A 60,287-nucleotide genomic window follows, 5' to 3' on the forward strand; every position below is an offset into this window, starting at 1 on the left:
GAGCCCAGATATGGATTGGCACTCTGTCCTGGGTGAAACCCTTGTGCCCGATGCAGTCCTCCAGGTGGACGGTCGTTCCTGGTCGAGAGTACGCTGTGCGCGTTTGGCTGCCGCTTCTCACCAGTGTGTGTGTGGATTGAGTGTTCTGAGCAGTGTGGATCACCAATTCCACCATTGTTGCGCAGAAAGATAGTGCAGCAATACCAGAATGGTGTTACCCAGCATACAATAGCAAAGACTTTTAAGTTATCATCATCAACCGTGCATAACATCATCAAAAGATTCAGAGAATCTGGAACAATTGCTGTGCGTCAAGGCCGTAAAACTCTACTGGATGCTCGTGATCTCGGGGCCCTTAAACGTCACGGCACCTCAAACAGGAATGCCACTGTCAAGGAAATAACAGAATGGACTCAGGAATACTTCCAGAAAGCATTGCCAGTGAACACAATCCACCGTGCCATCAGCCGTTGCCAGCTGAAACTCTACAGTGCAAAGAGGAAGCCATTTCTAAGCAAGCTCCACAAGCTCAGACGTTTGCACTGGGCCAGGGGTCTTTTAAAATGGAGTGTGGCAAAATGGAAGACTGTTCTGTGGTCAGATGAGTCATGATTTGAAGTTCTTTATGGAACACTGGGACGCCATGTCATCCGCACCAGAGAGGACAAGGATAACCCAAGTTGTTATCAACGCTCCGTTCAGAAGCCTGCATCACTGATGGTATGGGGTTGCATGAGTGCTTGTGGCATGGGCAGCTTTCATGTCTGGAAAGGCACCATTAATGCAGAGAACTATGTTCAGGTTCTAGAACAACATATGCTCCCATCTAGATGTCATCTCTTTCAGGGAAGACCCTGCATTTTTCAACAAGATAATGCCAGACCACATTCTGCAGCAATCACAACATCATGGCTACGTAGGAGAAGGATCCGGGTACTGAAATGGCAGCCTGCAGTCCAGATCTTTCACCTATAGAGAACATTTGGCGCATCATAAAGAGGAAGGTGCGACAAAGAAGGCCCAAGACAATTGAACAGTTAGAAGCCTATATTAGACATGAATGGGAGAGCATTCCTATTTCTAAACTTGAGAAACTGGTCTCCTCTGTCCCCAGACGTCTGTTGAGTGTTGTAAAAGAAGGGGGGATGCCACACAGTGGTAAAAAAATTGGCCTTGTCCCAACTTTTTTGGGATTTGTTGACGCCATGAAATTTTGAAACAACATATTTGTTCCTTAAAATGATAGCTTCTCTCAGTTTAAACTTATGATCTGTGATTTGTGTTCTATTCTGAATAAAATATTAGATGTTGGCACCTCCACATCATTGCATTCAGTTTTTATTCACAATTTGTTTAGTGTCCCAACTTTTTTGGAATCCGGGTTGTACATTAATATAAATGTGTATATTATTTACATGAATATTAATTTATATTCTGTATTCTGTGACATTGATCATAATTTGTTTTGATCTGACTAGGCAGCATGTCAGTTTTCAGAAATTTCAGAGTGTACGAAACAAAGCAAGATTTCTCACTTAGATAAGGTCAGAGTTGAGTCTTTTCTTTAGTAATATCCCTTAGCTCTTTTGCTATTGGTTCTTGTTGTTTATAGTTTCCCCAGTTCCCTGTGTCCCCAGTTCTCAGTCCCCTAGGTCTTTCATGGCATTTTGAGAGTTTGAGAGTATTCTCACAGATTATGCAATATATATATATATATATATATATATATATATATATATATATATATATATATATATGAGATTATTTATAAACACTGATGGATTGGTATCCTTAGAATAAAAATTCATAATAAACACACACACACACAGGAAGGAGAAATGATCCCTACAGTAATGGAGAGACCAGTGAAGAATTTAGGTAGAGTTTAGGTATACTGCAGTGTTAAATGATACAGAACATGTTGTGGGACTAAAAGTTGAACTGGTCTAGGCTGTTAATAGCATTGGTAGATCATGTTTGCCAGGGTAGTTGAAATTGTGGTGTCTGCAAAATTGTCTGTTTGGCTTACTGCCTCGTATTAGGTGGCCATTGACAGTTTATGATGTTTCAATCACAGAAGTAGAGAGGATGGAGAGGGTTATTAACAATGCCATGAGGAAGTGGCTAGGGGTACTGCAGTATTTAGGTAGCATGGCATGGTATGGGAGAGGGGTACTGGAGTTACCACTCACAAGTTTAGTTGAGGAATTTAAATGTGCAAAGGTGGGTTTTAAGATGATTTTGTCAGGACTGAAAGATGCAGTGGTAAAGGCAACAGCACCAATCACAAAAACTGGAAGGAAGAGTATTCTGAAAGTGACCCTGCAGGTAGCCAGGAGCTTATTAGAACTAAGGGATGTGCTTGGCCAACTACAATGCAGAAGAGAAGGCCTTGGGTCAGGTGATTCAAATTTGTATTAAGGCCACATCACCAGAGAGAAGGTAAATGATGACTAGTTTTATTTGAGTCGAAGGCATGGTGTGCAACAGCAGCATCACAGGCAAAACAAGGCCAGTGGCTTCGATAGGAGAATCTAGAGAAGCGGAAGATTTCTGGCAAGATTTGTGGGTGATGGAGTTCAAGTTCAAGTTTATTGTCATTTCAGCAGTATACAATGTTTACAGTACACAGTGAAACGAAATAGTGTTCCTCCAGGACCAAGGTGCTACATAAAACAATACACAGCAATAAAGTGCAACTAGTGCAAAGCTAGTGCAAACATAAAACAGTGCATACACAAGACATGGCTAAGAAAATAAAAAACAATATCCATACAATACAATGCAATACAAGATAGTACAAAACCATAAGTGTGGGGGGGTGGGTCTAAGGGCTGAGGGAGAGAGACACTGCAATTTAAAGTGTATTTGTGCTGTAAACGGTAACTGGATGTAACCATGATGTAAACAGGATATGTGAAAACAGTACACTCATTTTCAGTATATCATTTTCAGTCCAACAAACCAGTGTTTTGTGAAGTTGTGTGTGCGCTTCTACTGAGTCCAGTCTCAGTCTCTAGGTGTTTAGGAGTCTGATAGCATGTGGGAAGAAGCTGTTACGGAGTCTGGATGTGAGGGCTCGAAGGCTTCGATACCTTTTTCCAGACGGCAGTAAGTTGAAGAGTGTGTGTGAAGGGTGTGTGTGATCTCCCACAATGCTGTGTGCTTTGCGGGTGCAGCGAGTGGTGTAGATGTCTGTGATGGAGGGAAGAGACACACCGATAATCTTCTCAGCTGTCCTCACGATCCGCTGGAGGGACTTGCGATCTGCCAGAGTGCAGTTCCCAAACCAGACAGTGATGCAGCTGGTCATGATGCTCTCGATGACTCCTCTGTAAAAAGTGGTGAGGATAGGAGGTGGGAGATTAACCTTCTTCAGCCTTCGCAGAAAGTAGAGGCGTTGCTGGGCTTTCTTTCTGATGTTACTGGTGTTAGTGGACCAGGTGAGATCATCCGCTAGGTGAACACCAAGGATTTTGGTATTCTTGACAATTCTCGACACAGCAGAGTTGTCGATGTTCAGTGGCGGACTGACTGAGGTCTCTCAGTCAGGAAGTCCAGGAACAGTTTAAGAACAGGTTTTGATCGCCTGACGATGGGTCTGTATGCAGGAATTAGCATAACAGACATGTGATCCGAGTGTCCGAGGTGGGGGCGGGGCTCTGCCCTGTACGCGTCTGGAACGTTTGTGTAAACAAGATCCAGCGTGTTCACTCCTCTCGTAGCAAAGTTCACACACTGTTGGAATTTAGGGAACACAAATTGGGGAGGTAAATTGTATTATGTTTTTGCTGGGAGCAACTTATGACGTACTTCCCACACCGCAAACTCTTGGACAGTGGGTAGGTGAAGACATTAGATGTAGATTATGTACAGGGGTTGGCACACTAAAGCATATACTATCACCTTGTAAAGTTAGTTTGTCACAGGGTCTGTATACATGGAGACATAATCAGGTGCTAAGGGTTTTAGCATGTTTGTTGGGACAGCAAACGGCTAGAGGTTAATGCATTGACGAGTAGCTGTTGTAATAAAATAGTTATCTTTTTGCGTAAGGGGGAATGCTTTCAAGTAAACAAGTTTAGAAGCATCTAGTGGATGTTACCACCATTTTCTTTTCTTCACAAGTTTACATAAAGTAGAACTGTTACAGTGTGTAGAAGGAGGCAGATAGCCAATAAGAGTGAAACTGACAGAATCCTGAATGCATGAATATTATGGAATACAATATTCAACAGCATAATTTTGAGACAAACAAAAATGGGTAAATGTAGAATTATAAAAGAGGCTCACAATTGGTGCCAAACTTTGTGAAAGGATTGTCAAATAGTTCCAAAATGCAAGTTCTTTTGAGTGGTCTTTTAGCATCTACAATACAAAAGAAAAAAACAAAACAAAACAAACAAAAATAAATAAATAAAACACACATTTAGGGAATCTGGAGAAATTCCATTCCATATGTAACCAGAATCCACAGTTAAATGTGCATGAACTTTGACCCCTCAGATGCCTTGCAGGAAAAACATATTAAATTTTTCTTTTTGTAATTTAAAATTAAAGCTGCCCACACCACACATTCTGAACTCTAGGGCCACATAGGAATGCAGCTACAGCAAGGGCCCTGAATGTTGGCAACTACAAGGTGGGTCCCATTTTCATGAAAGGATTTGAAGTAAGAGTGGGCAGGTACCTTCACGTTTGTCTGAACTGCACATTTAAGACTTCTCTAAGAAGACTTGTCATTTAAGATATTTCCTGTTTAATCATTGCAGCCCACCAGCGCTTCCACAGGACACAGGTCAGTTTACACCCAACAAGTTCATCAGCAAATAACAGCACAGGGAATACCACATGTACCACCTGCATTGGATTAAAATATAGTGTCTCCCCCTGGTCTGACTGCAAAACATTAGTTTGTTGATTTCAATATAATCAGATTACTGCTGTGGTGTTTAGTGTTAATTGGAGTGTGATTACTTTAAATATCAAGCATGAAATACATTCAAAGCTAATGTAAATTTGTAACTGATTTTTTTTTTATCTTTACATGTAGCCACCAATGAAGCCAGATGTACTTTAAAGGTTTCTTTAAATTCATGCTTTAATTCCTTAATATAAGAAATAAATCTATATAAAAATAGATAAAATACAAAAATATATACAGCTTAAATAAACCTAATACATCAACAAATCAAAGCTAGATATAAAAGCATGTCCTTGGTTTTACACAAACTACTCATACAGGGTTTGGACAATGAAACTAAAACACCTGGATTTAGACCACAATAATTTATTAGTATGGTGTAGGGCCTCTTTTTGTGGCCAATACAACGTCAGTTTGTCCTGGGAATGACATATACAAGTCCTGCACAGTGGTCAGAGGGATTTTAAGTCATTCTTCTTGCAGGATAGTGGTGCTGCTACGTGATGCTGGTGGAGGATAACGTTTCCTGACTCGCTCCTCCAAAACACCCCAAAGTGGCTCAATAATATTTATGATCACTTTCTTGTTCATCAAACCAATCTTTCACCAGTCTTGCTGTGTGTATTGGTGCATTGTCGTCCTGATACACGGCACCGCCTTCAGGATACAATGTTTCAACCATTGGATACACATGGTCTTACTGGTGCAATGTGCAATTAATGAAGATTGGCCACCAGGCCTGGTCCGATTTAGCCATAAAACCTCCCACACTAAAATGACAGGTGTTTCAGTTTCATTGTCTAACCCCTGTACATTTATTCATTCATTCATTCATTTTCTGTAACCGCTTATCCAGTTCAGGGTCGCGGTGGGTCCAGAGCCTACCTGGAATCATTGGGCGCAAGGTGGGAATACACCCTGGAGGGGGTGCCAGTCCTTTACAGGGCAACACACACAGTCACATTCACTCAAACACTCACATTTACAGACACTCCTGAGTAGCCAATCCACCTACCAACATGTGTTTTTGGACAGTAGGAGGAAACTGGAGCACCCGGAGGAAACCCATGCGGACACGGGGAGAACACACCAAACTCCTCACAGACAGTTACTTTGAGGGTGACTCGAACTCACAGCCTCCAGGTCCCTGGAGCTGTGTGACTGCAACACTACCTGCTGCACCACCGTGCTGCCCACTACACATACACATAGAGATAAAACACTGCAATTTATTAACTTGTGTAACTCTAACACAGAAAAACTCCAGGTTAAGTTCTATGTTAAGGACTCTGGGACAAGCGGGACGGTGGTGCTGATTAGATCTTTGGGTAGACTCTCTCTGGCGTCCTGCATTCGTTTTCGGGCCCTCTGAAATGCCTCTGCATGCAAACACAAAAGACAAACATTATTAATAGTCAATCCTTAGCTGCTGCAGGAAGGTAAGGTACAAACTCCTTTGTAAGGTATCTGGTTCTTTGCCTTTACCCAACACATTATAGACAGATCCCTGCTGACTGTGTCCACCCAGCTGGTCTAAAACCGTTTGCCGCCTCTTCTTTAGAGTTTTGGCATCCACAAAAGCCCTTTAATATAAAAGTTACCTAACAGTTAAAATCAGAATAAAAAAGAAATATATATTTCGGTCCCAAAATACAATGTTATTGAGTATTTCTTTTGCTAACCTGGCATGCTGGATACAGTTTAGATTGAACGTGACACTCCCTGTTGTCTGAGTGCGAAAGCCAAGTCGGCTCAGGTGATCACCCTGTAAAAATACATAAAATAAAAATGAAGGACTTCAGTGATGTGAGAATATCAGGTATGTTCCATTAGAGAGTACTGGGCCAACTAACCTTAAATGTACCTGGGATTCTCACATCACTGATGTCCTCCAGTTCAGGAGCTCCACCGATAAAGAAACGTCTCAGCTCTGCCACTGTGCCAGTCTGCAATGGCCTCCACGTCTGCAACGTCAACCTGTGGTGCCCTGACAAGATGGACAAGTATTTTACTACAAAAGTAACACACTTCTTTAACAAAGAGCACAAAATACTCTGCAAATTATAGAATCTGACAAGGGATGCACAAACTATACACTTTTTATTCTTAGGTTGAACTGTGATTTTAAAACATGCTACCTGGTGTTGAGGGTATGACCAGGTAACCATAACCCTCAGTTCTATAGCGCTGCCAGAAGTCCAGGGACAGAACCTTGAAATACAACACTGGCCACTGAGGAAGGGAATCTAAAAAATATACATAATGATTAGAAGACCAAAATCAAATAAAAAGGAATAGTGTTGAAATATAACAAATTTACACAATCAACCTATAAGCAAAATCTACTCAGTCAGCCAAGACCCGAATAATCGATTACTGAGTTCACTGACATATACATGGATAATAGCTAATACGTAAAAACTTACAGCTACAGTTTAGCATTGGGTAAACTACAGACTTAAGCCCTCAGACACTCTCTTCAAACTATAACAAATAATCATATGTGCTTATGCAATTTCTAACAGAGTAATACATACTGTAATTTATTATAACAGCTTGACAAAGAAATATCAACCATGCCTTGGCTCACTGACTATTTTTAAGTAAACGAAAAACTATTCAAATCAAATCAGCTGTAAGATTCCTAAACCTTCTTCCTCTAAATGTGTTTTTAAAAAGTATAAATTTTTACCCTCCGACTCATCCTCTTTGCGAAAGAAGGACTCAAAGGTGAAAGGGTAGGAGAAGAACGCCACGTTGTCCTGGAAAGAGTATATGCCTGTGTCATGCTTCTTTATCTCATTACATAAATCAGTTTTCAATAAAGAAGACTAAGCCAATTTATCTGTTCCTCACCTTTCCTAATGTCCGTGTTCGGCATGTCTGAGTCACACCAGAGAGGCTCTGGAAAGGCACACTAGACCAGCCTGAAAACATGTTACAGGAAAAATATGCTATCTAACAAAAGAATGAGTTGCATGTGTCTTTAATGATACTAATATTATTCTGGTACACAAGTGCTCTGAAAGCTGAAAAAAAGCTTTAGAACTTGAGCAGCCACCAGATTTGTATAGTAAATCATTTATTCATTATCTGTAACCGCTTATCCAGTTCAGGGATGCGGTGGGTCCAGAGCCTACCTGGAATCATTGGGTGCAAGGCGGGGAATACACCCTGGAGGGGGAGCCAGTCCTTCACAGGGCAACACAGACACACATTCACTCACACACTCACACCTACGGACACTTTTGAGTCGCCAATCCACCTACCAACGTGTTTTTTTGGACTGTGGGAGGAAACCGGAGCACCTGGAGGAAACCCACATGGACACGGGGAGAACACACCAACTCTTCACAGACAGTCACCCGGAGCGGGAATTGAACCCACAACCTCCAGGTCCCTGGAACTGTGTGACTGCGACACTACCTGCTGCACCACCGTGCCGCCCATAGTAAATCATATGGCTATAATTATTTTGGTTACAGGTTGAATGTCAGTGAATTTGGTGTAAGATACTGAATGACATTACTGGTGTGTGTGTAAAGTGTAGCTCACTTACTGTTTGGTAACTCTAGGAAGAAGTGAATATACAGGTTGTCATACTCGTAGCCCTGTGCAGAAACTGAAATGAAAAAAAGTATGTGTAATGTATATTTTATGTGTAAATGCAGAAACACAAAATACAAGAATCTGTTCCTAAAATGTCAATTTTGTTTTTGACCACGCTCACCAATCTCCCCATTGACCAGCAGACGGAGAATCCCTGGAGGTGGCTGTAGCAGGACACAAAGACAAATTAATATGAATATTAAAGTATAAATATTAATATACATCAAGTGAATACAAAGCTGATAAATGGGGCCGAAGCCACTGAAATAGCTTTACAAGTTCTCACCATTTCAAAATCCTGTCCAACAAGGCTGTTGAGATAGTCTTTATGCCGACTGTAGAGCTGAAGAAAGAAGGGTCAATTGAGGGTTATTAATATTTAATCTGATAACAGACAGTAATGTGTTATTTTGAAAGAACTTGATTCACACAACTTTTCCCTGAGATACCAGAAAAAGTTCCCCCCCCCCACTTACATCTATGTACATGCGCTGTTCTCGCTGCTTCTCCTCTCCAGGAATGGGAGCAGATGCATTCTCCAGATAGAGACGCCACACTTCTCTCTTTTCTCCCTCTGTCTCCAGTCTAGTATTAAGCACAAAACCCCACATTTTTAACTTGCTGTATCAGGATTTTAAAGAATATTCCTGATTAGTTTTTAATCTAACTCTTATGCTGTTTGAGGTAACCGACCAACTCCTATAAAATTTTGGCCCAATAAATGTAACTTGCCTGTAAGGTCCTCTGTTGTTGTTAAAATCAGGTTTCACGGTAACTACTCCATTGCTGTCTGTCTTTATGGTGCACAAAACATATTCATTCTCCTTCAAACCCAATCTGCAAAAACAATAGAAATCAGAGAAACAAACCTTATTTGGACTACTTTTATTTGTAATGCAGTTTGTTTAACAAATAGTAGCCAATAGATTTACATTTACAGCATGTGTAGTGTTTCTTGACTCACTTTCCAGGAGGACCCAGATCTGCCATGAGGTGCATGGTCTGCATTGGTGTGTTGACAATGTGGCTGTTCTTCATGAATTCACTGGACGGCTCCCATACAACCAAACGTGTCTTTGGAACACTGGTATCTCTAAACCAACATATTGTAGTTCAGAAAGGAATGCAATCTATTTCATATTGTAAGCCACATATTGGCTCAGTAAACTAGCCCAGAACATGGCTGAACATAGGGGGAGCTGTGGGCCAAAATGGCCACTAAGACGTTTAGTCTGACCTGCCAGAAATTTTAAATTTTAAGAGCCTTAAGATTATGAGATTGAGTTATACTCACGCTGGACGTCTCTCTTGGCGTCTGTGTCTTATGTTGGCCATGCGCTCTGCTAGGAATGTTCGTCTGGTCTCAGTTGGAATCATCAGACTCTGAGCCTGCTGCTTACACAAAAAACAAAACTTAATGTTACTTATGCAATATTAAAAAGAAAACCTTTAGAAAGCCCTGTTCTTACAATTCAGTCTTCGCTACTCACCTCCTCCCAGTTGGTAAACCGATCGAAATCTGTGTAGGTGAAAATCCGCTGATTCCTTCTTTTCTTAGCTCTTTCCATTGCCATGATTTCTTCATGATACTGTTTTTCCAGGGGTGTCTGGCACACCGACTCTGTCTGGTATAGATCCACCTCATACTAGACACGGGATTATGAATTAGTGCAAGTGCAACAGTGAATAAAACACAAAACAGTGTGTTTCTTAAACTCATACCTGACTGAAGAACTTCTCCTGCCAGCCTACCACCAGCTCTTCTTCATCACCAACTGAAAAAGAGTTGAAAGCACAGGTAAACATATGCTGGAGGAGTTTAGGATTAATGTCTCTGACATCACATACTCATACCTGATTGCGTTTGAGAGACAAAGGTATCAAGCTCCATGATGCCTCGCTCCTGCTGACTTTGCACTCGCTGCTGCAGATGGTGTGAGATTACAGCTGTAGAAGTCACTCGCTGGATTCGGACTCTGACAAAACAAATTAAATAGATTTTTGTAACCGGAATAACTATTTGTCACTGATTTACAGAAAATTGACTTTTTCAAGTAGCTGCCCTTCACTTGCATTTTACCACGTTCAAAAAGCAATCCAGGCAAATAACAAAGAATATATGGGTGGATATAAAGTGTTTGAGGCTGAAAGTGTGGATATACATTAAAATCCTTGTTTCTACTCTCTCTGACTTTTTTATTTTAACAGCTCCATTGACCTTACAGCTGCACTTTACAGTTGTACAATTACAGATTACAGTGCATCTTGCTCTATACATTTTGTTAGCTTTTCCCCCATGTTTCCTGACCATTTTTGGTTGGACTACTTTGGTTGGTGGTCTAGTAGTGATACAGAGGGTTTCTCAAAACTTCAACAGCACTGCTGTGTCAGATCCACCTGTACCAGCACAACACACACTAACACACCATCACCACGTCAGTGTTATTACAGTGACTAATTTCATATTCATACATCTGTGTGCTGAAGGTAGTCAAAGATGCAGATTATCGTTTAGGGAGTTAGCTAGCTAGTCAATTAATGTCTGTGAGATAATGTACCAGTATTTACCAATTATATATATATATAACTAATTATACCAAAACTAACCAAAATAATAACTACGGATAATTTACCTGATTCTAAGGTTTTTCACAGCGTCTCGGGAGCGATAGACGGCTTCGCCGGTGTCAGTGCACCAAACTTCGGCCATAGCTCACACTCTCGCCCGGGGAGCTACAGATAACTTACAACCCTGTGGAGAGCTAAATGCTACTGTGAATTAGACAAGAATTCATTACTGATGAAAGATTTCAACCAGCTAAAAGCGTACATTTAACGATTTTATAAAGTCAATAGCGTTCGTCGAAGCACTAATCAACACACTATTCACAAAAAAAGCTTTTATTCGAGGAGAAAATGACGGATTTTAGCGAACAGCGTCTTGTTGCTTGGTAACATTAAGTCGAAATCGGTTGCGCGCATGTGCGACACAAAGATGACGTAAACGCAGCCAATGTCTCCATCTCAAATCAACTCTGTTAGGGAAGGAGTGTAGTAGTCACCGCTTACAGTTCTTAAGAGCCCTAGATTAACTGATGTATAACGATTCACATCTAATTAAATAATTACCTTATAAAAGACGAAAGCAAATTAGTGAAACAAAAACTAGAATGTTATATAAACAAATGTCTTCTCCGAGAATATCCAAGTTTAACTTTTGAGGTCATGCCTATCCGTATTTATAGTCATTTTTTAATAGTCTATTAGATCACAGTTCGGAACTGCGTGCACTTATATCTTTTAAATCATTTAACCAGAATTCAATTGAAGAAATTTGTCGCACCTGCGTTGCGATATACAGGGAGCCCAGTTGTCGTTAACAGTAGCTCACTACATAGGGGGCAAGGTGTTGATTTGGAACGCGCTCAGGAATTCACCGGAACCCTTTCCACACGTGCGTCCTAGCGGGTGTGTAGTGGAAAATGGAAATGTGTAGATCAGTTATTTTGTGTATGATTAAATCAGTGTCTGTGACAGCTATATCCTACAATCATCAGGCTGTGCTTAAAGGGAAGTCTATTTTACATTTATATACAAGCAACCATTAAACATAAGATGAGATGTAATGTTGACTGGTGAACATTGTATTATATCAGAGAAATAATTTAGCTTTGGGTACTGCCTTACAACGCTCTTTATGTACTTACCCGCCAGGGAAATTTTTGTTTGAATGTTCCCGGTATTGAATGGCTATATTTTAGTGACCACATTTTATCATTTAGAGTTTGTGTAGTTAATTAAGTGCACTGATAAGCCTGTTATCCTTTATTCAACGTTGAACAGTGAATGGACACTTAAATATGTGGAGAACAGTCTGCAGATGTTCCTTTATGTTTGGAAATATCAGGAATAATGTATATTCACCAAAAGAGGAGTTATCAGCCTTTTTCTGTAGTGCTCCTTACCAGTCCATCAAAAGCCATCTCATATCTAAATACACTGGATTTAAACTTGCTAAGCACCTGCGTTGTCATTTTTCCACTTCTTTTGCAAATCCTGCAAGGACTCATGGCTTTCGTTCTTCCAGAAGGTCACACAAAGAACCAAACACTTCTCACCCTGAGAGGAGAGTGTCCTCAGAGCTTCAGAAACTCAGTCTGGAGGACTTCACCAAGGCAGAAGCTCAGAGACATTTTCACAAGGTCAAACAAAATTTGAAGACTGGTCCAGATCATCTCAAAGGAGCCAAAGAACTGGAAGTAGTTTTTGGGGTGGCCCCGTGCTTTCTGGCCCTGAGTCTGGCCCGACGTAAACTCAGCCGTCTCTTTGTGAAGGACACCAAAGGACACCAGAGAGAAGCTGTGCAGAGGATTTGGGATGAAGCTGTTAGGCATGGGGTTCCCATCCAGAAGGTCAGCAAGAGAGAACTGGACAAAATGACTGGAGGAATGGTCCATCAGGGGGTCTGCCTTCAGGCCAGTTCTCTGGACTTTGTCACAGAAGAAAAATCCACAAAGTCTCAGCATGGCAGTGATCATCAACATCCACTGTGGCTCGTCCTGGACGGTGTGCAGGATCCAATGAACCTGGGCTCCATTCTTCGCTCTGCCTACTTTCTTGGAGTAGACAGAGTGGTTAGTAGCATTCGGAACAGGTACATTTGCCTGTAGTGTCATCATGATGATGGGAAAAATGTCTTGTTTTTTTGACAAACTATGATGATTTTAAGTAATGTTTATATATCTCCTCCGAGTTTTTAAAATATACTATTGATTACAATAAATTATTGAAATTTAAATATTGTAATTAGGCATTGAATTGTTGACCCCAATTTGGTAGAAATATGAAACCTTTAATACAGTGTGCAATCCTGTCTCAGTTAGTGTGCAGACTTTGATATTGGTGTTTGATGTAAAAATGTTAGTTTATAATTTAAATGTGTTTTTCAGCTGTCCATTAACCCCAGTGGTGAGCAAAGCTAGTTCAGGGGTGATGGAGATTATGGAAGTGTACGGCTACAGTAACCTGACCGACTTCATAAAGGTAATCAATCACCTTTCACACATCAGAGCGCTGAAGGCAGCTCAAGTTTCAACCACTAGAGGGTAGACACAAACTAGGAATAGTTAAGCTGACTGATGCACACTAGAAAATGATATGTAAGAGTCAAGAAATCATCTTAAATCTAGTGGATATATCAGATAGTTCTCTTAGAGAATTTCTACTTGCTGTATAGTGAAACACAGCTGTCATTTGTTAACTGACGGTGCATTCTGTGGGTTTATACAAATTACATATCTGCCAGAAGACAATCCCAAATTAAACAGAATAGTATTTCACTCAATAAAATGAAGACAAGGAAAATATCTAGAAATTCACAATAATAATAATACGTATTCAAACAAGAGCAAAGAGAAACTAGGCAAGTGTAATTTTGCTGGACCGCCATTGGAATAGAATAGAATAGAAAGCCTTTATTGTCATTATACACAGCATACACAGTATACGTAGTACAACGAAATTGGAAGCTGCTCCTTAAAAAATACCCACAGTGCCCACAATAGGGGCGGCACGGTGGCACAGCAGGTAGTGTCGCAGTCACACAGCTCCAGGAACCTGGAGGTTGTGGGTTCGATTCCCGCTCCGGGTGACTGTCTGTGAGGAGTTGGTGTGTTCTCCCCGTGTCCGCGTGGGTTTCCTCCGGGTGGGTAGGTGTGAATGTGTGTGTGTCTGTGTTGCCCTGTGAAGGACTGGCGTCCCCTCCAGGGTGTATTCCCGCCTTGCGCCCGATGATTCCAGGTAGGCTCTGGACCCCCCGCGACCCTAAAATTGGATAAGGGGTTACAGATAATGGATAGACAAATAGGACAGACAAAACAAATGACACACTGTAAATGTCAGTTAGTGCAGATTCCCATTTAGCAGTGTGATGGCTTTGGGAATATATTAGCCATATAGCCATTGTCACAGAGGTTTTTCTGACATTTCAAAAATAGGAAAGACAAAAATGCATAACCTTGTCATTGGAAGGTCAGGAGAAGCTTTGGTGCTTCATATCAATGTCTTTGTTTACAATAATAACAAGTAATATATTATACAATTAGTGTATCACTTGTTTTTGAACATATCTAAAAACAAGCACCTTAACATTTTATCAGCCCAGTAATCTACACTTGATAAAGGAAGAGGACATCGCTGGAACTGGATATTTATTACTGACATACATTTCTATAAGGGTCCGACTAATAAAAAGGTGCTGTAACTAATTCACAGCCTCGTTTGTTTAGAGTAACGCCTCACTCTGGTGTTCTGACTTTAATAATCCAGAGATTTTGTCAGTTTTGTGAAAAGTTAAACAAAAAGCTGTGAAGATGTAATTTACTCGTCACAAAGTCACTAACAGTGAGATGTGTCTGTGTATTTGTGTGTGTATTTGTGTCGTTATAGAAACCGACGATGACTTTTTGTTTGTTAAATATATAGTAGAAAACAAAAGGCTGGGTCACAGAAACATTCTCCAAACATGAAGAAGAGAGAAATATTACCTCAACAACATTCAACACATTTCTGTTCGAGGCACCAGTAAAACACTGAACTGCACCGTGGTGGATGATGAGTTATATTTTGACAGGTCATAAATAACTCAGTACTTGCTCCAGACCTCATACCATAGCTATATCAGTTAGACGTTATTGTTAGTGGGAAGCTATTGTAATCTGTTTGATCAGATGCGCAGCTAATCTAATCTAATCTCACAGATGAAACTGGATCAGGGATGGCAGGTGATCGGTACTGTTGGGTCTGAAGAAGTTTCAGAAGCTGCTGTGGTTCCATGCTCAGACTTCAGAATCTCCAAACCGACATTACTGCTGATGGGTTTGTGTCCATTCACTTTGTGTTAAGCTGTCGGTGGCTTGTCTTACATGTGAACTGGGAGGTTGGGATGGATTGGCATAGTGACAGAAACAACCTATAATTAATAAATACATGTTTTTAGTTGTGCTAAGTTTAACTGTTGTAGACATAAATGTTCCATTGTGCACCCACAACTTGTTTAGTCTCCTTAGACGAGCATGACAAGCCTTTTTTTTTATTTAGTAAAAATACTTTTTACTATTATTTTGTCATGAAGATCATCCTATTGTTTGTTGCAGAAATGTGGAGATGTTATTCACTGACCTTGTGTGCGTGTTTCTGTGTGTGTATGTACGCACTTGCATGCTTGCTCTGTTAGGTGGTGAAGGCTCCGGTCTGTCTCCTGAACTGCGTCAGATGTGTGATAGTCTGCTGAATATTCCTCCCAGAAGAGACCTGCACCCTGCTGTGGACTCACTCAATGTTTCTGTAGCTACAGGTGACCAGGGATCAGTGCTCACACTCCTCACTGCTGCATCTTAATTACACCAAATGATGGCATGCAGAACAAGAGATGTCCATTATCACTACATACCATCCACAGTATCTACAGAATCTACAGGGACCCCCCCCCCCCCTACCCCCACCCAAGTCCACACTATCTCAGTATCACAGAATGGCACATTCATACGAGAAGGCAAGAATATCATTAACTGTTGGTACAAGTTAAAGGACCAATAAGTCATGTTTGCCAAGCAATTTTATTTCTAGTCTCTTCATATACCACTTAATTGTATTATTTTGGCTCCGGTTTCCTCCCACAGTCCAAAAACACACGTTGGTAGGTGGACTGGCGACTCAAAAATGTCAGTAGGTGTGAGTGAATGTGTGAGTGTGTGTGTTGCCCTGTGAAGGACTGGCGCCCCCTCCAGGGTGTTTTCCTGCCTTGCGCCCATTGATTTCGTGTAGGATCTGGACCCACCGCGACCCTGAACTGGATAAGCGCTTACAGATAATGAATGAATGAATGAATGAATGTTTTATTTTGGCATGAAAAAAATGAACTTGTTTCTACACAAATTGTCCGTTTAAACTCCCCTGACTGTATGGGGCACTTTTGTACTGGTATGATTGGATCAGACACAGCAGGGCTGCTGAAGTTTTTAACCCTCTTTTCACTCACTGATTAATCTGACACACATTCCTCGTTGTTCCACCTTGAAAAGTCAGAGACAGTAGTTCATCTATTGCTGTACAAGTTGTATTTGTCATCATCTAGTCCTTCATCAGTGGACACAGAATGCCTTTGTCTAGATAATTTTGGTTGGTGGACTATGCCCCGCTTGTACCAGCACAACACATGAACACACCACCACGTCAGTATCAATGCAGCACAGAGAATGATCCACCACCCAAATAATACCTGCTCTGTGGTGGTCATATTGGGGTGCTTCTGAGTTTGAAAAACAGGGTGAAATAGGGCTAAAACATGCAGAGCAACTGATGTGTAAAATTGGGCAAAATTAGTGCTTATTACGCTAACTCACTCTCTCCTTCTTTCCTCAGGCATCATTCTGCACTCCCTCCTCTCATCACGCAGAGCTGCTGGTTGATGATGATAATGATGATGCTGGTTTATTTACTCCGAATACCTTCCATTTGCTCTCTACAGCTCTTAAAAGACTGGATTATTTCATCAATTAGCCTTCAGCGTGCCCAAGAGGACCCATTGATTGGAAAAGATAGGCTAGTAAATGCCCCTTTGACGGTTTGATTTACTCCATCTTTTAAGGAAAGACTTGGAGAGGAAATGAGAGGTTTTAGAACCAAGATCAGTGTGGAGAACATTATTTTCAAGGGGTATTGAGGGTGTTGTTTTAATGAAATAAACCCTGGGGGTAAAAACAAACAAACAAAAAACAAAATACACATCCACTGGTAACTGTAAATACGTCACAGTGCTGATTGTGTTTATGGGCTGTAATAACTGTAAAACAAAATACAGTGTTACAAAAAATAAAGGTGCTACAAAGGGTTTGATAATTAAGCAATGATTTTAGTTCCTTAAAGAACCATTTTTGTTTAAGAGACGGATGGATCTTTACGGAACCAAAAGTGGTCATTCTATGGCATTGCTCAAATGACCTTTTGTAGCACCTTTATTTTTATGAGTGTATTTTGTTTAAAATTCAGCTGTTCATGATTTGAAATAAATAGCTCAGTTTTATAGTAGATGACTTATCTGCAGTACACCCTTAATTTCAGTAGGGGGCAATGTATGTCAGTGCTCTTCGGTTTACTGAAATACATCAGAATATGTTCCTCTTTTTCTGTGTTGTAAGGTTTTAGATTTAATGAGGTTTTGGGGATTTTTCTCATATTTGGGTTTGTTGTTTTTATTTATAAGTGAACACAGTTCTGAGTATTAAAGCAAATGTCTGTGACATGCTTTGGTCAAAACACAACAGGTATCAAACCCCGCAGCAGCATTCTCCCCGTCTAGGCAGCCCTGTTCAGAATGGCCATCACTTTTAGCACATGTTCCTTTAAATGATAATGAGCCTCTCACTGTTCACACTAATCTAGTTGCAGCAGTGAGGAGGAGCTCTGTTATTTTATTATTATTATTTGTGCCATTGTCACTCCATTCTTTTTCTTTTCACATTTTCTCTGCTTTATACTCAGTGCTCTTATTACGTCACAATCATTATTGTTTGTTTTTTGCTCCGTTACCATTGTCTTCTGTTCACACACCACGCTGTGATTGGAGAGACTCGGGTTAGGGGGCAGGACAGTTCTGAAATCTTGCACTTGTCGAGTGTAATATTATCCCATGTTTTCTGATGTAGGCAGCCCACAGGATTAACTTACTGGGTCGTCTTGCACAATCCAGTAGACTACAGATACACACATTAATGTGCACATGCACTGAAACTGAATTAAAAACTCAGCGTCTCACAGAAACTCTCAGCTATTTCTGTAAAAAAGGTGGGACCAGGCTAAGGACAGAAATTAGACTTGTATCTTGGGACTGCTTTATTGCTCCGCAGGTATGAGATTTAATGATGCCTGTATGACTCAGTCCCTTTCCCTCTACATGTTAAAGCCAGTAAAACGACACTGAAGCTAATTGATAGGCTAATACCTTTGGTAAATGTGTGAAAATATTGTTTGATAGACAGTTTGCACAGCATCTGTAGGATGTGATGTGATTAGTTGGCACTTGTCCTAAGATGGCTGTCTGTTAGCTGACAATAGCGAACAGGGCACTTGGACATAAAAAGTGAGGAAGCTTGTGCCAGTGTTCACCCTCTCGGTTTTTGTGTTTAGGGGAGACCTTACTCATAATTAAGAATAAAAACAGACCAAATCGCTGTGACCAAAGTTAGGAACAAATGAAAAGGGCGATGTTGCGCTGGAGCTTAGCGAAGATCGGCTTTTTCCTTCATGCTTCACGGCCCGGCTGCTAACCGAGAGGGGGTTATGGAACGGGACGGTTCACAATTAAACTAAAACGGGCACCGACGGCGAGCCTGAGGAGACTGGGACGGGACGATTAACTCGCTAATACTAAAGACCATTAGACCTCTCTGTCTATCTCTCCTTCGCTCGTTTCAGCCCCAGGGCAGCGAGGGAGAATGGGACGTCAGAAGAGACAGTTTAAAGTAATGAGCCATTCTGTGATTTTTACAAGGGAGGGTGATTTGCAGCTCGGCACGAGGGCCACGACAGCTCCGCTCAGATTTATCAGCGCGGGTGTGTGCAACGGATCCGTCTCTTGTGTCAGGGAACGTCCTGTTACCTATTTGAGGAGTTCACCATAAATAGCTCATTGAAATTACCCCTATCGTATTTAATTTCCGTGTGTTTTTGGATTTTCATTAGAGAACTCGGAGCCACTGTTTAAGCCTCAGGTAATATCTCTGAATATACATGTGCAGCAGAATGCCATCTATTTTCAGTTAAAACAGCCATTAAACCAAGTTTATCATTTTTCAGCCTTGAGAAAATACTAATAGACTCGATTGGGTGAACACAACATGAGATTTGTTAGTGTTTGGTTTATTGTTTCCTCACCTTTTTCAAAGTCCTTGCAGTAAAACTTGCATTTGGATTTCTTCAGAAACAGAAATAAGTAGCCTATTTTTCCACAAATCCACAGTTAAGTCTTAGAAGCTGGTTGCATTTTCTAAGTCTCAGCATCAATAATCCCCACCACTTTAATGTAGTAAATGGTGTGGGGTTCTATTTTTTTCTTCTTTTTTTTTTTGAGTGGAAAATTAATAAAAAGTTGTGCTGTTCCTGACTGTGGGGAGGAAACCTTGTAAAAGCTCCACACTTCTGAATGGAGCACTGAAAATAAAATGTAATAGTCCTGGCGACGCTACAGTTTCTTCTGCTCCTTTTAGTTTGGACTGGTTTTGAAAAAGGCAGCACCGGGCAGTCAGTCACAAAAGAGGTCATACGTTCTGTCTGTCCATCTTAGTCTGGCGATGATGTCTCTTTGGTTTATCCACTGCATTTTAAGCCCCTCTCTTTTCTGCACCAGGAGCTGAGGCTGAGGCTGAATGGCAGCTCTGCTCCCTTCCTCCCACTTCCCCAGAGTGCCGTTCTGCTAATCTGTTTAATATGGCAGGCAGAAAAGGTAATGAAAGAGTGGAATAAAAGCACGGTGGCAAGCTGCTGCTCACAAAGAGATTGTAGCTGTTTTCTGTTTTACAGTGGATGGCAGTTCAGGGGTTAACACTGCATGGCTGAAGGACAGATATAGGCCCAGTATGTCCAAATATATATGTCTCAATATCATTGCTTCCATAGTAAAACATGGTACCTCCAAAAGCTCCTTTGGCCAGACAAAACGGTGTCTGTACTGGACTCCTCAGACATTCGTTAAGAATTAGGACCAGGCAAAAGATCAGTCTTCAAAGGGGACTATTGTGGGGAAACGTAATTCTCTCTGGGTTGTTCACGTTCAGGATCTCCGTATCTTTTAAGGTGTAATAGTATGTTTGAAAAGAAAAACGTCTGTTTTACGTGGCTGAATTTGAACTTGTCTGGAAGTTTTTATTCACTATTTGAATTACCACAGAAACTAATCTGTAACCTGTTTATTTTTGTAGCACTTTTGCTAATGCAGTTTGCTGTCTCCTGAGTTTGGAGACATTCCACCTTAAGTAATCCAAAACAGCACAAATAAGTCATTACCCACCTATGGAGCAAGAATAGAGCAATGTCCTCATCTCGGTTCATGCTTTTGAATGTTTGGAGTTCTCTCTGTTGTCTAAAAAAATGACAGATGCCCCCTCTCTCCCATGAACAGTGAGAGAAACACTAGCATACTGGACAGAGACATTCATTCAGTTCAGACTGGAGGGCAAGCAAATGTTGAGGAAACAGCTTCTGAATTTTATAAAAGGTGTTTTTTTTTTTTTGTTATAATCATGAACGCCATCCTCCCTCTCTCTCTCTCTCTCTCTCTCTCTCTCTCTCTCCCCTTGCACACTTGTCTCTTTCCTCCTCCACCCAGCATTTCTTCTTTTTTCAATCAGTACTTTCTTTTCATTCAGTCTTTCTCTTTCTTGCTTTCTCTCCCTCTCGAACTTCACTCAGCAGTTTATTTCTTTCTTACAGATTAACCTTCAGTCTCTCTCTCTCTCTCTCTCTCTCTCTCTCTCTCTCGTGAATTCATTTGCCCTGCTCTTTTCTGACCCCTGTAAACTAAATGAAGCAGCTCCCTCGCACAAATGAGAAGTCTTCACCCGTTCAGTCTGACGCTGCGTTCAGTTCATTACGGATGGTGAGTTATTAGTTTATATACAGTGTAAAGTTCCTGTGAGGATTGATTGAAGCTGAGTTCCGTGACTGAGCCAGACCCAGAGTCATGCTCACAGCACACAGAATAAAATTCCACTGGAGCAGGATGAAGAATACGCTAAAAAACACACCTCTGCTGTTGGAGTTTTCATGTGTATCCTTTCATTGGCATCGTCACTATTTAATGTAGAACAGTTCCTTTGATCTTTGGTCTCAGTCACAATGGACAGCTGTCTGTAAATGTTCACAGCCTCTGTTTTTGTGGAGAGATGTCTTCATAAATCCTGTCAAAGGCATTTGTAATTTAAGCTGTGAGTCTGTAAATAAGGGCTCTTTCTTGATGAAAATCCCCATCACTCAGCGTGAGTCTCTGCAACAAGTGTGTCTGTAAGCTCACATAACACATTTGGGTAGTTAGTGTTCTCCACCAGGTGTGTTTAGCTTCACCGGCAGTTTATATAGAAAAGAAGTAGTGGGACTTCACCTGTCTGAAAGGAAGCTTGTACTGCCTTCACACTCCGCAATCTTTGTAGCATCATGTTATTGGGGGAGACGTAGCTTGTGGGAGACAAGATGAGGGGAAAAAAAAACCCTTTACAATCCAATGACTCTTTCAGAACAGGCTTCTTGCTTTGCTCCAGAGCCCATTGTCCCCCAGTGCTCTTTCTGTCTCGTGAGTGTGTTTGTGTGCTGTCACTGGGAGCTGCAATCTAGGAGGCCATTTGGCACAAAACAAAGAAACCGTTGGCAGTCATTTCCCCCCTCACTCTCTCTCTCTCTCTCTCTCTCTCTCTCTCTCTCTCTCTCTCGCATCCTCTGTTTTCCATGCCCGCAGGAGGTGAAGGCTTCCCTAATGTGCCAAATTACTGAAACACTTGTAAACAAATACTGTCTGGATTGCTGCCATGCTGAGGGGTCTGGCCCTAAAACTGCTGTCTACAGCTGTCATGCTGCTTTCCCACCGTTCAGGCCAAGGCTGGTGATTAGTTAATGTTTCGCCATGTCATTTTTCCAGGATTAATGATTCCTATTGATGTAAAACTTCATTAAAACCATATTTTGTCAAAAGAATGAAATATTTTTCTCTGGGTATAAATGATGAAGGTCTATAGGATCCTAGTGCTCTGTTAGCATTAATCTAACGGCAATTCACATTAACATTTATGGGCTGTTCTTGCAGTTTCACAGCGATGTTCAGTAAAGACCCATTTTCTACTTGTAATAACTGAAAATACTTATAAAGGTTTATAAATGGTTTACAGTTTGTTCAGTAATGGTTATTAATTAGGTTGTAAATGCATTAAAAGTTATATAAGATCATTTATAACACTGTTAAATCACAGATCTCTGGATACTTACCTTTCTTTGTCTTCTCCATCAGTCGACATTAAGCCTGTCAGCTTCAGCACATATTTGTTAATAAGTTTAACCATTTACTCGCCAAGCTTACTCAACTAACCAGCGATAGAATCCCTTTTTATACACAGATGATAATGTGAGGCACCTTAACATATGAAATGACTAAATTCACTTTCTAAAGTCACTAAGCTTATTCTTTACCTCTGTGACACTTTCACTTTTAGATGAAAAGAGGTCAATGTTTACCTTTTTATCTCTAAGTTACAAAAGAACATTTATAACTTTTAAAGTGTTTAAAACTTAATTAATAACCATGTAATAATATATTATTTTAAAGTGGTACAAAACAAACAATGGTTTAATTTGTTATCAGAAAAATGATACCTAATTCGTTGTGGTAAATCTGACAGGTTAGGCCTTCAGTTTGGCTCCTCACCAGTGAGAGAGCCCAGTCGTCTGTGCCGGCTTAGTGAAAATAAAAATCATGAAGAGAATATTTATGTTTTATGTTTTTTAACTTTATGTGTGCAAAGAAATCTTGAAAGTGACAGTATGAATATAATTCCAGTCCAGTTGGTGCATAACCAACCATCCAGTTAAAGCATAACAAGCTTGAAAATAAGCGGAAATTTACAGACACCCCCCCCCAACACACACACACACCAAATCTATCTAAAGAAACTACAAACACTAAATACGTCTTGGCTGGTATTTTGAATATATATATTTTTTGAGTTAAAGATTTTCTTTTGCTTACTTGAAATCAGTCTGTTCTTCTGCAGAGCCTTTCTAAGAATATTAGATATTTATTAACTGTGTATTAATAACTCTCATGGCTGCTTGAAAATTCAGGTTTGGTCGTATTCAAAGTTCTTCGAGCATGGAAGACACAAAGAGCAGTGAACAATCTGTGTGTGTGTGTGTGTGTGTGTGTGTGTGTGTGTGAGGGAGAGAGAGATGGTTAGACGCTAATGCAGCATGACACCTCTGAAATGAGACTGTGGTTGCCATGGCAAGGAGCCAGAAGGGGACAGCCCCTCTGGAGTGTGCTGTAAATGATGTTTGATTAGTATTTAGATCAGGCTTGTGCTCAGGGTCCACCTCTGTCTAACACTTTCAGTCTAGTGCCTTCAGATCTGCTGCTCTATAAACTACGCTGTGTCCAAATGTTTGCAGATGCCACAAATGAACCATTCAATATCAATACGAGACTTCACCAGTGCTCTCAAGACTGAATGCCATCAAATAATCACTGCAACGTAGTCTAAAGCCTTCCCAGAAAAGTAGAAGTTCCCACTGCAACAAAAGGGGACAGAATACCTATCCATACCTTTAGTGGCAGAAGAAATGTGGGATGAGTTGAAGGCAAATGGATATGAAATAAAGCAGCATCATGCCAAGCTTCTTTATTGGGGCTTTCAAGTCATCACTGGACAGAAAGTTTATCATTAGGACTTAATATCTATGTACATTAAGAGGGCTGATATTAGACCTGCTAACATAGTATGTTGCGCCTGATTTACCACCCATTAGTTGAACATTAGGTGTAATGTAACCCAGTATAAAGGCAAAAGGAGCTGGGTTTGCAGTCAGAATATGAGCAGATGTAACCGCAGGAACAGTGTGGCCACGGGTGTTTGACTAATCAATATCAGACGTCGTCAATAGTCATAACAGAGACTCAGAGAGACTCACTGACTCCCACTTCAGCACACTGAGTCTAGTGACCACTCGTATAAAACCCATTAAATATTTACTGAAACTTAAACACATTTATCTCTGAAGTCAGAAGTAACCACTGCCCCAGGCCTCAACTTCCCTCCTCAGTTAAAGATCACACTTAAATGTTTTACAGTGGGAGGAGGCATGGTGGCACTGCAGGTAGTGTTACTCTCTGTGAGGAATTTGCCGTGTTCTCCCTGTGTCTGCAGCGTTTTCCTCCGGGTGCTCCTGTTTCCCCTCATAGTTGGATTGGCTGTGAGAAATTGCCCACAGGTATGAGTGTGTGTGACTGGGTGAGGGTATGATGGACTACAGAGTTCTTTGAGCAAACCACTTTTGGTTCCATTCATTCATTCATTATCTGTAAGCGCTTATCCAATTCAGGGTCGCGGTGGGTCCAGAGCCTACCTGGAATCATTGGGCGCAAGGCGGGAATACACCCTGGAGGGGGCGCCAGTCCTTCACAGGGCAACACACACACATTCACTCACACACTCACACCTACGGACACTTTCGAGCCGCCAATCCACCTACCAACGTGTGTTTTTGGACTGTGGGAGGAAACCGGAGCACCCGGAGGAAACCCATGCAGACACGGGGAGAACACATCAACTCCTCACAGACAGTCACCCGGAGCGGGAATCGAACCCACAACCTCCAGGCCCCTGGAGCTGTGTGACTGCAACACTACCTGCTGCGCCACCGTGCCACTTTTGGTTCCATGAAGGTCCATATTTGTTTAAGAGATGTTTGAGGGTGAATACATTTGTATCGTTTGATTTATAGAGTTCTTTACCCCCTTTAATAACAAAGGTTTGTAAAACACTGTTTTCATATGTTGCCAAATCTATTGTGTCTAAAGGTCTTATGAAAGTCATCAGGCCAAGTGTGAGTTAGAGAGGTGGAAGAAGTGAAACTTTATTTTATGGAGTGATAGAGAATCATCCAATAACTTTTAGATGGTCCAGATTAAAGACTAGTCATCCTCATCAACATTTGTACCTGACTTGATTTTGCTTGTTTGGTTGAATACCACCAAATTCTCACGGTTGTGTTCCAATATTTCAGGAAAGCCTTCTCACTAGAACAAAGGGGACACCAAAGAAAAATAAAACCCTTATTTTTTGTTAAGCAAGCAGGTGTCCAAATACCTTTGTCCATATTTCTGCTGCTCAGTATTGATAATATTTAGAGAGGGATATGGTCACTGTAGAGGGCTGACACATTTGCCCTTTGTCCATAATTCACTGTCCCTTTCTCCGGCCCTGACCGGCGCTCCATCATCCAGTGGCATATTTCATGATTCCTCAGTAATAGCTCTTCTGTCCACTGTACAGGGAAATGTGTCACCATTATCGATTTCACCATCTCACCCCCCTTACAGTCCCCCACTACAACACCCCCTTCCATAGACACACACACACACACACACACTCCCCGCTCTCGTCCCCCTCCAGAGCACAAACATTAGCCTGATCTCAGATTCACACCACTGCTAAATACAGTTTATTTTTGTCTGTCTGAATTCAAGTTTATGGGGAATTATAGGGTTAGCGTGATGGCTAATGGGTTGGAGATTGTTGTGTGTTTGTGTGGCTCTGTTGCACACATATTGATCTGGCTATGAGGCATGTATTATGGACGGCTAAATATGGAAGGACACAGTGAGAAAGCAGAACATAACATTTCTCTTGATTATTTGTCACAGAAATTGAACTGTAAAATTAACTGATTAGGTACCAACACAATTTTACCAAAGGTACCAAAGGTACCAACAACGATTTTATTTATATGACAACAACAGAAAACCTGAAAGATCAGAATCATTTATCACAGTGCGCATTAAAAGTCCATTGTAAAACATTTGTCCATTCAAGACATTCAGAGCACTTCTGTTTTTCTGGAATATGCTGTAAATCTTAACATTTATAATAGAAACCCACTGTTGCTGTGATGGACTGGCGCTCTGTCCAGGGTATGTTCCTGCCTTGCGCCCAGTGACTCCAAATAGGCTCTGTAAAGACCGCAACCCTCAACAGGATGAAGCAGTTACAGAAGATTAATGGATGAATTAATGTTACTAAGATTTATTTGTGCCATTGAATTTCTCTCTTTGTACTTACTTGTCTAGGATATCCATCTCAGACATTTTTTCCTACCCTCTCTGCCAAATTTAAAAGGGATATCAGCAAGCATAGAAACGACAGAGGGAGGGAGAAAAGCAAGAAGAGAGAGTGAAAAAGAGGGAGATATAAGTCAAAAAGAGCAACAGTGGGAGGAAGAAAGGGAAAAGGATGGGAAGAAAGAAAGGAAAGAATGAAAGAGAGCAAAGAAGAAATATTGTAAAAAATAGAAAGGTATAGAGAGTTTAATGTAAAGAGAGGAACTGGAAGGTGCTTGCGTCCAATTACCATGTGCCCTGCCATCAGCGCCCTGCTGAACAAAGTGGTAGGTGTGGGGGATTAATGGCTGTAGCTGCTGCCTGCTCCTCGAGCCCAATTCCAGCCCCCACCGGCCCCTAGTGTGACCATACACACTGCTGAGCCACTGACCAGTGTGAAATGGGTAAAGCCACTAATGGTCCAGGAGGTCAGTCAGGGGGAGAGGAGGTCACCTGCCAGTTTTAATTCAGTGTGCTGTCTTTCAGCAGTCTCTGTCTGCATCGTTCGGTATTAATATAGATTTCCTTTGTCAACAGCACATGCACAATTTGTGTACTCTACAATTTAGCAACCTGTTTCTACAACTATGACACTCTACAGTTTCTTGAATCTTTTTTAGGAAAAGAGACTTAATTCTCTTGGGTTATTTTGGGCATTTGTATTGGTGCATTCATCCTGACTATTTCAGACAATGCACATCTGTGTTCAGATCATATGTAGAAAAAGTTTCTTTTTTTTTGTGTATGGCACTTAAATATATATGGACAAACAGTTCTTTTAATATTCCTATTTTTAAATGCTGTGTGCATTAACATTTCACTACAGCTTGTGTCATGAGCTAATTGGATTTGCTTAGCCACATTTGTTTATCTGGGGTTTTCCATTAAGCTAAAAATGAGTCAAGGCTAATTGCAGTTTCTGCACAAGTGAAAACAGAGGCGTATTGTTTTAATCAGATGCAGAACCTTGTCGTTCGCTAAACAAGCTGCTGATGCATGGCAGTGATAAATATTACATTTCATACATTCATATAAAGCTAATTAGAAATCAATATTAATGCTCTTGCCAGGAGGCAATTGGAAGAATGGGTTTTAGTACCCCTGGAATAATTTGTCCCAACTCAGGGTCTCCCTCATGGGCTTATTTGTATTCTACTGTTTTATTAATTTACAGAGACTTTTATTTTGTAAATATAGGAATGCTCAGTGTGTCAGAATAATTAAAGTGTTTCACTTTGGGACAAACCTTTTTGATACATTCAGCTAATGCTATTGGTTTTTTGTTTTTCCTTTTTGTTGCTAGCTTTCTAGAGTAAATGGAACTGTGTGCTAGCAACTGTAACACAGCAGACATACTAATCAATAATACAGAAGTGTTGTTTGCTAATAAAAGATGTTGCCTCAGACTATGTCAGTGATATTTGTGTCATATTTGTGGAGACTAACGGTGGGTGGACTGACGGAGGCAGACGCAAATGCAATAACAAATTATTGAAACAAAAGAAAACCAAAGAACCAAGGAGGACTAACAGAAACTCATGACAAAATTCAACAGTAAAGCTTAGATAAATAAGACAAATAAAACTAGAGGTAATACAGAGAACGGGGCTGAACACAGGACTAAGAAACTAAACACATACCAAGGGAGCTAAACACTGAACGAGGAATAAATAAACAGAACCTGGACTGAACAAATAGATTATATACAAAGACCTGGGGACTGGGACAGACGCAATTAGAGCAGAATACACACAGACTACTAATAACTTGGAAAACATGGACTAAACAGAAGAACAAGACCACAGACAAGACAAGACAAGTAAAGTCCACCAAAGAAATGCTGAAAAAAGGGGGCTTAAATACAAGAGCACAGACAAGGGACACATGGGAAGGAAAACGAGAAGGCAGGGCAACACAAAGAGACACAGGTGGAGACACTGATACAAGCCGGGGCTAGGGTGGAGCTAAGGAACCAGGGCAAAACAAAACAGAGCCATGTGCGTCTCAAGTCGGAAAACAAGAAACAGGGCAAAAGCGTGACAAGACTTACCTGGCTAGCAAAGTTAAACCAACTGACTCAGGTGAACTTTCCACTTTAAGTGCCTTTCAATGAAATTTTAATACTTAAAAACATTCATTATGAAAAATGTACACACTATCTGTCCAACCATGCAGTGTTTCTCAGACATACCATCCTATTCTGTCCAATTCTAAAACAGAAGCTTATGACAAATATGGTTTGGAGCATGGACACATCATCTGTAGTGGTAAATGTCAGTTAATTCCTTGGAAAACCCCAGTTTTGGATGAACCTGTATCTGGGATTGTAATACAACTTCAAGGAATTTCATGCCTTTATTGGTAGGAAAACCAATTTTTGTTGAAATGCGTTTGTATTTGTAAACCCTGAATTTACTCAGTGAATTATAACCTGAAGCTAAGCAATTAGAGAATGCCAGAGGGCGTTTTGTTTTGTACTTCCATTGTGTGCAATTTTTCACAAAACACGGTTGGTTCATGCACCTTTTTAATGGTTAAATCAACGTGAAATCCGTAATTGGCTCCCTTGGTATCTGTTGGCAGCATGTCCTGGCTGCTAGGAACAGGGTTAGCTGTAGCTAGCAGGCTAATTCCTACTTCTGGCTACAGATTGAGAAGAAATTCCCCTTATACAAAATTGGCATAGCTTAAAACAAGCCACTTTTGCTTATTACACAAACAGGATTTTGGCTGTTAAACCTGCTTTACGTGATTGTTCAATTTACAACTAAATTATGCCTCTGTATTTAACCCATCAATGAGAGTGAATGCACACAGTGCTTTAGGGCCAGTGAGCAAGCACACCTGGAGCAACAGGTAGCCTTACCAGTGACCTGGGAGCAGGTTAGGGTTAGATGCCTTGCTCAAGGTCACCTCAGACTTGGATGCCGAGGAAAGAGACAGCGCTTTATGCGCATTAATGACATACTTATGATACAAATTTAACATTTATAGTATGGCTCTAGTATTTAAAAGAATAGAAAAAAATAAATTAATATTTAATCTGGTCTAAACATTTTTGTTTATTTGTTTTTTTTTTGGCTTTGTCAGTTTTTTTAATTAACAGGTTCTAGACAGCTCCACGTCCTTTCAGACCCATAGTGTTGAGTTGTTCCTCTCAGTGGATGGATGAACCAAAACACCCCTGGGATTTTTTCAACTCATCTAACATAATGTTCCATTTGAGATCAGCAAATTTCATCCATGCTTTTTTCAGTATATATAGTAATGTCTATATTTTTTTATCCTGAGCTCATGTGTCTTGTCTTGTGGCACTGACCTCGCCATGTCCTTCATTCTCTGTTTCAGGAGGAACACTGTCACTGGCCTGGGATCATGTGACTTGGGCAGGAAATATGGCTGTCCTCTGCAGCAAAGGCCAGGCTCGGCATGGGAGAGTTATGAGCGCTTTCACAGGATGGAGAGATGAAGGTGGAGGTCAGGGATATTGATGGAGGCCAGCCTGGGTTCCTCTTACCTCTGAGGCGGCAGCAGGATGACAGGGGTTTTCCGTCAAACACCCTGGCAGGCAGGTTAATGTATTAATTGTCTGGTAAACACAGGCCTGACAGAGAGTTGTGGTTTTGGTGAGTTTTTATAGAGCAACCTTTACTGGCTTCATCTCTGAGGAATTTCAGGTAAAAGCAGAACTCCCTGAAAAAAATAAAGATTTTTGTATAAAACTGACAGATCCACTTAGATAGCCCTTGAAATAAAGCCTGGTAAAGATATGATTCTCATGAAATGACATGGATTTTGAAAAATATTGCTATTAAATAGATCTTGTTATCTATATACCCCCAACGTTACCATGTTTAGTAAGTATTTACTTGAAAAGACATTCAATTCAATTGTCCAATTCGAATTTTAGTGTGTTTTTGGGCAGTACATGGTGTTCAAATGAGCAATCAGTAATCCCTTTAATATAGCCAATCAGCTAACATGTTTAGTGTCTGAATTTGGCTACTTAAGGTTTTCCTTAAATTCACAAGGCTAATGTAGCAGGTAAAGTATGTGTAAAACATTTTAAATTAAGTATTGTACATACATAATAGTTTGAAAAGTACATACATCGCTCTATAAAAGGTCATTTGACAGTTAATTGTGATCTGAGTAGCAGTAGCTTGCTGAATGTTAATTAACTGGGTAAAACCTTTCATTATATGTTAGCTTAGCTTTGTGGATAAAATGCTAAAGAAGTGACTAAATTTGGCATAAGAGGACATTTTAAAAGTAGCACTTAAAAACATATTCTATGTATCAATATTTCATGATACCCAAATGGTTGAAATATATTGACATGTTTAGTGTCCAATGTTATTATCTCAATTTGAAGCATCTAAAAACCTTGAAATGAGGCACGACAACAGAGGAAAGAGAAGAACCTGAAAGCTGATTGTGTGACTGGTATGTTTACCTGTTGGTATGATCTGTTGTATTCAGTCATTATCCCCATCCACTGACTTGATGTAAGCAATAATGTGCCATAAAATTAATGTTTCAATTCCAGGGCTTGTATTGGCAGGCACGGCTAATCGATCTGCTGCTGAAGAATATGTATCTCAATTGGATTTTACCATGGGGGCAAAGCAGTGCGAAGGTTTCCAACATTCAATTACTCAGTCGTATTATGTTCCTGGTTTCTGCTTGTGAAGAACCTGTGTCATTGTAAACAGGGAAAATGTCATGGTCTTACAAAGTTCTACTTATTCCATTTGAAATGTATTGAATGACTATTTGGATCTGAGATTAAGTCTCAGGTTCTGTTTTAACAAATGAAGTTGGCCTAAATTATCGCATACAACACAATTTGAGTTCTTGAGAAATCTCAGGGTTGTGTTGTTTCTTACACAGTTCTCTCAAAACTCAAAAATATTTAGCATAGCAATGTACAATACCAACCCGTGGCAGCCATTCTCAAGCTTGGATTTTGTTTAGATTTTGGTCTATTTATTAAGAAAGCAACACAGAATATAATTTAAGAACCCACAGAAATTTAGGCTTGCAGTTTGTATGATACCAATTGCAGGGGTATTAGCATTTCTTTTAAGCCATAACCTGAATTTAAACTGGCTTCCACTTTTCCTCACCTTGTGTTACATTAGCCATATGTTCCTCTCCTTCTCTGGACATGTCCAGTGTGTATAAGCACCACTGACCTCTTGCACCCATCCAGGGTTAAGCAACAGAGCCTCATAAACATTTTTGGATATTTTATGTTGTTTTGATCATTTTAGCTATATTCTTAATATTTATAATAGTTATCGGTTCTTTTATAAAAGCTGAGCAGCCATTTATAGCTTAATATATGGTGTAAATGTAGAGCAGGCATCTGCCTAGCTGTGAGATTATGAGCTTTGGATTTTGAGGTTAGAATGGATGCCTTGTTTATGATGATTGCGATATTTACATGGATGCCCATATGCCATTCTGTGGAGAAATGGCAATCCATCAATCCATCTGAGGCCCTGCTCCATCCTGAGAGTGGGCACTCTGTGGAGAGGGTGCAGTAATCGAGCTGAGAGTCTCTCCAAGCTCTACTCACTTCTGGAGCACCATCACCTATGTGTAATTGCCATAATTGTGGTAACTTTGTATCAGTCTGAGTGGCATCAGCATGTCAATGAGCCATCTCTCCGCTGGAGAGCTCTTGCTGTTAATTAGGCAGAATTGATTTTGGTGGGCCGAGAGAGTGATGTTGATACTCCTTAATCTACTAATTAATCACAGGTGTACGGGGGAATAAAGAGCACTACAGTTTAGACTTCATCAAAGCAGTCAATAACTATATGGCATCACTTTGCAATGGATCTGATGGTACAGAAATACTGCTGACTGCCCATTAGATCATGGAAATCTTCTCCATTTTTGGCCACAAATTGTTAAGACACGTTGAATGTGAACAATCAGATTTACAGCTACTCCCCAAGTCTCTTACTGGAGTTATGAGGCTAACATTATTATAGCTATATAATGAAGCCTTAAATTAGCTACATTTTTGCCATTTAGTAGATAGTATTATCATAGAAAATTATGGTTCCAGTTATATAACATCAGAAGACGAATATAGCCTACCTGAGGAGCCTTAAGGCATTCTCACAGCTATAGTTTGTTTGCTTTTTTCCAAATCAGTTAAGAAGTTAATAAACGTCCCCTTGGTTTGGTTAATTTTCACACAGGGAAAAAACCCCAGCACGCCAAAATTTGTCATAGCAAAACATAAGAATATCCTCACCGTTGATTGGTCAGACCTGATTGGAGCAAGAGCAAGAAAGTAAACACAGGAGGAATATCCTGTGTTGTGGACTATTGCATGTTTCCGTTCTATATCTCCAATTAACAGCTCAACTTTAACCAGTTCTCTGTTTACTTACTCTGCTGTGTCCAATACGCAAAGCACACCTGGCTATGGCATAAACATTATAGATGGGTCAGACTGAGGTCAGCTCATGTCGATTGACCAGAAACACACTGTTCCAGAGTTAATTTGGGACCAGATATGGTTGTTTTCGTCCACATTCGAATGCACTTATTTTTTTCACACCTGCCCGAACATAACACACCAACGAGGTAAATAAACCTGAGTTTCATTTAGCTGGACTAAAAAGTGCAGGTGTGAAAACTCCCTTAGTCTTTTACATAGAAGACAGTAGCTTTGTGTGCGCAGCAAAGTGAAGGCTCAGTTCTAGTGGTTGAAGATGTATTTGGGAAATACTTGAATGTAAATTATTAATTGGCCAGCACTGTGGTAGATAAGCTTCTTTTGCTTGTTAGCTACTTTAGCTTTGACACTTTTGTTCATACACCAAAAATGTATTGGCTGATCAACTATATTTTGGATGAAGTGTGTGAATGTGCTTTTTTTTGGCCACACTATTCCTTTGACTAGTGGTAGATTTATCAAAGCGAAACAAAACCATTGCTTTAGAAGAGTCAACCTGTATGGAAGAAAAAATATAGCACCCACACCAACACACACAAACAATGAAGGTGCACTAACAAGTCGGCAAAACTGCCCCAAATTGCCCAACACTCTACACAACAGAATGGGGAGGTGATTACAGCAGATTGCCACATGCTTCCTCTGTGTGTGGACTGTCATGGTCACGTGACCATAAGTCCCCCTCCAGCCCCCACAGCAGTCCGAGTGTGTTTACCCAGCCTCGAGGCGGTACGCTGTCCCATCATCGCCAATTACACCACTTATCGATTCCGCCACTTTCACAACAGCGACTCGTTTAAGTCGTTGAACGGTGGAAATGTTTGAATTGCCCTCAGCTGAATGGCACTGTCTCACGCCCATAATGCGTCCCCTCTATAAAAGACAAGATAACACACTACACAACAGCAATTTTCGCGTGCAAGTTCGACAAACATAACAAAAAAAAAAAAAGGCCATGTGGATACAGAGCATGAACAAAGGCAAGCGAAAGGGAAAATCAGCACAGATCGTGGCATTTAAGTGGGTCATTTTGGGGCTGTTTAGGAAAAGGAAAGTTGTTTTACTGTGAGGTTTGCTGTCCTTTTTTTTTTTTTTTTTAAAAAAAGCATTGCAACTCGCCAAATCAAACCTGGCCCTGGAAGTTGACGACATATTATAGAAAATTTTTGGTGAGGTACACTACTCACTACATACACTACTCACTCATTTAAATTCACTTTAATGCAGACACACACATACAACTTGTATTAAATTATTGCAGATAGAAAGAAACATTCTGCAGCAGCTGCACAATCCTAAAATCGCCATGCTTAATACTAACTGTTGACTAGGAGTATAAAGCCCACCTGATTGGACTTGGAAAGAGTGGAACTGCATTCTCTGTATTTTGTTAAGCTCTAATACCAGAACTGACCATCCATTATCTGACCTCACCGATGCTCTCAATCATATCAGTCATAGCAGTGTTACAATGTTTATGTGTGGTTTTACTTTAGGCAAAAAACATCTGGTCAAAATCACAGTCAGAACATTCAGTCTGTAGTAGACTGTAGTTGTTTTGAATATGAAATGGTTTATTTTAAGAGAACTGTGGTTTGGAAGCTTCAAATATTGCAAACAATAGGTCTGAACTGCTAGATGTTGTCTTAGTTGAAGGGTTAAAATGGTGGACCCCAAAAACTCTCGTACAGGCATTACAGCACATTAAAAACATACCAGAAGCACACTGTCTTCCATTAATGAATGTAAAAGAGCTACAATGCTGGTGAATGGCTAACCACACACATCATTCTGACTGGTCAGGGTTCAGCCTGTTGATATCTCAGGACCTTCTGAACAGACAGTGAGCATATATCGGTCCACTGACATAAAAAGGCTGGCACACCACTGACTGTAGACCACTGCAGGTCCACCATCGGACCACTCAGATTACTGTCCTGTACCGGATATAAATCATTTATAATCTCCTCAAACAGATTTTACATTCACAGAGAAAACAAACTAATACAAATATTAGCAACAACTCTGAGAGATATAATAATGAGTATGAGCCTGATATAAAATGATTATGATAAAAATGTTGACACTGTGCTGGATTAAAATTATTTACTAATCTTATTTATAAAGAATGACAAAAGAACAAATGAAGAAAAAATATAAATTGGACTGTGAATGGAAAAGTGCTAAAATGTTGCATTTTGTCTAAAATTCTGTTTAATCACCAGCGGTCCACCCAGAAAACGCTGTGCAAAACGCTAGTGGACCTCCAACTTTGCACTCAGTGCGTCAACAGTGGTCCGCTGTCTCCTTGCTATCGGGAAGATCCAGTGTTACCTGCATAGAATATTTAGTGTAAAGAACAACTGTAATGTAACCCAGTTACAGAGATGGACACAAACTGCCACACTGCCCTTTTATTGTCCACATCTGATGTCTTTGTTCCGTAATAGATGACCTTGTAAGTTAGCATTGTTCTCGGTTCAAGCTGATAGCAGCAGCACCTGATAAAATGGTGACACTCTGAGAGTCGTACAATGGCATTTATATGCATCGTCCCACTTGGCATTTAAAGAGCACGAGCTCTTTAGTGTTGACATGTGCATTGTAGCATTAGGCTAAATCGCAAGTAGACATGAAAGTGGGGGATGTGTGTTGCACAGGGATACAGGTATATGCTCACGACCTAATTATGACATAGTACGCCACATGGGCTTTTTTGGATGTCTAGTCATCCAGCACGTCTTCTGAAAATAAAAGGGGCATCAATAGGGGTTTGTTTTTCTTTACTGTAGTTAAAATTTCTATTTGTCTGGGAAGGCTTTAACCTAGTTACTCAAACATGTCTTTGAGGATTTATTGGCAGCCACTTTAACATTAGAGAGGTCAGATATTGGTGTTGAATGATTAACTTCTGCTCCTTGCTCCTCACTGCTGTGTGCTCGGTTCGGGGTGAACAGCAGCAAATTATCGTGTTAAGGAACAGATGCTAAAACAGACCATTCTGAACAGTCAGGGAGAATGATACTGTGGGGTTTGATCCTTGTGGTATTTTATCAAAAACATTTAACAGATGTTTCATTAAGGCCCCAGAACTGTGTCCCCTTTAAGGGTTTTGGCGGGTATTAAACAAATTAAATGTACATATTGTACTGTACTTGCCTGCATTCTTTTCATTGTAAAGCTACTCAGCACCTACAGTAACAGCATGGTATTAAAGTAGTATTACTTGATCTCTAATTAATTTAACACTTGACTACATTAATGGAAACCTGATAACACTAAAGCTATGATGTAACATGGTGCTCAGCTCAGGTTCAGTCAAAAAGTCTCAGTGTTGCCCTCCATATTTTCAGCTTGGCTCTCTCTCACAGTCAGAGCTTGTTTGCTGGAGAGCTTTCCATTAACACCCTGACCACTCTGACCACAGGCTCTAATGAGGCAACACAGGCGCTAATTTCCGCCCTGCTCTGATGAGGCTGCTCTAATCAAACTCCAGAGGAGCCAGTTAGGCCAGAGAGCCAGCCTCCACAGGCTGAGAAAACACTGCCATTTTCTTCCCAATCAGAGAACCTCAACTGTGACTTACAGGAGTGGTAGCTTTTGTGCTAGGGACAACTTAAGGAATAGATTGATGAAGATTAAATATATGCAATTGTCCCATATACAGCATTGGAGTCAAGTAAATATTACATGTGTTTGAAGAATCTTCAAAGCCACTGCAAAGCTAGTCCACATGTATGAATAAAGCTAGGTTATGACACTGGTTAGCATTAAACCATTGCTAAATCATCACACACTTGGCTCAAACCATGTCAAGTTGTTAAATTAACTTAATTAGATAAGGTTTTTAATATTGTATGCCATATTGCAGTCTATAAAAATTGTTAAATTACTTAATATTGCATAAATTACATGGCACAGCTAAAAACATCAACAGTGGCCACTCCAATTCGTCATTTACTGACCTGTAGTTGAACTCTGACTTCAGATCTTATGAACCACAACTCAACTTGGACTTACTATCTTATGAATCATGACTGGACTCGGACAGCTAATTTTTGGACTCATCTCTGGTGTCAGACTGCAGATCTTATGACTCATGACTTGACACAGATTTCCATTTTATGATTTGTGACTCCACCAAGACTTCATACCTTTAGCTCACGACATGACAAAGGCTTCAAACCTTATGGCACTTGTGTGTAAAATCACTACTCAAAATGTAGCACTACCTTCCAGGCAGAGTGAATGTAATCAGTTAATTCATTCATTTAACCACTTATCCAATTCAGGGTCATGGTGGGTTCGGAGCCTACCCAGAATCAAGGCAGGAACACCCCCTGGAGGGAGCGCCAGTCCTTCACAAGGCGACACACATTCACTCACACACTCACACCAGACAGTCAGACAGTCTGGGGGACTTGAACCCACAACTCCAGGACATAAACAATGGGCGCCTATCATTAGAAACATGTCTCATCCTCTGTTGGTTTGTATTTAGTAAATTTCATATTTTTGTGGTATTAATCTCTCAGAAACCTGCCTGAAAAACCAGCTAGCTGGTAACCAATAATATTCATTTTTCCTCCAAGGCAGCACTGGCTTCAGAACAATTTTGAGTATTGATTTTTCTCACAAAATCTTATAACTCATGAATCCATTAGGTCTACTTACATTATGACTCTCACCTTAATTGAATTCATTAAAAACTTGAATTCATGTCTAGCTGACTCAACTTAAGCTTGACTCCTTGTTACTTGACTTGTAATTTTGAAAAGTATTTCATCTGTGAACCCGAATTGGCAGCCCAGTGATTTGACTTGATCTCATATCTTAGTGACTTGACTTTGACTCGAATGAATTAACTTGTGAATGCCTTTCTTAGACAGTACTGAATTGGAAATGGCAGGGTTGAAACAAAAATCACAGAAAGGCCAGTGCTCAACATGATGTGGTGATCTTTCCTCACCCTGCTTCTGAGGGATTATGCCTCACCCCCGGGTGCAAAGTCATTTTCTATTTTTTTTTCTTTATGAAAAGAAAAGAAAAAAATGGAAGGGCTCTTGTGGCATTTACGTCTCTTTTAGCCTGTCCTCATGATCCCATTTGCATGTGGCTGGGGAAGGTCGGCCCACAATGGCGGAAGAGCCAGTTGTCATGGTAACAGTGATACTGGGCTGAGAACACTACCCCACTCCCCAGCGTGGGTGTTGGGAGCAGACCCCCCTGGGTCCTACTCCCCCGCCGTGGACCCCAGCCTGTGAATCGGGATTAACCTGCTACACCCAGCCACAATGCTAACAATGCTAACACATGTTCCTCCTATCCCATTCAAACCTGCTTTTACTCCCTTTCTAATAAGGATTAGTCGTAATGAGCTGTAAGGAGTTAAGCTGGAATGAAGACCTCCTTAAGCAGACGCCTGTTATATTGGGGGTCCATGGAAGTCCCCCGTGTGTTTTAGGCCTCCCCTGTGTGTTTGAACACAAGGTGTAATCCTCTTCAGAATCAAAGGTGGGCCAGCCGTATGAATACAAATCCGCTGCTAGCATTGTGGTGCTAGCCTTGTGGAGGGTACTCTCAACCATCTGCCGGCCTGCTTTTTCACCTGCTTTCCATCTCCCTCTCTCTCTCTTTCACTCTCACTGTCCCTCCCACCCTTTCATTCTTTTTCTCCTTTACACTCTTTCTTTTCTCTTGTATTAACCTGGTTTCGTTTGTTGTCTTTTACTGCTATATAAGCATTTTAACACAATGCCACAGTGTCATATGTTTCCGTTCTCATTTTTAATTTTTTTTTTTAAATATCTGCACCATTTGGATTGTTTAAACACAAAAACACAGCAAGAGAAATGCACAAAATGGCCATCTTTGTGTCCCAAAGTAAGGAGAAACTAGCTGTGGGGCAAGAGGAACCATGACCTAACAGGTTTTGCTCTTCCTTTACATCTAGGATCCCCATTTAATACATGGGTGTTTATTCTTTCTTTTTTGTCTCCTTTCTTTTTTGTCTGAGAGTATTAATAAGCAGTTAGTCCTTTTGTTGGAGTGTCATAAGAAATGATGTCATAAGAAAGCTTTGTACTAGATACTAGAACATTGCTGTGAGGATTTGATAAACCCTGCCTGTTACTTCCAATGCACCAAATTATTCAAAATGTATTGGGTGGAGGTTTATCCTTCCAGAAGACAAAATTCCAGTACTCCACATCTTGATTTTCAGGGCTTTATACATCTCTAGCTGATTCTTGGCATTGAGCTTGGTGACCACATGCTCATGTCCAGCTGCCATTATGGAACCGTTGTTATTGTGTTATTGTACTTTAAAGTTGTTTAGATACTTGGCATAGCTCTAATCCCATATATTCACTTACACCAGAAGGCCCCACACCTCAGGTACACCAGTACCACCCCTCTTTCACACTCTCTCTCTCTCTCTCTGATGTGCTCTGGCTGTGAATGTCCCAAGTGGCCGCCTTCAAGCTGACCTCCCCTGCTCTCTCTTTTTAATATCCCTGCTCGTCTCCCTCCTCTCCAATTACCCGCCACTTCAGAAGTCGTTTAGGCTGGAGCTGGAGATGATTGGGACACTTGTGGCACCATTACCCTGCTCTTCTCTCCGCTCCTGCCCTCATCTTATGACCCTGATCGGAAAACGAGATGGAGCCAGGCTTCTGGGGCTGTGTCCTGCTTATAGGAATGCAGTTCAACTCTGGTTATGGTCTATCATTTGAAGGATGTATATTATATATCTGTGAACTAGAATTGATTTGTATTAGGAGTACAAATAAGTTTTAAAATGTTTCTGTGTATTGTATAATTTCAATTCAAAATTCAAACATGCTCCTTATCTTTTGTCATTTTATGATGCTTTAACATTAACTCATCATCAAATCATCAAACTGTTGCAAGAAAAGTCATTATCTACCAGTTTGAGTTCACAATTGTTAATAAATAAAAAATAAAAAGGCCTTTAAAATTCTCCAACATGCTGAAAAAACTGCACAGATTAGCAGGAAGTGCTGGTGCTGGTTTATCTTGTCTCTCACCAGGGTCAGGCTAGTAGACAAGTACACCAGCTTTCATATTATAACCTATCTTGGTTTTGCAGGTACTGTTTCTCCAGCAGGACAGTAAATCACAGAGACCTTTTACTGAGGGTGTGTTAAGTTCTTAAAACAAGTACGGTCAAGTCATTTGTTTCCAACTCAGTGTGTAACCCTCGACCAGTCCTCGGCTCAGTGTGTAATCTGCTTCATTTTGCCCTCAGGCTTTTAGGTCACCGTTCATGTTTGTGATCAATGTCATTAAACTGCCGACGCACCCAGAGAGGCTGCTCTTGTGGCTGCTCATCTTTCTGGAAAGCGATGAGGATGAGCCCCATTGTAGCCATGTAATAATGAGAGAGTCTCTGCACGCTTTGGAAATGCGGTGGCCTTTCTCTTTGTGGTCTCGGCCTCTATCTGCAAGAACGAGAAAGAAATCAATAGCACCGTGGCCTTCAATCGGCTGGTGGTAGACGTGCGCCATGTGGGCTTCACTCGCTGTCATTCTGGGGCAAACGTGAAAATCCCCAGCAATCAGATAGCTTCCTCCAGCTGTGGGAGACTGATAGAACTTATCTGGGGTCGAGCCTAAGTGCTAATTCTTGTTCGTGGTCCAGCAGGTGTGTGTGCTTGTGTGTGTCTGGAAAAATAGCTAGTGTTATTAGCCCAAGCTCCGGAGCTGATTTCATGAACCTGTTTTCATTTGGTAAATCTGGGTTTGTTAAGCAGTGTCCAGAAAATGTATGTAACAGAAAGGGTGGTAAAGATTTTTGGAAATAATTATAAGCCTTAATTTAATCCTTAATAACTACTCTTTCACCAAGAGCTTTACAACAGATGTTAAAAATTACCTATACATTTAGATGGTGACCGTGATTGCATTGCTTTTTTTCCTCTCTCATTGCATAATACCTACACTACTCCACTCAGCTGTACTTTTTTTTCCTTTTTGTTGGTACAGTTTACCTGGAACTGGGTACATCTTTTGTACCTGCTCAGTCATTCCAAGTAGGGACTAATCACAACACAATGCAGTCATCCAGAACAAACTCACCTTCTGTAAAATCTCCAAGCTAAGGTCACATTTGTTTTTATCCGACTCACAACAGCAGCTCCTAAGATTACGCAGTGGTTTTTGAAAGTGGTTCAAACACTCCTTGGATTAGTGGCAGAAGAAAGAATCCAGTAAGAGTTGGCTGGTGCAACAAGGAATGAATAACTCTATGAGTAAACAACACTTAATGTTACGTAGTTTCCAAAGGCCACACCTTCCGTTTATTTATTTATTTATTATTATTATTCTTTTTTTTTGTGTGTGTGACATTACCTGCTACATTTCGGGACTCAGCCATTGTAGTAGAAAACAAGTCCATGGTTCCATGGACTAAAGAAATTGGAGTAGAGCCGTGTTGCGTAGTGTAGGTACCCTGCAGTGAAAAAGCACCATTAGTGAGGTCAGGTACGGATGTTTAATGATTAGTTCTGGAATTAAATTTTTGAATGGAGCTTTATCACACCTGAGAACACAGTTCCACTGCTCCACAGCCCTGTACTGGTGAATATCTGTGAGAACATTAATGGTTGCATTATGAAGTAGCAGTTGTACGTTTGGATAGCATATGTTCAGTGGTAAAAAAGTCAGTTATGGCAGAGTTTAAAGGAGAACTGCCACTGTTCTCCACAACCTCTGACTTCATTCTCTCTTCAATTTTATCACCCTAGCACTCTCCTCTTCCACTACACAGGGAACACACTCTGACACGAATTAGCCCCAGATTGACCGATACACACTTGTCATTTGGGATTCAGGGGGACCTTATTCCTCCCTTTTGCCCTTCTCTTCCTCAAGTGGCAATGTCATTGTCTCTTCTCAATACGGCTGGATGTCAGTATTCCCCATCTACCACAGGTCTGATCTCCTTTGATTTTCGGTCAGGTTTCTGTCCACCATTGTCACACAGTCAACTGTCCCTGGATCCAGCATCTCCAGGGGGAGAATATTGAATGTTGATGTGGAAGACAATAACAGCCTGTTTTTTTTAAACTCACTGATCTTTTCTGATGCCACAATGATGATGGATGATTACGTCTGGTTTCTAACATCACTACTAGTCATCTCAGATCGGTTGTCGGATGCTGCTTCATCGTGCTTAAAAATGCATTTCCAATGTCCAGGGCTTTATACACTAGTTAACACTTAGCTTTGACCATTGGTGATCAGAGACTTGTGGCTGCTGTTCTCCATGTGTTCTCCATTGTCCTACATCCTCCGTGCCTAACCTAAAAACCTCATCCTTGTCTTTAGACACCCCCAACACCCCTCGTCACCCCTCATCACCCCTTGCACCGCAATCAACCATAATATCCTATTAATGAACACTCTAAATTCAAAGTCAGCCGCTCATTCTGTGGGCAGTTGCAGAGTTAAGGGGAGGAATTGGCCTGTCTTTATTAATACTCAGATGAATGAGGAAGGCCTGCGGGCCAAGGGCAGGCCACCGCTTTTAACTAGCCTGGCTTTTATGTACGATTGTGGATCAAGACGTATGGAGGCTCCTGCAGCCCCCAAAAGCCACTGGTTGCTTCTGTCACTTTTCTTAAGCGACATAGTTTAGCAGGAAGGTCATTAGCATGGGCTGTCACACCGGGCGATCAGAGGCGTCCTCTCCCTCTCCTTGAGCACAGGCTGCTCCATTACGTCCTGTCAGATGTGCTCGAGATGGACGCTTTCCCGTGGCCTTTTAATCAGAGGTGATAATGGACACGTTATAGATCCGACGCCTGCTATTGATGGATAGTGAGACTAAAACTCAGGCCTGATGTCTCCAAAACACCCATCTCCCCATTTTGTGCATTTTTCATTGTTGGTCATATTTTGAAACAACTGTCTGACCTTCAGAGTGTGTGATAACCTTTGGTCGACTGGCACCCTGTCCAGAGTGTCTTCTTGCTCTGCAGCCAATGATTCCGGGTTTTTTCCGGACCAACCGTGACACTAAACCGGATGAAATGGTTATAGAAAATGAATGAATGAATGAATGAATGCCCCTAGGAGTGCATAGTGCCTTTGGAGGACTGCTCCCCTGTCCAGGGTGTGTTCATGTCTTGCAGCCAATAATTCCAGGTTGATTCTGGACCAGACTCTGAAGTGAATGAAACTTTTACTGAAAATTATTGACTTAATAATGAATTAATGTGTTTAATCTTATCCTCAGTAACCAAACAAATGGTGTTTTTTTACAAAGTCAGGACTATTTTTCTGGTCTATTTTTTCTTTACTTTTCCTAGAAAATGTGTAAAATGTCCTGAAAATGCACACACACACACACACACACAAACACACACTCCTTATCCCTCATCCAGCACTGGCCCTGTCACTCTCCCAGGGGAACAGTGTGTGTTAAGGAGGGAGAACAGCAGCTTTCTTATCTGCCTTATCTTCCTCTATGCACCCACACACACACACACACACACACACACACACACACACACACACACACACACGCACTGCGTTCTCCTGCCAGTCGACAAGCTGGCGACACAATCTATGCTTGGTGAATCGGCTCTCGTTCGCCACCACCTTACTCACACAGGCTCACAGTCTCTCTCTCTCTCTCTGTCAGGAAGACCCCAGGGATCCCCCCCAGGCCTACAGCTAATCAATGCAGTGCAAATAAATGTATTGACATGACAAATGTTACATCTGCATTGCCAGTAAAAAGCAGCACAAACTGTGTATGTACACCAGTGAGGAAGGAATATTTAACTGCTGCAATGGGGAAAAAAAGAGTAAAATACAGCAAAGAAAGTGCCTGATATTCTGCATTACTGTTGAAACGATGACAGACTGATATCATTTACATCTACTGAAGTTTAATGATGACAGTTTATTTAGATCCTGTCAATATTCTGGGGTGAGTTGAAGTGGCATTTGTGATCTGGAACTGATTATCCGATAGCAGTTCAAGCTCTTGTGACAGAATTCCACCAAATTCTTACTGAAATGTTGCAGTAATTTGCTCAAAATCTTCCCAGAAGAGTAGACACCCTTACTGGAGCAAAACAGGAGCAATTAATAAATGAACTCTACAATGAGCAGTTGACTACAAACGTCTGGATGACTCCTTTGTCTATTTAGAACCTGACATGTGTTCTTTGGGAGCTGTTGGCTGAAGACAGACACACACCATGTGCTAATGGTGAACTACAATATGACCGCACACCCTCAGAGGTCCTAAAGGGTTTACACCATTTGAATTCACCTATTGAGCCCTTTACAGGGTACACTCCTGTCCTGTTTTAGGGATGTTTTGGAAGAGTGTAAAGCTGTGTAAATAAAGTGTGTGTTCTGTGTAGTTCTCCATCTGTTCATTTCCTCTTCATCCAGCGAGAGCGCAATCATGAAGTTACACTTGACAGGAGAGCTGCTGTAGGATCTGTCCTTCTTACCTCTTCACAGTCTCTCTCTCTCTCTCTCTCTCTCTCTCTCTCTCTCTCTCTCTCTCTCTGTGTCACTGTCTGTGTGTGTGTGTGCATGTATTTGCGTAGAGAAAACCACACACCTGGCTTGATTTATGAGGCTGACTCAAACCTGTAAATATATGTTCACAAATAAGCCACAAGATTAAAACCACTCACAGGTAAAGTGAATAACAATGGCCTCTGTTGAGGGTTGGGATATATTGGGCAGCAAGTAAACAATCAGTTCTTTGAAGCAGGAGAAATGTATGACCAGGGCCATATAGAGATATTGCCATATCTTGGTCAGAGCATCTCCAAAATGGCAGGTCTTGTGGAGTGTTTCTGGTGTACAGTGGATAGCCCTTTTTGACCATTCAGGTTTCTTAAAATGTTGATTGTATCCAACAAACTTGCTCGTGTTTGCACCAGTGTTGAAGGGAACGTGATGCACTGACCATTGCTTCAGAAATGCAGCATTTCCCTGTTTTTTTTAAAGCAGATAATGTTCTGCTGTGCCATAACTGGTTAATCACAGTGCTCTTTCTTGAGCTTCTTTAGCTGGACATGTCCACAACATTAACAGTTTATGCTGAAGAAAATACTACTCTTTGATTCCAGCTGGTCCCTTACTGTTCACAGACCTCATTTTGAATCATTCGGCATGTGCTGAACAATTAAAAATGAGGTTGCTAATGGGAACGGACCCTGTTCCGTGTTCATGGAAAACGGCTATGTGTGTTCTAACAACTTTCTGTCAGAGCCAGTGTTCACATTAACACTATTATTATATGCCCGCCCCTCCCCACCCCCCAAAAATACATAATAAATAAAATAAAATAAATAAAAATTCTATGTAAATATGTATAAACATTAAAATTATTTTTTTTTAGGATTTTTTTTAAAACTGTGTGCTCTCTGTAAATGTTATACATTATTTTACTCTCCATATTGACCAGGGGTTCCAAAAGCTTTAAATGTGATCATATCCTGTCCATATCCTGTCTTTAACATTACATTTCATCATTTAGCAGTTATATCCCTAAGATCATATCCCCATCACATCCTCATCTCTCCCTCTCATCTTTCACTTTACCAAAGCTCTCTGATGGTCTGGAATAATTCAATTAACGAATGACCATCCATATTTGATTAAGGCCTTAATAATCGCCGGCTGTGGCCAGATAACTTTCAATAACTGCCCTGTAAAAGATAATTCACTTCTGAAAGTAATTATGTGGCTCTATTAGGGCTCCGGTGATGGACTTCTACCATTCATTTGTAAGCAATTTGTAGAATCTTTAACAGTAACTAACTTCAGCTTCCTCCACTGCAGATAAATGGTCCTTTAATTAAGATCATATTAACTTCATGTTTCAGTTCATGAATATATTTATGTAGGTGTCCACATGTATCCTTCACACTGAGAACCTACACTCTATGACCAAATGTGGGTAGGCAGCCCATAAATGAGTATATACAAAGTTACTTTATTTTTAAATATACCTCAAGCACGATTGTAGAAAAGCATGAACTGAAATGGAACACTCTGCAACAGCCGCACATAAGACAAAAGTCACCATTTCCAAAGCCACGAATTTGGCAGTGATATAAAAAACCACACACCTGGCTTCTCTGGAATGATGGACTTCCAGTACCAATGGTGTTTGTAATCCAAAACTAATCAGCCAGAATTGGTACCTGACTTGACTGCAGCGCTTGTGGCTGAATGCCATCAAATCCTCACAGCAATGCCTGAACATCTAGTATAAATGCTTTGCAGAAAAGCAAAGCACTGCATCAACTGCAAGGCATGTTGAAATAAACATGGAGTTTGTTTATCTTGTTGGTTCATGGCCTAGTTTGTATTAAGTACAGTTGTTTTTGCTGTATCATATTAAATTATTTTTATTCCTGCTTTATGTAACATTTAATCAGAGTGACTACTTTTTTCTTCTTGTAAAATCTTTTAACATTACGTAGGCAAAAGTGGGTGTGCTAATTAACTAATAATATCACATCATATGTTCCTGCCCCAACTTCTACCCCAACCAATTAACATGAACCTGATGTAGTTCACGATCAGTGAAGAATGACTCAGGAGTCGACTCCTCATCACAGGGTCAATAGTGTAGCAGAAATATGGTTTATGGTTTGGTTGTTCGTTACCAATAAAAATGCACCCTTTCCCTAAAACACCATAGAGGTACTGCTTCAGTTTTGAAGAATTGAGTACAAGGTTATATTCCAGGCATTTCACACTGGACTGATTCAAGGATTGCATCAAATATTAAATGGGATTCAACTAAACCATCTATCTGGCCATCCCAAAGGCTGTGCACACTGTTTGGGCCTCATCTGGACCAAAGCAAAAAAGGAATAAGATGCTTAAAGTAACGCCTTATAAGTTCTATGAGTACATTTGAAGGGTTTCCCATAACAGAACAAAATGAAACTGAAAGATCTGAATCACTGATTCATTTTAATGAACAATTTATAAGAATCATTTCAAGAAAATCTGTTGAAGTGATGAGTTTGAAAAATTCCAAAGAAATTTCAATGTCCTGCCTATATTACTTCCCACATAATAGTTCTGTTTCACTCTGAAGTAAGTCCAGTTAATGAAGTATAATGCCTTCTGATTTCCATTTCTCTAAGCAAAAGTAGCAGAATGGAAAACACTGTATAAACCTGAAAATGAAACACTCTGCAGAAGCATGGCTAGTGGAGGTCAGAGGCCAAGTGTGTCATTAATAAAGCAATAATGTTACTACATTTAAATATGTATGTAATGAAAATTCAATGTGTGACAAAATGTGTGACAATGTGTGTAACTCCAGACATCTGCAGGGTTAATTTAACAATAGAAATCAGGGGACATTGCTGATTTTGTCTGAAAAGCTTTCCATGGGGAGCTGCACATGGATGGGAAACGTGTCCCTGGCAGGCTTTACTGGATGCTGTAGGATAGAGGTGGGGGGGAGTGGTGGGCTGCTGTCCTTTGGCCCTCCCCTGCTGAGTGATGCATTGAGCAGTCTGAATGGGGGGCCATTGAGGCCTGGAGGCTCTGGAGCTCAGGAGGACCCCCGGGCTGATGTGGATTGGCAGGGTTTTGTATTGGCCGGGATTTCTCACAGCCGTACGTCTGGGTCCCAGAGCTGGAGGAGGCCGAAGCTTCCGAACAAAGCCCTGGCTGCACGGCTGAGGACCAGGTAGAGGATCAGCTGTTCCATTAACACCTCCCTTCACTCTTCTCACACCTCGTCCCGGGGCTAACGTATCACCTCCCACACTGCAGCACCCACAGCGCCACCTGCGTCAAATAACAGGAGGATCTTACTCCATTGTTCTTCATCCATTAGAGAGTGTGTGTCTGATCTCAACAATAAATAAATGGCCAGCTTCTTCGTCAAGTCAATTTTTGACCACAGAGGAAATTACTTGGGGCTTTCAAACTTTTTTTAACCATATTTGGTTTTATAAAAAGTGGTGGTTAGGATGTTGTGGCTGGGGGCTTCCAGTAGGCCTAACTTGTAGGCCCGTAGTAGTTTGTGTGTGTGTATGTGTGTGAGGATAGGCTATCTAAATCTCTAATATCATGCAACTATATTAATAAATATTATAATGCAATTATCTTCTCATGTAACAAGTCTAACAAACAGCCTTAATGGTAAATAAATCATCTCATTTTTTAACATATTTCATTCATTCATTATTTGTAACCGCTTATCCAGTTCAGGGTCGCGGTGGGTCCAGAGCCTACCTGGAGTCATTGGGCGCAATGCGGGAATACACCTTGGAGGGGGCACCAGTCCTTCACAGGGCAACACACACACACACACTTTTTTTGAGTCGCCAATCCACCTACCAACGTGTGTTTTTGGACTGTGGGAGGAAACCGGAGCACCCGGAGGAAACCCACGCGGACACGGGGAGAACACACCAACTCCTCACAGACAGTCACCCGGAGCGGGAATCGAATCCACAACATCCAGGCCCCTGGAGCTGTGTGACTGCGACTCTACCTGCTGCACCACCGTGCCGCCCGACATATTTCTTATATTTAAAAATAATTTTAACCACCTTTCACATCTTTACCTATTTTTTCATGCCAATTTAAATACATTAATGCATACATTTAAAACATTTAAGAAATTTAAAGTCAAACTGATGTGTGTTTATTTACTTTTGCATTTTAGGCTGTGGTCATTTGACATGTAGATCAAGAAAGGGAGGAGGTGGGACTTAAACAGACATGTTTAAAGCTGTATAAATCCACATACAGAATGTGTTTGGACTGTAGAAGCAAACCCTAATGTGAAATAAATGTGAAATCCTGGACATTTTACACATTTTAGAAATCCTCTCTGGACACATTTTTAACATCCCAAAAAGAGGACATGTGGTCTCCTTACTTCAAGGACCTATGACCAAAAATGGCTTCACATTGAAAAATGCTATGGTTTGCAATGCTACTAATATTTATAATGATTTACATTGAGTAGACTACAAAAACAGTTCATCTACAATGTTGATGTCCAACCCTTTCATATCAATAAGATTTTTGATGTGAAATCTTCCTCAACATGCATTTATAATAACCATTATAATATTTATGAGGTACGGCTAATGGTCTTTAGGTGGAAAACTGGGCAGTTTCTGCTTTGATAGAGCTTGTTATGTGATTTTCATCTTCATCTCCAGCTTAGCTTGAACAGCCATCCAGCTCTTTGAGTAACTCACAGGTTTCGTGTTTTGACAGGCCCAGAGTGATCCGCCAAGAGCCTCAAACGCTGGCGCGAAGGTCTTCTGGAAGATTAAGAGCCGATAATGGCGGCAGTGTTGACATTCCCTCTCTAACTGTGACCAATTAATGACGGCCAGCTAAAAGAGCATTTCATTAGGTTCTTCGCCCTTGGCCATGGTGCCTTGGCTGCGAGGGCTCGGTGGAAAACAGATTAGGACATTAACTCCTGAGAGGCTGAAGGAGCGGCAGTGGCGGGCCCTCGGGGCTCAGGTCCGGCTTCAAAGAACCTGGTGCTTCATCATGCACAGCCTGGCCGGGCCCATTCATCACGGGCCTGCTTTAAAGGAATAGTTCCGTGCAAAATCAGATCGACTCATTTTTTTGTCCATGCCCCAAATGTTTTGTATCCAAAGTTGACTTCTTTAGTTTTGCAGTGGAGGTAATAACTAATGCTGAACCAGTTAGAACCGTGTGACCTGCATGCTTAAATCACCACCGACTCCTTAAGTAATCTCAATGTGTGACTAACTGCAAAAAGTAAACATGGACACGGATAATGCAGCAAGGATAAAATCATTGCTAGCAGTTTGTGTACTTTTGTTTGTACTGATGTCCATTGTTAACCCAACTCCTGTGCAGCAAGGGGGAGTTTTGAAAGTAGTGGAACTCCAAAACAGTCCTGTAGTTTATATGTGCTGTGAAAGGAAAACCAACCTACAAATCACTGAGTATATTCCAGGCTCATTTTGTGATGGCTATTGGCTCAGTGAGCATGAGAGAGAGAGAGAGAGAGAGAGAGAGAGAGAGACAGAGACAGAGAGGAAGAGGGCTCTCCTTTACTTTAGAGAAAGGGAGAACGGAGTATTATCCTCTCTCTAGAGCAGCAGAGTAGACAAGAGAGAGAGAGAGAGAGAGAGAGAGAGAGAGAGACAGAGAGGAAGAGGGCTCTCCCTTACTTTAGAGAAAGGGAGAACGGAGTATTATCCTCTCTCTAGAGCAGCAGAGTAGACAAGAGAGAGAGAGAGAGAGAGAGAGAGAGAGGGAGAGAGTGAAGAAGGATAGGCACTGATATCACATGTCATACTGACTGAGGATGACATAAAAACAGTGTCCAGTGTGTCAGATAAGGCTGGTGATGAATGGCTGGCGGTGGCTCGTCTGGGCAGAAGGATTGGTCAGATCTAAGAGAAATGAGAGAAAAGGAAGGAGGTTGGGTTCTGGGGAAAGATGGCTGACGTAGAATTGATGGAAATAACAAAAGCCAGTGAAGTGTCTGGGGAATCCATTCTTTTGTATTAATGTGTGTGAGTGTGTGCACGTGTCAACGAAGACACAGCTTGTGTCCAATCTTTTTTTTTTCACTGACTTAGAATAACAAGTAACAGAAGCTCTTACTTACAAATTAGCATAATGTCATGCCATGTCTGAGCTGTTAGGATTTGATTGCATTCAGCCATAGAACATTAGTAAGTTCAGGTTTTGATGGTCGATGATTAGCTCTCGATCATAATTTATGCTCTAACTCATCCTAGATATACTAGATGGAGCTTCAGCACTCCAGAGAACACAGTTCCACTGCTCCACAGCCTAGTGCTGTGGGGCTTTATATCCCCACTTTCTGAGAAGTTGGCATTGGGCATGTTGACCTTTAGTGCGTGTGAACTTAAGCCACTCTGGAGCACCACATTCCCCAAAACTTCCCTTATGCCCTGTTGCCGATTGCCCTCTCTGTGTGTGAGTGTGCTTATACAGGTGCGGGTGTGTATATGCATATGCATAAATGTGTGTGAGTGTATGTGGGTGTGTGTCCGTGCATGTGTCTGTGAGTTTATGGTAATGAGTGGTGAGAGGGCCAGGCTGGCGGGATGGAGGCTCTCCTAACGGCGTTTTGAATGAGATGAATGGCTTACAGATGGCCTACTCAATATATTGAAATGGAACATGCAAAAGAGGGGGCGGGGCAAGCCGGAGGATGGGGCCATCTCAGCAGCCAGGGGCACCTGTCTGTCTCACGTCAACATGTGCATAAGTATATATTTTACCAACAAGCAGACGGCATAAGAATTAAGAGCAGATCACTGATGAAAAACAGAAGGAGGTTGTTGACCCATTGACCCAGCTACAAGAATAGCCTACATACATTTACACTGTGTGTACCTTTAGTGACAATAATGTGTACAAGTGATTTTCACTTAGAACTTTTTTTAGGGGCACAAATTAATTTGAAAGCCTTGTTTGTAACGTATAATGGTAATTCAAAATTCAAACATTCTCTTTTGTTAATTTATGCTAATTGCTAAAATAGTACTTAAAATGGCATTCGTAATAGTTTATTACACATAAAAACCCTAAAAATGAAGTCATTTGAAAATGGCAAGTGAGAAAATTGTATTTGTCAATTGTATTGAGTTTAGTCAATAAATAAATAAATAAATAAATAAATAAATAAATCTTTCAGAATTATGACGGCGAAATTGTAAGAAATTACCCCATTTAGGGCTACAGTTATATAAACACCTAAATAAACACTCAGCCCTCAGCACTGTGGTAAGAAAAGGCTAAAACAGGAAGTTTGATTATATACATATACATATATGAGGGGATGGTGTCATACAGAAAAACACTGTCCATCTGCTGGGCTGTGACTGAAGAGGTCACTTCCTGGGGATAAAGGTCAGTCAGAGGTCAGAGCACGGGATGGACAGCCCTGTATGTGAGTGGGAGGTATTCAGTGGCTGTGTGTTTGTGTGTGTGTGTGTGTGTGTTTACTATTGTCTGAATCCATGACACGTGCTGCATGGGACAACCCCCCACTGTCTTCACGCCATCATCCACTTCTCCCTCAGCCTCGGCTGTAGAGCGCTGGAAGACACTGACCAGCCCTCCACTGTCCCATTGCTAACTTTAATTCTGACTAGCTATTTCACTGTTCATCTTAATAGGGGATAAGAAGTGAGTTCTCTCTATATTTCTCTCTCTCACTTAAATTTTAATAAAAAAAAACACAACTGTATATATATATATAATTGTATATGTCTTTATACATTTTTCTTTTCTCTACTCTCTTTTAATTCTCATGCTCTTTTTCTCCTTATCTTTCCATCTGTTTTAATTAATTAATGGTGTATATAATTCCTGCCTGAGCAGGGAAATTAACTCCAGCTTAGTGCAAGGAGGACAGTAGTACTAATAACTACAATGTACTACATTTTATTATTATTATATGTTTTAATATTATTATATTACATATATATTATTATTATTACATATAATATAATTATGTGTTAATGACTTGTTTATTGCATCTTCACAGTGGTTACACAATATCTTTGAGTGTGTACTGTGTCATATAAAAGCAGACTTCATTCTGAAGCTTATTCATATTAATCTGTTGTAAATTCCAGCCCAGAATAATCTGTGTGTGTGTGTGTGTGTGTGTGTTTGTGTGTGTGTGAAAGAGAATGATGTTAACACATTCCAGCCGTCTGATATTCAATCAGTGCAGATCATATTTACTGAAGGTTCCACAGTCTCCATTCACAGGAGCAGAAATCCCTGACCTGATTATGGAGATGAGGGATTAGTGTGGAGTTGAGTGGAGGCTAATGCATGGTAATGACCCTGACAGGGATAGGCCGGCCCCATCATTAGCATATCTGAGCGGGCAGACAGGTGTGGAGGGGCAGGAGGGAGTCTGCCGGGCCAGGGGACGCTGATAAGAGGCTTCAGGGCTTTAGCTGCTAGTGGATGATGGTGATAAAATGGACACGAGATGATCTTTCTTTTCTTTCTTTCTCTTTCTCTCTCTCTCTCTTTTTTCCTCCTTTGTCTTATCTCCCACAGGCACACATGTACACACACACACACACACACACACACACACATACACACAGAGGACCGTGGGCAGGCATGGAAATACAGACTCTACTCTTTACTGATTATATGTACTCTATGTATTATACATATGGAAGTATATGTCTCATATGTATTATAATAGAGAGCTGAAAAAAATCCAAATACCACCTCCAGTTTGTGTCTGAATAATAAGTACAGAAATTAATTTATTCATATATCTGTTTTATAGATTTACATTACATATGAAATAATCCATTTGTAAGAATGGGCTAAGATATAGGGAAAATTATGTTATAATCATTTGGATTTGACAAGTTGCTGTCACTTAGAGAGGGGAATAGGTAAAGAAGAAGAAGAAGAAGAGAAAAAGAATACCATGAGGAAAGACATAAAGAAGGGCCTTAGTCTTGTATTATGATCCCCCCACCCCCATCCACCTCATATATGCAAAACTTGCTTGTCCTAGGACATAATGCATCATTTTATCTACATCCGACACTTTCTGTCAATGTGCGACACACAAACTCTCTTCTCATGGGGCATGCCTGACTGCCCAGGTGTTTACAGCTGCACAGATGCAATCACCGTATCGACTAAAGCAGAGCCCAAACTCTTCTATCGACCCACTTTCAGATCATCATTGCGATAAATAACTCCACTGCAGCCTTCTCATAGGAAACTGTCATTTATTATGGTCCCTGATCAATGTAAACCTAAGCAGTTATTATGGGACATATACCACCCATGTGTTTATATCATGGATAATTCCTTCCCTGGTCAAAGTTATGAAGATGAATTACATTTATGATGACCTAGACTGTGAACATATGCTAATAGTACTTGCTGCGGAGGCATTATGTTCTCTATTAACATTGAAGACTGATGGGAATTGCTAGCAAAGGCAACAGAACATGTACGCTAGCTAGTATTAGCATACATTTGGTGGGCTGTCCTTTCAATGAACCCAAAATACAAACCCTGATCTGGGACTTCCGTTGCATACATGTAATTCTCTTTGTTTTTATAAGGTTCAGGAGGGGAAGTTCAAATTCATCCAATTTTACCACTCATTGCTCACTAGCAGCCCAACATAGGGTCATATAGGTGTTCATATACTCTATAGGAAAGGGCTGTCTAAGCATCTTCTCTCAACCCCGCCCACTCTCCAGCTCAGGTCCCCCAGAGCCACTGTATCATTGTGTTGCTGATATTGAGGTTTAATCGGGCGTGAGCTGGGCCAGCTTGTCCTGGGTCTGGGGGGCCTATAAATGGGCCCATCTGGGGGCCCTGGCACATGTCAGTGAATAGAGGGTGTGAGAGGGGCCAGCTCTGGGGCCAGCTGATACACTCACAGCCAGTGACAAAGGGAGAACTGTCTGACAGAGCCTGAATGCTGCATGGTCATTATTTTTCAGTCTGACAAATTTCAGATTGAATTGAAACCTTTGTTGTTGTGATTAGTATATCAATATAATATTAAACCCCTCAATTTAAGAGAGCCAACTACTTAAAAAGCAAAACTGGGACCTTTACAGATTATACAGGAGTAAGGAGAAGGAGCAAAAGTTCTTTAGTTTTAATGCAGGTTAATGTAAGAAGTTTTTATTCCAAGTAATTTCTTATGACGGCAGTGAATATGAGAATGAAATAAAGTGTTATCGTAATAAAAAAACACATTATTGCTGTTTGTACTACAATATAGCAGATATGTTTTGCAGAATGTATTAGTCTGTTTGTTTGTGCGTGTGTGTGTGTGTGTGTGTGATTTCACACGGTCACTTGGCAGGCTACTGAAAGACCATTACTGTCTCCATTACTGTCCTCTACTGTAGATCATTTTAGCAGGTCAGGGGAGGGCTGATTGACCCCAGCAACCATTCTCACCTGAGCGAGAGAGAGTGCCAGGGGTCGTGTCCTCTGTGGAAATGGAGCTGATTACAGTTTCTGCTGCTGTTGTTGCTCTGAGGTTTCTTTGATTGGTTGGTCTTATAGAGACACCTCAGAGCACTCTTCATTTCCTAAGGAGGTAATAAGTGAGAAGACAAGTTCAGAATCCAAACATAGCTATTTTATTATTTGTACAAATAAATGTAAGGCATTATTGTGTAACGTATAATTGTTTTTTATTTCATATTATTAAAATAGTTGCATTGTATTCCAAATGAACATTGTCATTTAATAATAAAAATCCCCTAAAACATAAGTATGAATGAATACACTACATACATGACCACTAACATTGAAATCACCATATTTAATGAATTATTTGTGGTTTATTCAACAACAGATAACCTAACAATAAAGTAGCTGGAAAATGGTGTGCAAGAAAATTTATTCATTACTGCATTTATTATTGCTCCAACAAGGAAAAAGAACTGTAAAAGCATGTACATTAATTTGTTTGGTTCCATACTGTATCTAAAAGCACATGTGACTTTTGGTCTAGACGATTTAAAGATGTTTTATGTTAGCGATCATGAACATGTATTAATACTTCATTTTTTGTTTTTGTTCTTTTTAATAAAATAACAATTGTCAATTTTAATACTACAAAACTATCATAGATATCATAAAAGTATAAACAAGCAGGAGTTTGAAAAATGATTTACATGTGTACATTAGACAGGAATTCTCTAAAACTATATGTATACAGAATAATGTTTAATTTTCTATAAATTTTCTAAACCATTTTCTATAAGTTTTTTTCAAATCAAGTACATCCATTCATTCATTCATTCATTCATCGTCTGTAACCACTTATCCAGTTCGCAGTGGGTCTGGAGCCTACCCGGAATCACTGGGTGCAAGGCGGGACATACTATGGAGGTGGCCCTTCACAGGGCAACACGCACTCTCACACCTACGGACACTTTTTGAATCATCAATCCACTTACCAGCGTGTGTTTTTGGTCTGTGGGAGGAAACCGGAGCACCCGGAGGAAACCCATGCGGACACCGGGAGAACACACCACACTCCTCACAGACAGACACCTGGAGCGGGAATCGAACCCACAACCTCCAGGTCCCTGGAGCTGTGTGACTGCGACACTACCTGCTGCCGCCCAAATCAAGTACAAGAATGAGAAAACATCCATGGAGAAACAAGGTTTGGTTCACAGAGATAGAATTTGGGACTGGGGCAAAAACTTGAGACTTGATTGGAAAGTTGCTAGGGGGAGTTTTTGGCCATGTATCTTTGCCTTTTGTGCCTTCTGGTTCTGTCAGCCACATACACACACACACACACACACACTAGTACAGATGCACTTGTGATGACTGTTGGCCTGACACAAAGCATCTCAGCTGGCCGTCACTCCCCTCTGGACAAAGGTCTGACCCCCATATGTGTGCGTATGTGTGTGTGTGTGTGTGTGCGTGCACATGCGTGTGTCCCTACCCCCTGCAGCCTGCCCTCTGTTCCTGTTCTCTGCCAAATGCTTGGTCCACACTCTCCGGGTCTGCTGGTCAATTAAATTCAGATTGAGGATAAATGATTTGCAAATGATGTCCCAATAAGTGAGTGAGTGGAGTGTAGTTAGAGAGCAGCCGCTCCCAGGCGGATGCCCCTGATGTGGCATGGCCTGAGGAGATACGAGGAAAGGAAATAAAAGCGGTGTGGAGTTCCCTCTGTGAACTTTATATGACACATGTATTGCACTAAATTTGATTTTTTTTTTTTTTTTTGCTGGGTTTGGAACTGTTTGTTCTAAATTTCTTGCAATATTTCTTACTCATGTGGAAATGATTTGATGAATTTGGTGCACTGTTTTTGCTTGTGTTCAATTTGAGTTTTCTCACTATGCAGACCTTGTGGCCACTCCACTGTACAAATAAACTTCAGTCAAATGTATGATTCTTCCCTGTAAATTTGTTATCGGATTCACTAAGTCTCTGTTGGCTTTGTGTGTATGGCTCTATGTTGAGCTGCTAGTGAGCAATGAGTGCCGAAAAGGGAGGGGTTAAAAAATATTTTTGCTTTGATGTGACAGAAAATTAGCTTACTAAGGGCAATCGCTTTTGCGCTTCCATTTTTCTTACTGTCACATTTATGTGTACACACATACACCTGAGTGAGAAAGTGTGTGTGTGTGTGTGTGTGAGAGAGAGAGAGAGAGAGAGAGAGACAGAGAGAGAGAGAGAAAAGAGAGAGAGGCATGTAACGGCTCTTGTCCCTGAGGGTTTGATGACACTAAAGAGGTACATGGGCGAAGGGGGAAGGGGGGATCTCCCTCTGCACCATTCTGTCCTTTTACAACCGACAAAATAGGCTTTTAATTTCAGCTGCGTCTGCACCGTCTGGGCCACCACACGCATCAATCTCCATCATCAACACGCCCAGGGCACTGAGTCCCCAGGGCCCTCTCTTGCTCTCTCTCTCTCTCTCTCTCTGTCGCTCTCTCTTTTCACACTCTCTCCAACTCTGTTTCTCTCCTTTCACCTCTTTCTCTCACTCTCACTTTCCTTCACTCTCTCTCCTTCAATCTGTTAGTCCCTTTCTATCACTTTCGCACTCTCCCAGCCTTCCCCTCTCTCTTTCTCTCATTCACATTCACTCTGTTTCTCCCCTCCTTTCCCTGTCTCTTCCTACTCCCTCACCTCTCTCTCTCTCTCTCTCTCTCTCTCTCTCTCATTCCGATTCTTATTTTTATACATCATTTGAACACAGGAGGTGCGGCACGGTGGTGCAGCAGGTAGTGTAGCAGTCACAAAGCTTCAGGGACCTGGAGGTTGCGGGTTCGAGTCCTGCTCCGGGTCTGTGAGGAGTGTTCTCCCTGTGTCCGCATGGGTTTCCTTCGGGTGCTCCGGTTTCCTCCCACAGTCCAAAAACACATGCTGGATTGGTGACTCAAAAGTGTCCATAGATGTGAGTGAATGTATGTGTGTATGTCCAAAGGTCCAAAAGAAATGCTCTTATATTCATGTTTGGAGTGAACATTCCATTCCATTATCTTACATTTAGAAGGGAGCTGTTTTCTTCCTTCATAAAGCTACCATTTTGGACAGCCACGGAATCCTGCACTGAAATAATCTGTTGTACTGATGCTTGTTGAAGTCATCCACTCCTGAGTTTAGACATTCAGCTGTATAGAGATGCCACCCAAGATTCAAGCACAGGGGCTGAACAACTACATTGTTGCATTAAATGAATCCACATTAAATGAATCTATTGGCAAGCTGAGAGAGGGGCTGGGGATGGGGATTATGGTTAAGCCTCTCCTGGTCGCTAGGGCTTCTTCTGGCATGGGGTCCCTCTCTCATGGTGGGGGAACAGCAGGAGATCACATGGGGATGCCAAACAGGGAACATTTTTTCTAAAAGCTTAAAGACTCTAGCAATGTTTCTCCATCCTCAGGGTTTCTGGTGTTCTGACTCAGGTTTATTACTGGTTGTAGGGCTGTATATTTCTTACCTGGGGATATTTATTGGAACAGGTAATAGGAGACCAAGCTAACGGACCATGGCTATACTTGCTTTACACAATATTGCCTAAATTCCCATTCGGATGAAATATGTTTACAATTTGAATGTGACCATTAATAAATTCTGCTACTTAAGGTGCATCCCTTGTGGACATTCTGAACGACATCAGTGTCTTGCGTCTGCTAGAGAACTATGAAGACCCACCCAAGCTCCATCCAGTTACCTTAGGGATGTGTTTGAGTGTCAGGACCTCACTGTGCTGTTGCTGTGGCTGCTATCAGATCCACACAGGAATGTTCCAATATCTAGCATACAGTCTTCTTTTAGTAGTAGAACCTGTTAACGCAACAGTGAGGGGCAAACGTCCTATTAATACCTTCATTCCAAAAGAAAATATGGATGCACATGGTGAACACAGAAGTGTCCAAATACATGTTTCCATTTTGGCTGTAAGTGATCAGTTGAACCTGATTACTAAGGACTGCCCATATATATGGCATTTAGCATATTTAATTATTTTATCCTCTAGATATTTATCCTTAACATTTAAGGGACCTTTTAAACTGCGTACACAAAATTAATTGGTAAAGAAATGCATGGTGGACCATAAATGAACTGTTAATTACTTCCTAAACTAAATTACACACACACACACACACACACATGCACCCCTACCCTTTGCTGACTGGTTTCTTTGGCAAATGATAATCAATTGTGTTTTTCACAAATGAGATTGGTCCCGCTGGGTTGCCATCTCATCTTGTTAAGACCAATTAGCAGCAATTAGCACGTGCTAATGAGATGAAGAGGGGATCCCAAAACAAACAGTGGGAGCTGCTTGCTTGATTATGGCATGCCGCTAGTGCTCTTCCCGAACAACAGCTCTTCTGCTTTCAGCTTCACCAAATTTCTTCACATGAAATACTCAGTGTTTGAACCCAGGAATTTGTTCTTAAAACACTCTTGCTATTTATTGATCATTTTAATTTCCTTGTCAAACCCTAATGTAGTTCCACTTTGTTTTGAATGATTAAATGGTTAAGATGATAAAGTCAGTCCACATGGTTTATATAGAGAAATGAATGTTGTGATAGAAACTAGACATCTTAAAAGTTTAGTATTCCTAAAACCTCTTCTCGTAGAAAGTAATACATCAACTATGACTATCCCTGGGATCTGATATATAGTTTAGGTTAATACTAGTTCTGAAATCAGGTTTTGGCCTAAATCCTACTTTTTTAGGTCATGTCAGAGGGTTAGAAAATCACATGTATGTTCACTGGTTATTTGGGATAGCAAATAAAATCGGTATATTTTTATTTACCATTACCACTGAAATCAAACATGAACTAAGATCTTCTCTAATCTAAATGGTTTGCAGATATGAAGTATTAAAGGCATTTTGAAAAACGGATTTTCCCCTTTAAATGTTTCCACTCTCAAAACGCGAAAGCATGGCGGATTTACTCAGAAATGGCTCAGACTCCAAAGGGTTTAACGGCTAACTGCACCTACCTTTCTTTTTCCTTCCTATGCATGTCTCTCTCCATCTCTCTCATCCACGTACTTAAGAGTAAGAGTGAGGTAAAACGAGAGAGAAACAGAAACGGAAAAAAGAGAAAGAGAAAATTGACAGATATAAATTTAAATTGATAAACTGTAACTCGCAATGTTTAGCTATGTAGAGAAAAATGGCTGGAGTTTCCCCATTAACTATTGGGGGGGGGCACACCAGAGATTGAGGGAAAAACGGCCTTTCCCTTTAAAAAAAAAAAAAAAAGAGAGAGAGAGAGAGAGAGAGATTGTGTATTTACACCTTTGGGACTTTTACAGTA

The 60,287-nt window shown here is 40.9% G+C and overlaps 3 protein-coding genes across 4 annotated transcripts; 1 reads left to right on the forward strand and 2 right to left on the reverse strand.

The window, feature by feature from the left end:
* Window positions 1-5,166: 5,166 nt before the first annotated feature.
* Window positions 5,167-11,484, reverse strand: mks1 (MKS transition zone complex subunit 1). 2 transcript variants are annotated; one of them, XM_066660169.1, is made up of 18 exons: window positions 11,167-11,484; window positions 10,388-10,509; window positions 10,256-10,308; window positions 10,024-10,179; window positions 9,828-9,925; window positions 9,498-9,626; window positions 9,266-9,370; window positions 9,010-9,118; window positions 8,820-8,876; window positions 8,655-8,697; window positions 8,484-8,546; window positions 7,781-7,851; window positions 7,617-7,686; window positions 7,063-7,170; window positions 6,778-6,911; window positions 6,607-6,689; window positions 6,410-6,507; window positions 6,054-6,303 (listed from the first exon to the last, which is right to left on the reverse strand). In XM_066660169.1, the coding sequence occupies exons 1-18, from the start codon at window positions 11,241-11,243 to the stop codon at window positions 6,200-6,202; spliced, it is 1,680 nt and encodes a 559-aa protein (XP_066516266.1). In that variant the 5' UTR covers window positions 11,244-11,484; the 3' UTR covers window positions 6,054-6,199. The 2 variants fall into 2 exon arrangements, with proteins under 2 accessions (XP_066516265.1, XP_066516266.1); XM_066660168.1 differs by lacking the exon at window positions 6,410-6,507 and having other exon boundaries at window positions 5,167-6,303.
* Window positions 11,485-11,952: 468 nt separating this feature from the next.
* Window positions 11,953-20,833, forward strand: mrm1 (mitochondrial rRNA methyltransferase 1 homolog (S. cerevisiae)). The gene is made up of 5 exons (XM_066662373.1): window positions 11,953-13,187; window positions 13,483-13,576; window positions 15,292-15,409; window positions 15,768-15,887; window positions 16,955-20,833. The coding sequence occupies exons 1-5, from the start codon at window positions 12,394-12,396 to the stop codon at window positions 16,999-17,001; spliced, it is 1,173 nt and encodes a 390-aa protein (XP_066518470.1). The 5' UTR covers window positions 11,953-12,393; the 3' UTR covers window positions 17,002-20,833.
* Window positions 20,834-46,743: 25,910 nt separating this feature from the next.
* LOC136676315 (uncharacterized) lies at window positions 46,744-60,087 on the reverse strand. The gene is made up of 6 exons (XM_066653216.1): window positions 59,968-60,087; window positions 58,676-58,788; window positions 54,916-55,049; window positions 50,265-50,357; window positions 47,384-47,742; window positions 46,744-46,787 (listed from the first exon to the last, which is right to left on the reverse strand). The coding sequence occupies exons 3-6, from the start codon at window positions 55,044-55,046 to the stop codon at window positions 46,744-46,746; spliced, it is 627 nt and encodes a 208-aa protein (XP_066509313.1). The 5' UTR covers window positions 55,047-55,049; window positions 58,676-58,788; window positions 59,968-60,087.
* Window positions 60,088-60,287: the final 200 nt, after the last annotated feature.

The sequence above is a fragment of the Hoplias malabaricus genome, chromosome 2 (assembly GCF_029633855.1).
Source record: "Hoplias malabaricus isolate fHopMal1 chromosome 2, fHopMal1.hap1, whole genome shotgun sequence".
NCBI classification, from domain to species: Eukaryota; Metazoa; Chordata; class Actinopteri; order Characiformes; family Erythrinidae; genus Hoplias; species Hoplias malabaricus.

What these genes read in the sequence shown, in the direction of transcription:
- LOC136676315 (XM_066653216.1), bottom strand. Translation starts at nt 55,046, where the DNA reads ATGAAGAGTGCTCTGAGGTGTCTCTATAAGACCAACCAATCAAAGAAA. An exon ending in CTGTTTTTATGTCATCCTCA is followed by an intron (nt 47,743 to 50,264) that starts GTCAGTATGACA and finishes TATTTGACGCAG; the next exon opens with GTGGCGCTGTGGGTGCTGCA. An exon ending in CCTCTATCCTACAGCATCCA is followed by an intron (nt 46,788 to 47,383) that starts GTAAAGCCTGCC and finishes GCTTTGGTCCAG; the next exon opens with ATGAGGCCCAAACAGTGTGC.
- mks1 (XM_066660168.1), bottom strand. Translation starts at nt 11,243, where the DNA reads ATGGCCGAAGTTTGGTGCACTGACACCGGCGAAGCCGTCTATCGCTCC. An exon ending in AGGAGAAGTTCTTCAGTCAG is followed by an intron (nt 10,180 to 10,255) that starts GTATGAGTTTAA and finishes TCCCGTGTCTAG; the next exon opens with TATGAGGTGGATCTATACCA. An exon ending in GAATCCCAGGTACATTTAAG is followed by an intron (nt 6,690 to 6,777) that starts GTTAGTTGGCCC and finishes GTATTTTTACAG; the next exon opens with GGTGATCACCTGAGCCGACT.
- mrm1 (XM_066662373.1), top strand. Translation starts at nt 12,394, where the DNA reads ATGTGGAGAACAGTCTGCAGATGTTCCTTTATGTTTGGAAATATCAGG. An exon ending in GTTAGTAGCATTCGGAACAG is followed by an intron (nt 13,188 to 13,482) that starts GTACATTTGCCT and finishes TGTGTTTTTCAG; the next exon opens with CTGTCCATTAACCCCAGTGG. An exon ending in ACCTGACCGACTTCATAAAG is followed by an intron (nt 13,577 to 15,291) that starts GTAATCAATCAC and finishes CTAATCTCACAG; the next exon opens with ATGAAACTGGATCAGGGATG.